The 66,699-nt window shown below is 34.3% G+C and overlaps 1 protein-coding gene across 1 annotated transcript; it reads right to left on the bottom strand.

The window, feature by feature from the left end:
* Positions 1-13,571: 13,571 nt before the first annotated feature.
* Positions 13,572-34,118, bottom strand: LOC131038726 (cytochrome P450 CYP72A616). The gene is made up of 5 exons (XM_057971252.2): positions 33,651-34,118; positions 33,096-33,307; positions 31,866-32,107; positions 14,571-14,964; positions 13,572-14,345 (listed from the first exon to the last, which is right to left on the bottom strand). Exons 1-5 carry the CDS (start codon positions 33,919-33,921, stop codon positions 13,920-13,922), a joined length of 1,545 nt encoding a protein of 514 aa, XP_057827235.1. The 5' UTR covers positions 33,922-34,118; the 3' UTR covers positions 13,572-13,919.
* Between the last annotated feature and the right edge of the window lie 32,581 nt (positions 34,119-66,699).

Here is a 66,699-nt window from a genome sequence, read left to right as displayed (position 1 = left end):
GAAGAAAACCCCACACTCCAAAGTCGCCCAATATATTATTCAAAAATCAATAACAGATTACAATATACTTGCAAAGAAAGCTATTCATAGGAGTACCACCAACTTGAGATTTAGAGGTAACTCAATAGCTATCAGACTCTTACACACAACCTCTACCTCACACACCTCATATATAGGAGATACAATACATGAAACCATCAAACGGTATTACAAAACCATGGGCTAAAACTACCCAATAAAGTGTAACCAACCTTATATCCAATCTAGATGCCCTATGATGTGTCAAAACACACATCAACACATGTACCTCCCTTTTACAACTCATTTATGTGTCCGATGCAATTTTTATATTTCCTATTTCAAGAGTCCAAACTTTCAGAGGCCATAACATGTGAACTGAGTGTCTGTTGATGAATCGTTTGAAGCGACAGAAAGCTTACAAAGTGCTATATCACCTCGTAACCCACTATGATGGTTAAAACCACTTTTCAAGGCATTTCAAAGGGTATAAAGTCTTCAAAATTAAATTTAAACCTTTCATCACACCTTCCAAAAACATAAACTTTAATATCTTCAAAAAAAGTTGTGATCTTGCGACGAAAATTTATCGGCATGCATATCTAGCCAATTCAAAGCTTTGGGGAAAAGTTTGCACCATTTTATGTTCAAACAAAAACTTACTATAAATAGTAACCTCATGTAAATGCAAGGTTGAGACACCATTTTCCCAATTGTTTTCAGGCGAGGTAGGTGAATTTCTCTGGTTCTTTGGCTCTTCTTCAGGATGGGAGCTGATAAAAATAAGAAACAGCTTATTTCTTGCAAAAATATCAAGAGCAATGTGACGATATAGAGGATTTTGAAGAAGGGAGAGGTTGCTCCCTTTTTGGAGTGCCTTCATGGCTTCGAATCTCGATCCAAATCTCTCTCATACTTTCTGCAAAGAATGGAAGAATAGGTTTGTAACAATATTTGGGAAGACTTTTGACATTAATGAGGAGTTCATTGTGAAATTTACAAGCTTTCCAATGGATGGGATGAAAGGTTTTAGGGACAAGAAGTTTTTTGAGTCAGTAGTGAACAATTTTCTCAATGGGAAGGTAGGAAACAAACTTGTGAAGAAGTCCAATGGTGGCTATCAGGTAGATTCTATTAAGCCTTTTTGGGCTGAAGTGGTTAAGGTCCTTATCAAGTTTTTTACTCTTGAGGGTCATTTCGCCATCTGTTTTTGTTATCATTTTTTTCTCTTAAATCCACAAGCTGAGAGTTTCTTTTCCTTTCTACTTGTTATCATCTTTGAAGCATGGGATAAAAGAACGTAGAAAGGATAGAATATACCTTGTGACCCATGTTGGCTTTAAAATTCTCTTGATTGTAGAGCATCTGAAGTTATTGCTCTTAGTCTCCTCTGGGAAGAGTACTCTCAAGGCCCCTGTTTTGACTAATACCATTGGTGGTTCAGATTTCAGTTCAAAGGACAAGGTGAAAGCAGATTTTGAGGAGGAAGAGGAGTAGGGTGTTTTGATGTGGGATATAGAGGTCAATGTCTCTTCTAATGAGAGGAAGTTTCCAAAGCTCATGCATGATGAGAAGCATAGATTTGAGAAAAGGATGAAAAGGGACTCCCCTTCTCCCTATTCTTAATTCAAGGATAAAATGGGTGATGATTCAGAAGGAACTGATGATTTAGATAATAACTTTGGGATGAAGGTCCCTACAAAGGGTACAATTTTTCCTTCATATTCTTCTCCAAGGAATGTGGGTAAATCTGATTGGCCTAATTTCCCTAGGGATTTGAATAAGGATTCTCCTCTTCTGAATTTTGAGTAGGAACATTTGGAGGATTTATTAGGAGTGGCTCATGATGATGATGTTGATTAATTTATGATTTTGAAATGAATTTTTTTTATAAACGAACTAGGTCAACATCACTCTTCACCCCCTTAAGAGTAAGATTCAATCTCTTAAGATGGGTGAAGGTAGGGTTGATTTGTAGGGTGATGTTAAGAAAATGATTCCAATGATGGAAAAAGTTGTTAATGATGTATGTTTATTAAAAAAAGACTATGAAGATCACATTATCACTCTGGAAGACAAGATTAAGAGAGTTGATGATAATATCATTAACTTGGTTAACCTGAGTTGTAATTCTATCTGTAATAGTGCTGATAATATTAAAATACTGGTGGACAAATGACAAAATAATTAGGTTAATGTTTCTACGGATGAGACATTTATTGATATTGACTGTGCTAATAAAGGGAAACGAATTTTGAAAGAGAAGTGCCCATGCGTAATAACTAGAGGTTGCCTTAAAAAATCAAAAGAGCAAGACAAAAAAGACTTCTAGTATATGCACAATATGGTTGAGAGTTTGGATCAATTGGAAGTTGAGGTTGTTGAAGCCCTTAATCAACTTGGGTAGATCCTTCCTACTCCTTGTTTTCTCAAGTTTTTGTACATTATTTTTTAATCTTTCTCTTAGTTTTTGTTGACTTTTTGTTACCGATACACTTGATTTTACTATTTGTATCTTGATGGCAGCTCTTTGTATTTATGGTTTTGAGGTCCCTTCAAAACCCATTTTTCCCTTAAGCAAAAGCATTTTGAAGATATGATATATTAGAAATAAGAATTCACATTGGAAAACCAAATTATTGATAATTCAATTACTAAGTAAATCTATTTTGTATTGCAATAATCTATGTTTATCCCAAACATGTAATTATGCATGCAACTATTGTAGATTAGGTGACTAAAGATAGATTCAACCTTGATTGATTTTTTTTTGTGTACGATGTCCATTTCTTGACATTGTTCTCATTAGTTAGATTATTATACAACTATCAAATTATTGTAGATCTTTTGCACAAGATACCTCTTCAGAATAATAAAGGAAATGTATGGGTATGTTCATGGATTACAATAGACTCATTTAATAGTTTGGAACTATATATAACATTAATGGATGTAGGTATAGATCCTAGATTTCTTATACATTCTAGAAAACTTAGTCTTTTGTTGTGTGTTGATTAATGCATCACCTTGGTTTCAGTTGTTACATTTATTATTTGAATTCGGAAACTGAATTCCTCAACTAGATAAAGGCACTAATATATTACTGTCTTTCTCTCCCCACCATTCTCAACATGCTCGTAATATATTATCTTGGAAATCTTATAGTGGACATCTTGGACACACATATGTTAGATCATTCACATTAAGAAGGTACCTAACCTTGATTTCATCATGCATGAATGAAGTGACATCCAAAAGAGGGGTGCATTACACAATGAGTATGGTTTGTGATAGGGTGAGTGTTGTATTTCTATGGTAATATCTATTCCAGTAATTTAGGGAAACCACTCTTTGTCTTCCAAAAATTAATACTCATGATTGACTAAGCTCTTGGCCAAGGATTCAACGCTATTATTAAGATACAGAATTAAAATTATAACTTTGTCAATAGGTGTTTCCTCCTTGAGAAGATTCTCACAAATCAATGCATGTGAGATTTGGATGACCATACAAGCAATCCTAGCCATTAATATTCATCAACAATCTCATATGTAGACTTGTGAAACTCATTAGTTTAGATGAAAATGTGAATTGTTTTAAAAAAATAGTAACCCTCTATTTAGAATCATGGTTTCCTAGATTTGAATGTATACTACTTTTATGCAAGAGCTGACAAATTCTTATCACAATGCAACCATTCTTTAGAAATGTCAAAGGTTGTATTTAGGTTTATTTATATTCAACCTACCCCCACTTCAAATTCAACCAATTAGCCAACTAGGACATTCTCAATTATATGTTAACTAAGTGATATATTATAAAGCACAAATCAAGGAATGAAATAGGAGATATTATTTAATTTTTATATAATAACATCTACAAGTAAATGCATTATATTGTTAATATTGTTCTTGGATACATATAATTGTATGTTCTTTTGAATATCTTATAATATTCAACCAGTAAAGCTCTAAAAGACACTAAATCATAGGTGATGTTGCTTCCTTAACAAATGAATAAACTTTTTAATAGCAACCAATAAAAATCAAAGAAAATAATCTTTTCCAAAGTTCTTAAATATTTGACTATGAAAATTGAACTTTTTTTTTATAAAGATTTGTCAAAAAGAAACATTTTAATCTTTTTTGTGATTGGACAAAACATTTTTTCACGAGGCAAGAAAATATTTAATAAGACTAAATCATGTGATGCATGGTAATGGCAATTTATAATTTTAAAGTAAAAGTTTTTAAAAATTTTGAATCTGAATTTGACTAATGTAACTCACACTACAAAAATCAAAATATTTAAAAATAATATGTCTATTCCAATTGATACTAGGGTAATGCCCCTTGTACGGTTGCCAGAATTTCATTGGATCCTGCTACCTCCGGTGATCGTTCTCCGTCCCGTGGGTGTCGGCACGACTACAACTCTTCAGTCAGCGGTTCCCGCATGCCTCGTTCCCAAGCTCCCCATCGCCAATCTGGTAAGAGGAGAGATTACCCACGTCGTCGCTCTTCTTCTAGGTGGCCTATGGGTGGTGGTACCTCCTTGGCTCCTGGCAGTTCTGGTTGGCCCAGCTCCATCAAGGCATTTCCTTGGCTTGTTCTAGAGATTTCTCTTGCACAGAAGGACAAAGATGATGATGATGAGGCTGCTGAGGAGGGGTGGACTCTCTCAGACCCCCCTCCCAACACCGCTAATGTATGGGGTAAAAAGGAGGATCTGGATCCTCTGCCTCCTTTTATCCATATGATTCTAACGCTAATTTAATCTCACAATAATATTATAATATTATTATCATATATTAATAATATAATAATAAAAATACAACAATATGAGAATTCTAATGTTTATCTATAAGAGAAATTTTTTATAATAAAATAAGATTATTCTATTTAACATGATATAAATAGTTAGTTTAAATTGGTATAACTATTTGAAACAACTACATATAATCACACTTTCTTTTATATGAAAATGCAACATCTCTAGGTTTTTGTTCTCAAATAACTCATAAGTATTGGCTATTAAATTTTTTTTGACAGATAGGGTTTTAAGTTTTTCCTTTTCTTTCATTTTTTTTATATCTTCATATGGGTTATAATAATTAAGATAAAAAAAAATTAATTAAAATTTGTTTGTCATTGGTTCAAATTAATTTTTTTAATAACTAGTTAACTGGAAAAACAAAAAACTCATTACAAAACTCATTACAATAGTATTGCCTAAGGGCAAGTACTAATAAGTTTAGCCTACAATATATATAATATAATTTTGATAGAATTTCGCAGAAACCATTCTATAATGCAATGTAACCTTGTTTAACATTTTATAATTAGTATATATATTCAAAGTTGTTTTATTTAATTTTATTCATTTAATAGATATTGTATTCCTTTAATTTTAGTTTTTATTAATTTTGTACATCACCTCTTTAATAGTTTTTGTTAATACATTCACATTTAATTTTATTCATTTAATAGATATTGTACTCCTTTAATTTTAGTTTTTATTATTTTTGTACATCACCTCTTTAATAGTTTTTGTTAATACATTCACATTTCACCCCTTGATGCGAGTGTATTTACACCTTTCGATTTAACTCTCAATGTAATTATTTTCTAGCTAGGTGATCAGAAGACAAACTATCTAACATGCTTTTCACCCTAGCTCATTAGTCCATAGGTTTTTCACTAGATTTGATTAATAAAAAAGTTATTTTTGTGTATATGTATAATATTTATTAATCTAATAATAAAATGTAATGTATGTATTAGAAAAAAATTATTTACAAAAGTATAAATGTATTTTTGTGAGGCCCTACCCCGACCCATCCTATCTCTTCAGTTATTTTCATATTGGAACTATTATGGATGCTAGTTTTGACGCACTATGGATATAGAACTTTATATGGTCCCACGATTTTGGTAATATTGATATATATTGATGCTTCATTTCTATGCCTTGTGGTTATAGAATATTATATGATCCTAGATTAGGGTAACATTGTGATGATGTATGTTATTATCTGAATTTCAGGATTTGTTATAATGCTAGAAATATGTTTGCATATCTTGTAAATGGATCAAATTTTGAGGATTATGATAAATTGCTTTGATTTGTGACAAATCGTATTTTATAATGACAAGTCTGTGCAGAATGAATGTATTGTATTCTAATTATGTGTTTTATATTATATGAGGCTATTGGGAAGTACTAATGTTTAAATTGAGATGTGCAGGAAATTATCCATGTGACCATGGAAATATTATGGAGAATCAAGCCTAGGCCTATGTGCGTTCGTAAAACCAGGGGTTGTCTATTTGGAGAGGCAACACCCCGTATGTATTGTATTTTATTCGTAAATGTAAAATGTTGCATGAGTGTAAATTGTATTTATTGAATTGTTTAAATCGTTTAAGGGACAATTGCCATGTGTGTATTATGATGTGGAATTATTTTGTAGTGTCACTTGACACCTATGTAGTATGTTGTGTTGGCAATTTGTCATGTCACCTTTCTTTGGAGAGTTTTATTTTTTGTTAATTGTTATATCTCCTAATTATCCTTGAAGGAACCAAGAAATCTAGGTTAGTGAGCCACAAGGAGGGTCAATTCAAAGTTGACCCATAGGTTAACTTTAGGTGGACTTTCTGAGGGTCAAATCAACTCCTAGAGTCAATTTTAGAGCATTTCTATTAGGCCTCATGGGGTACCTATGGGTGAAGGCCAAAATTAGCCATGTGTCCTTCCCTTAGGACTTGTTTAACCACCCAAAAAAGTGGTTTTCCCAAGATGGACGAATTCCATCTAAAGGAGTGCCATCCTTGGTAGGATAACCTTCTTGATGGGAGTAATCCATCTTCCCCATTCCATTTCCCTTCTCTAGATACCTAGGTTAGGGAGTGTGTAAGACCTAGGGAAGACCAATTCAATGGGGGATCCCTCACTCTATCCAAGAGGTTGGAAGGAGTGAGAGAGGCCTTCTTAGGCTAGGAATGGAAGCTTAGTGAGCTAATCACCCACTCTCCATCCTTGGAGATTTTTGGAGAAATTTTTGGAGGAAAACCAGTTTTAGGGATAGTAAATTGGGGCTAAGCATTTGCAGAAAAAAAGGATTGAGGATTGGTCAACTCTTCATCAAGCTTTCCCCTAGATTTCCCTTGGCAGTTCAAGGTTGGTGTTACTTTTTCCCTCTTATGTAAATGTAAAAATGTTCTAGAATGCTTGAATGGAAATTGTTGTATTTCTTTATTTGTGTTGTACTTGTAAAAATCTATGTGATTTCTTGCTTATTTTTGTTTTATGTATTTTTGTGTTTGGGGAGTGTTCAAGACCATCCTTTCCTTGGGAGGATAGATTGGTCTTGGGGGTGGAAGGAGCTTGACAGCCCTTAGGGTGAGAGGCTCTCATTATGAGAGTGATCTCAAGGGTCTGTCCATGAGACCCTTGCTGCTTTCTTTTGTGTTATTTCACTTGGGGGTCATAAGGGGGAGCAAATATGGCATGTTTGCCTTTTTGGGGGTCATAAGGGTGTAGGGATTAAGGATGATTTTTGGTTATGCTTTCATGGATGCCATGAGTTGGCTGTAAGTTCTATCTAGTAGAATTCTCCCCTAGGGTACTTGGTCCACTTCCACCCTAGTAAGACATCACAAATTTGTGATGGAGTTTCAGCTTGGGAAGAGATGTGTCTGTTGTGTTGATTTTCCCCTTTGCTTGTTGTGTTGCTTGGTTGTAACCCCGTCTAGGTCTTGATTCTCCAAGCTCTGGGGTGGCTTCTGGTAAGCCTAGGCTGGGAGGTGAGCACCCCATGGTCACGGCCCTAAAATTCTGTATGGAGGTTGCTTGGAAAGGAGACTAGGAGTTGCAGATTTGTTTGGTTGTAGATTTTTATTTAGATACAGATTTTTATTCAGATGCAGAAAAGCAAAAAGAAATGATACCATGTTTCGTCGCAGGAAAATATTATAAAGAGTCTTATGTTGTTTTCCTTTATTTCTGTATAAAGAAATGTATTCTTTTATTCAAGTCCTCATCATTAAGAATGAGAGACTAGTTGGGTTATTTCACCCATTGTAAATGTGGGCCCTGGTATTCAAATATTCTATATGCAAAGTACATTTTATTTAAATTCTAAAAATCTATTATGTTGCTGTAAATTGTATAAAATTATGTCTCAAAAAAAAAAAAAAAAATTCTGTTGCCATGTTTATTTCTGCAAATTTAAGTAAAGAAAGGAAATGAAAAAAAAAAAAAAGAATGCAAAGTTTATTTACTGTTATTTTGTTACTTTTAACTCTGTTTAGGCATAGCTGAAAAAGAACTAGTATTTAAACATTGTTGTAGAAAACATGTTGCATAACTGTTTAAAATAATAATAATAATAATAATAATAATAACTTCTGAATGTTGTATATTAAGATAAATCACACCTAGGAAATGAAATCTAAAATCAGTGAATGTGCTAGTATTTAACCCACTCCTGCAGGTTGTAAAACAAAAAAATATATATATCATGGACCTATGTGTTGCTGTTACAAAAAAAATATAGGGGTTGCATGCTTATGTGTTAAAATTATTCAAAATAAGCTTCCTAACCCTATTAGGTTGATATATATATATTTAAAAAAAAAATCATATAAAAACACCAAAAAAAAACTACAAAAAAAAAAAAGAGGAAGTCGGGGGTATCGGCCGAGCCACTGTGTTTACACACAGTGGGGCAGCGCGGGAGGCACCACACTGTGTAGACACAGCGGAACGACCGCGACCGCCACTGTGCTACACACAGTAAGCGACGCCCCGCCACTGTGTGTATACACAGTGGGCAGCGGTAATACCGTCCGCCACTGTGTATGCACACAGTGGGCGACGCTGCCCGCCACTGTGTGTACACACAGTGGCGTCCGGGGGAGCCCGCGCCACCACCTCCGCTCTTTCCCTCTTCGAAACCCCTTCGCCATGTCCATGGCCGCCGTGCCCTAATCCGTCCCCATACTTGCAACCACACACACACACTCTAAACAAAAAAATATGGTATAATAAACCCTAACCCATTTCAGGTTAGGGTATAAATTATTAAAAAAATAAAACAAAAGTGGGTAATAAATAGAAATGCAACCCTAACCCAATTTCGGGTTAGGGTTAGCATTTTATGAATAAGGGATTTCTTTATTTAAAAGGATTTTGAAATTTGAATTTGAGTTTTAATATTTTAACTAATAATTAGGGTTATTTAAATAATTGAATTATTATATGCTTATATTCCTTAGAGAATTAAAATTTTAATATAGTTATTTCAAAGGGGTTTAGAATGATGAGTTAATGTAGTTGGATACATTATACACTTAATCAAATTAATTTATTTAATTAGTCAATAGATTTTCCTCGATTTAATTGTGGACGTTAGGTTATATTGTAAATGGAGAAAATTTAATAGGGGAGATTGTAAATTAATTTTATGAACCATAAGCCCTTGAGACCGGCATTGGCCGGATTAATTAAATCGCCAAAATTAAGGGTTTAGGGAAATTAGAACTGACTTTAGCTTAATATCGGATTTAGTGGGCAAATGACATTATAGGAATTTGAACCCTTATCGGCTGGATTTAAATAGTAAATTTGCCTGTGCATCAATTAAGTAATAGCATTATCATTATATGGTCAAGAATGATTTAATACTTTAAGATAACCAATTAACCCTCGTTTTTAATTAGCGACAACTTAATTAAGGTAATCGAACTAGCTAACTAATCCGCGACACTAATTAATCTCCACCAAATAAAGTCGCTCGTTCGAGTTGGTTAATTAACCCAACCTTAGTAAACAATTTTATTTACATCTTAGTTAAGACAAAACTCTATTGATCTCTTTTAATGTAGACTATGTTATGAGTTATGATGTTTAAAGGAAAAAAAAAAATTGTTGTTCCGTTTTTGCCCAAAAGTTTGGGCACGACAATTTTACTTAAATAAATATTAATTAAAGATAAGACTATTACTATTTTTAAAATAAATATCTTTGACATAACTATATTAATTATAAAAATATATATTAAATATATTAATATAATGTTTAGTCGATATTAAATTAAAGAATATATATATATATATAGAAAGAGATAGAAAAGTTGAGGACTGGATGACACATGAAGGAGCTGGGCTCTCTATGCGAGCTAGGGTTCTTAGGCCCTAGCCTTTTTGTGAGATTTTATGTTGCTTAGGGGGATCGTGTTCAGTGTGGGGCTAGGATTGTTTTTCTGTGTATGGGTTTTTCTTTGAGTTCGTGCATTTGTTTTGCAGGGTGTTTGGAGCCTGCAGCCTACTTTATGAGGAGCAATCCTACTACTTATTTGGACATGGTTTGAATTGTTGTGTTGGCTATGTGTTGCTTTGGGGGTGTCATGGTGTTTTTTTGGAGAGGGTTTTGAACCTTCACTGGGAGTTTAGCCTTAATGGCTTTATCTGATGGGTCCATGATAAAGGCTAATACACCTTTCTGTGATACTTTGAAGATGGGCGAGTCGTCATCATCCATGCAAGGACATGCTAGGATCTCGCTTGATAGTGTCATGGTGAGTGAAGGACTCTAAAAATGGCAGACCCTGACATTTGAAAATTAATGGATGTCTTGAAAGGAGCCAATAGTGACCAATTTTAGTTATTTAACCAAATTTGGTGGAAGAAAATGTTCATTATTTGGTGGAAAAAATGTTCATTATTTGACAAATCATGCTTTTATATGCAAAATTATGGGGATTAGAGTCTCTCTTCCCTTTCTTAAATGTCCTTTATTTGGTGGAAAAAAATGTTTATTATTTGACAAACCATGCTCTTATATGCAAAATTATGGGGATTAGAGTCTCTTCTAAATTCGTGACCCCACAAACTTGGACCTTGTGGGGGACATGGAGGTGATGTTAGCAGCTAACAATTATTTTATGGTTTTTTTTTTTCTGACATGGCTAATCACAATAGGATTTTTGAGGGTCATATTTTTACAATTAGGTTGGCCCATGACATGTTGATTTCAATTTGAATGGAGAGCTCCCTTTGAAGATGCCTATGTGGCTAAAGATTTCACTAGTTCTCTTGCACCAGTTTATTGGTATTGTTCTCTTTATAACTAAAATCAATTTAGATTTAGAAGGGTACAAGCTCACATAGCTCACATATTGACCAAATACAACTTGATCTTTTATCACCCCTTATAATTATGAGGAATAATTAGCATTTGTGATGAAAGGTATTCATTTAAATAGGAATGAAAGTCCCATACACTATGTTGGGGAGCAAACAAGTGTATAATTGCTCCTAGTTGTTTTCTTAATAATTATTATCCTTTTGTAGGATTGGTATGGTTGTTACAGTGAAACTCAATAGGAAACTCTATGGATCATGGTATTTGTTTGGCATAATTAGTTATAACATTTATTTGTTTGTTTACAAATGTTTCTATCACTTTCTCTTATAACAATTTTTTTTTTTTTTTAATTGTAGTAGGTGTACTTTGGAGTGTTGATAGGATGTTGTGAGTTGGAATCATTCTTTGTAAATATTTTGTTACACAAAAGAAAGGCTCGTGGATATCCTTAAATCTAAGGCACAAACTTAAACATTTGATTCATTTTCTAAATAAAATCAATTTGTTTTTTAGGCCATCAAGGGTATAGAGAGTAGGGTGATCATAGTGGGACATTTTGAACTTAAGGTGCTAATTTGTGTTTCTTTGGGATGAAGTGACATGCAATGGGTCTAAAGTGTTCTTTATAGCTTATATAAAAATATTACAATTAATTATAGCAAAATAATGTAATGCACTATAATAGTAAGCACAATATGCAAATAGAAGCTATAAATTGCTATATATTAATGATGTAATAGGAAAATAATTGAATTTAAAAAAGTAGTTACTAAACGTGACACCTTAATGATATTATTATGTATTCAAACTAAATACACATTAAGTCTTTAAAAAACTTAAGTTGTATAGTAAAGACAACTTAAGTTGTATATGCCATTCTTGTTGATATTACATGATTGCTTTCTTATTCACATAACTACTCTTTAAGATACTATATATTTATGTTCGAGACATATGCAAGGTAGTTTTTATTCTCCTATGTATGACCTCTTGGAAAATTGTGTATGTTTGCAACAAGATTGCAAAAAGCACATGCAAGGGATCTAAAGGGTTAAACTATATGGAAATTACATAAACAACTACATCAACGTAAATGTGGTATAGTACAATAAAAAGCACAATATGCAAATAAAAGCTATAAATTACTATATATTGATGATGATGTAATATAAAAAGATGAATTGAAAAATGTAGTTAAAACGTGACACCTTGATGATACTTTTATGTTGTTAGATCAAATACACAATCAAGTCTTAAAACATAAACATATCATGTTATTGGGTGATAGCAGTCACCCTACTTCCCCACCAAATTTTATATAACATTCTTATCTATATTCTAGCATCACTTTCTTACTAACATGCCTATTGTTTTAGATAGGTTAGATTTGTGTTCAAGACGCATGTAGTGGTTTTTGTTCTCTTATGTTCTATAACATGTTGAGCTACAGTTTTCTTTGAAAGATCGTATGTACTAATATATAGGAGAGGAAGAGAAAAAGTTATTTGGCTTGCATGCAAGAGGAACATAATCAATTGAAGACAAAGGGAAACATGAAGAATCAAAGAACTATAAGTACGCATGGCCTCTAGTACCTTATTGGTATACCAAATCATTTTCAGGTTTTTATACCAATTGTACAACAATGGACTGAAAAACCATATAAGAGAAATATTGTCACTTGCATGGGCCAAATTTCAAATTTTACCTTCTGCAATGAAAATAAGAATACAAGTATTTTTTTAATGATTAAATCTGTTGATTGATAGAGGACAAGCTACAACTTAACAATCTGTTGACTGGAAATACATTGGTGATAGCTTTATACATTTCTCTTTGGGCAGTTTTGATGCGCCGAGAACATCAAAGTACAATCTATACATTTGTGGTAGTTTTAGACATTTCCCTTTGAACAATTTATGGCTATTTAGCATTGTTCGTTGAAAAAGTTCTATGAAAAGTAATAACTAAAATGCCTGGAAACAAGGCTGAATATAGAAAGGAAGCCTAACATTTAATCTTGGGTAGAATTAGCAACAGATGGCTATAAATACAAAATCAAGGTTGATTTTCTGGAATAGACCAGAAATGAGGCATTGTTCTCTCTTGAACCTAGGTAAGTTATAGGAAATACTCTTTGCTATGGAGTGAAGTGCAAGGTGTGGCCGCCATACATCATAAACTGTCTTTAAACAAATTATCTATATAATTAGATGCACTCCTCAGATATTATGTGCCGTATTTTTTTATATATGTGAAGACAATTGCTGTTTTTGGTTATGCAAGTTACAATTGCATTATTCAAAAAATAAATATTTAAACCTTGAACTCAAGGTGGAACTACCGACATTTTGGTTTGACTATAAATAAATTTCAATGAAGATTGACTTGAAACTAAGTAGTTGAATCAGTCTGAATCATCATATAATTTCAATCCAGATTTGATGATGAAGATTACCCAAATGTGACAAGGTCAACACCGGTTCTTGGGGGATTGCAACTATAATCATATGACTAATATTTTAAAGATATAATCATACAGTACGATTTGATCAAAATCGTCAAATAGTTATATACAGTACCAAATTTACATTGTAGTAAAATATCAAAGTCATCAGACCAAATACTAGTATTTCACAATCCTTTATATCAAACAGTTCTCTATCTGCGCACCACAATAATATACTACATACTTAACTAGTAGTAGTTCAGAATGTCAAATGTTTACTCAGGATTATTTGTTATTAAATTTAATTTATGTGGAGTATGACCTGAGCTCCATATTTGGGCTTAAGAGTGAATGAATGAACAGGTGCATGGATGTAATGAGGTGAAATCACAAAGGAAAAACGTTGCAGAATCATGGCCAATACTACTTTGGCCTCTAATAATGCAAAGTTTTGACCAATGCAAATCCGTGGACCTAAAGAAAATGGCATGAATGCCATTGGATGTTTAGCAGCTTTTGAAATTCCCTGCCTGAACCTTTCTGGATTGAACTCATGCACATCATTGCCCCACAACAATGGATCATGGTGCATTGCGAGGATTGGAATTTGAAGTTGAGTACCTGCAGCAATTGAGAGTTCTCCAAGCTTCATTGGCTTTAATGGTTGCCGGCTCAAATCCACTATAGGTGGATACAGTCTCAAGGATTCATTGAATATCATTCCCACCTGCAATAACAAGGGTACAAAATACTTTAATCTACAAATGAAATTTTTGTATTAAGATTTCAATGAATAGCTCAATATCTGGTAAAAACAGACTATTTGCATAACTTCCTCTGCTATTTATCTCCAGATTTTAAGTAGTTTCTAAATGTTATTAAAATAAAATGTCTTTAAGACAATCATTGGAAAAAATGAAATCTGGGTGAGGTTTATAGTATGTATTCTTACAATCTTTAGGCCATTTACAGCATCAGCATTCGGAAATTCATTTTTCCCACATACTTCTAGCACCTCCCTGCGTGCTCGATCTTGCCAGTCTTGATGCATTCCCAACAAGACCATGGTCCATGTCAAGAGGATTGTTGTAGTTTCCTGTCCAGCTATATAGAAAGTTTTGCATTCAGCAATTATATCATCTATAGTCATGCCCATGTTATTCTGCAGCTTTCCTTCACTCTGCTTCTTGTTGGAATTCATCATTAGCCCAAGTAGATCTGTACCATAGTCACTTGAATTTTCAATGCCAGCATTCCTCTCCCTGCCTTTAATCACCTGTCTTATACATCTTTTGATTTCTTTATCCAACCACCATCCAAGCCTATTCTCTTTTATAGGAAGAAACCTGTTATCAGAAGTTATTCCTAAAATTCAATTTTCACAGCCATCATACAGGACAATCAAAATTAGACAAATAGTCTCTTTGAAAGTTTAAATTTACAAAGTTCCCTGGGATATCAAGAGTCATAAAACCTTTTCCATTGGTCATCAACGAATATCTCTGGGTTGCTTAGATCTTTACAACATTAGAAAAGAGGGATTAGATTAGGATTAATAATAAAATATGGATAACGTCAAATCATCTTGTGCCAGAAATCTTAAATTCCTTTTAGGAAGATAACTCCAGCCATTTATGAAAATTTAAAAGAAAAGGAAAGGCAGGAGCCACGTGCAACCAATTGCAATTTTATATGCAACACCATCTCGTAAGGGTCCATAAAAACCTTATCTAAATTTGACATTTGCATATGCATGTTAGTAGCTAACAGGCATACGGTCATTCATCAAAAGATATTTTGTTACTAACCATAAATTTATGGCTCTAATGACTAGACTTTTATGCCAACCATCTATGTAGCTATTAAAATTGTCCAGAACTGAAACCCTTCACCCATGTATTCAAATCCAAACATTCTTCTCATACAGGAGGTTCAGACTCAGATGGCACCTTGCGCCAAGTACATTCCAATATCTTAAAATCTATGCTCTGGGACTACGCTATTCTAATGTCAACCCTGTAACGCTAAACTCATATGCTCTGATTCCACTTCGTCAATACCCTGTCTAGAGCAAGTTGCCAATGCCTCAAGTAGGGATTTGATATAGGACAAGTATTCGTCTGAAATTAATCCAAATCAAAATTTGAAATTCCCCTAGAAGAAGTTGCACCGTGCACATTATAATGATCCTCTTCTAATGGCTTTGAATGATAAACTTTTAAAAACAAAAGTAGAACGTAGAAGACAAAACCGCATACATAGGAAATCTTAAATAGTAAGAAATCTATATGGTACCATACAGAATGAAGAAAAAATGCTCCATCATTGATTAAATAGACTTGATTGCAAATGGAATTCTCCTCACTCATTAAAAGGAAAGAGATTGGAAGTTACAGTTGATTGCTTAGGAAGCTCTCGACTCTCATAAAAGGAACTAAATTTCTAGAAGCAATAAACTATCTCAAGAAAAGGTGGTCATTTGTATTTGCAGAACAAGAAAATGACTAAAGCCACAAGTTGTCTGGCAACTCAATCCAAAAAAAATCAGTACAAGAAGGATTTAGTTCAATTACAAGAACAAAATGATCTTGCTACAGGATAATCATCTTCAAATAATTATAAAATATAGAGACAATATGGCATTATAGAGTTGCATGACCATATACCATAGCAACAAGACTCAACCAGACTTGCCAAGATTCAGCAAGTCCAAGTTGAGGTACCCTCACCAAGTCTGGGAGACTCGGCTGTTTTGGTGTTGCCCCCAAACTCCCATTAAACTGTAACTCTAACCAAGTAATAGGCCAATGATGTATCATGATCATAAAAATATACAAAATACATATCCCTTGTTGCAAATCTCTACATCTTCAAAATCAAAGCAATTTGTTTCATACATTGGACAACTTGTTTAGTATACAAGGACCGCTCTAGGCAAAGTTGGCATGCTACAGTCCTTGTACTGCTGAATTCAAGTTCAGTCATGGTAAGAAATGCCATTTTCATAATCCAAAATGTATCAATCATACCTTGCATAGACAACTCATAGAAGAATCCCATCTATTAGTATCCTAGCTAAGGTCAAAATAGAACGTAACCATTTATCTTTTCACACTAAGTTACCGGTTCGAGTTTGCGAACATAGTTCGCTGGTTAGACAAAAATTTAAAAATTGGTTTTGAGTTCATTTGGGTTTGTTAGTACAGAAACAATGTAAAAAACATATATATATATATATATACACACACTATTATTATATATTATAACATATAATAAATTAATAATATTATATAATATAATATAATATCTATTATATTATATTATATAATAATAATATATATAATAATCAATGAATTTATAAAAAAAACTTTAACCGAATCAAATTAATACTTATTAACCAAATCTTATAGTTTGTCGAATGAAATTTTTTGACTGTTAGTAAACCTGACCCAGACGAGAGGCCGAACTCGATAACTGAGTTTTTACATAACCATTCCTCTTTGTTAAGAAGCTTGTCAACAAAACATGGAGTCTTGAAGGCTTCAAGAAAAAATTAATAATAAATTCCTCACTTGAATAATACACACCAATCATTGAGACACAAGCAAATATCATGGCTGCATCATCCTTCAGGACCTATCTTAGATGTCAATGCATCACTTGTCCTGATGTTGGGATGAGTATTGCAACCTCCTCTAAGCCATATACTTATAATTCTAGTTTTGATATTTGTTTTGATACCATGGATTTCATATTCCATGAGTTTTGTATACATTTGACAATATTTATATATCTGAGTGTGTTATTAACTTATTTGTTTTCGCTAAAATTTGCTTTTATAGTTAGTTGATCGATGTATACTTGTATATGTGATCAAAGTAGCCTCTATTTGATGATATTATTATGTCTTTAAGGTTTATTTATTAAAGGGTAAATGAAACAAGTTTTGAATCCTTAAAAATCTCTAAATTTCTTGGGCTTTTCAATTTGTTGAGTCTAAATTGAGTTTGGGCACCAAGTTCGAGTTTGAGTCCAAAATCAGCTTGCCAAATCCGAGTCTCATAATATTTCTATATACCTGCTCATTGGTAGTAAATTCTTCCACAAGGACCTTTCTTTTATAATCAACGTTGTATGATCATGATCATTCCATTCATACAATTAAAGAGTTCTCATACAACTTCACCCGTTCATCACATCATTATAGGCACCTGACATCAGACAATAGTGACTAAGTGTCTACCAAGAAGAAGCGAGGATTTTGGTGCTCCTAATCCTAAATACAGGAACTGAAACTCCCTCCTTACCCAAACATATGGCAAACCAAAGTATGACTCTATTATATGGACCACTTTTGACTGCATGAACACTTGCTGGGCCTTAGAGTAAGAGCACATTAAAGTAAGTGATTCATACAGTTGTCTAAATGCTACTTTCACCAGCTAGGTCTCTGATCAAATGGACTCCAACTAGATGTCCGTGTGATAAGCACAAACTTCCTACAATGTCTTTACATCACCTTGAGGTATTTCTCTATCTGATTATTGCATGCATACAATAATTAATAGTAAATATTAAGCAAATGTACCAAAATGAATTTAAAAATATACCGCATGTTTTAGCAATAAAACAATTATATGAATGTCAAACCAACAAAAAATAAATAAAAATTTCTACAAATCTTTCAAAAAGAATATAGTTTGAAGCCTTTCAATTCGGTCGGAAGAGGGTAGAATGCATTAAGACCTTGATTACAATCTTTTTAATCCTGAATCTGTCTTGAATCATTATTGACTTAGGCACCAAGAGTACAAGGAGTCAACCGTTATAAAACATTTAACTTATTTAAACTTACTTCCATTACCTTGTAGCTTAGGATATTTTGATGTGATCAATCTACTTCTTTTTGACCAGCAAATAAAATGATTGCCATTCAAACGATTTATGTTATTGTATGTAGCATTTGGCTTATCATCATCATACATTATGTAACTGTGATATTCATTTCCCTTTGACATCAATGATAATTGTGACATACTATTCACTTTGACATCAACGACAATTTTGTCTTCGCACCTTTGACATTAATGAGAACATTCTAACATACAAGGCATCCTTTGCCCACATGTCATCCACTCCAAGATCCACATGCTACTAGCACAATCAATCCCACTATCTGAGTGGCTTGAATAATAGTCTGCTGGTAGAGCATGCTCCTTGAGTACTATCAATTTTGAGCATCAACAAGATTATCTTTATGCGGGTCATAAGATTTTAACATTGGTGATCATCTAGGTTGGAGAGGAAAAGCTTGCATATTAGAGGTATACAACCTCTACCTATGCCCTCATAGGGTCCTTACTCCATCCATGGCCATAAAAGTTAGTACCTGTACCTAGCTTAGAACTATAAATGGAAGAGAGATTCCTAATTAGGAATATGTAGATCACAATCAACTAATTTAGGAGTTTCTACATAGAGTCCTATAGATCTAGGGATAAATTTCACGAACACGTGAATTAACCTTGATCCAACACAAGTTGGCCTCTACTCAAAAAGTGCATATAAACCAATACTTACGATAAGGTAGTCAACCCATTCACTTCATTCAACTTGACATTCAAAAACACTTTAGTTATTAAATACAAGTTATCAAGTCTTCTCAAGTCATTCATAACTATCTAATACCCACTTCAACTTCATAGTAAAGCCTTCTAAAGAGGGAAGGTTGAATAAGTTAGGAACAACAGCAACCTTGGTGTTATCCCCCCCTCCCTGAACCCTTTCCCTATGGACTTGAGGTCATAGGGGCATTCTTTGCCCAAAGATTGTCTACGTACCCTCTTCCAAATGGGATTAATGTCACACATAGTTTTCCTTACAAGGTCTCTCAAGGGATGTATATGCAAAAGTTTCCCCATGATCAAGGTTTCATTAATGTTTTTCTTTCCTTATTAACATTTAACTAGACTCACAAAATAGTAAACCTACATTGAGGAACTTTTAACAAGGGCCTCTAGCCCTTCACTTTGACCTCCCAATTATGTCAATTCCTAACTCGATGTGAGCATCCCATAAACCTTACAATTACCTATTGAGGATACTAAGGTCTTGAATCAGTTTACCCAATATTATTCATAAATCAGCTTGAACATCCATCGCAATGTTTGTCTTATCAACATAGAGGCTAGATTTATAATGCAACACTAAACTACCTCGGTTCACACCCCATAGGAAGGAACTTCCATTTGAAATTCACAAAATAGGTTTAATATAAATATTTTCTACTCGAGGGGTCAATAGATATCTTGTGGCAATTTAAAATCCCTTACCTCAATACTCAAATACCATTCTAAACTGATATAGCATGTCTTATAATTACATTAAGCAAGAGGGGTAAATTGACATTATAGGAACTTCTATTACCACTAAAATTGCATTTCACAAGGCTAAATTGACATTAAAGGAACTTCTATTACCATTACCATAGCATTCACAAATGATCCATAATTATAGACTTCTTGATATCTTCTCCATATAATGCTACATCTAATATTTCCAATATCACAAGTATCTAAAATCTCATTGGTCTTACAACATAGGTTTATCCTTGCCTTAGCCATGATTCCTACACAAACATACCATCATCCAACATGACCATAGTACCCTTCCTTATTTCCCATGGTGATTCTCTTATCAATGTTATTGTACTTAAGAGGTGCATAAACATCATGTAGTCACAATATCGAAATGATGCATCAACAATGCTAAAGCCTCAATAAGTCTCACGAGGGGGCCTACTTCAATATGGTTCAATGAAATCAAGTATTATAATGACATCTTCCTAATAAAGCCACATAAAATCCTTTTGAATCTTAGAAGACATATGTCAACGCTTACAACTAACATGAAGCATGATCAATGTTCAGGTTATACTCAAGACAATTTGCAACACTATGCTCATCATATCTTCATATAGAGAGATATACACTCCCTAATATCAATAGATATTTTTAACATTGTAGTTTCATTTCCTCATTATGTAACCCATTATTCCTATAGTAGCTTTGTTCTCAAAATAAATAATTTTTGCACTTGACACTTATAATTAAATGCTTCTTGTAATTATAGATACCCACCATGTCATAATGTGTTGTTTGGTATGCTTACAATATATAGGAAAACTCATCCACTAATCTTCTACTTGGATGTATTAAACAAAACTTCATATCACATACCGTTGTTACAGTCGTTAACACTATTCTTCAATATAAATATACTATGCAAACTATAGTACTTTATCCAACTATACGAAGGCATATAGCCATAATCATTAACTTGCTTGAGCTCAATCAACACCTAAGTCATGCTCAAGATAGTCGGAACAATTTATTTGTTAGATCTTCATATGCTTGATACTCCCAATAATTTAAATAATTTTAATAGTCATAAAGAAGACCATACTAGTTCTCAAAAATAGAGGTTAACAAACTTCCCTTAAGACAAGGCCTTCCCAAGCGAATCTACTTGTTATACTATGAATAATACACTATTCCATAGTATTATAATCCATATGTTTTGGGACATGATATTGGTATTCTTATTACCAGCTTGAATAAACGTGGAATGAACAATATACATGTATGTATGCCTTACTAAATAAAATAAATTTAAATCACACATTTCAAAATCAATGATTCAATAAGCTACATATTTCAGCTTACACGAAATTCTTAAAGATCTATTATGATGACAATATCTATGGTTAGACAATGTGCCTAGGATTGTTGATCCAAATGTCATAAAGAAATGGATAACATACACAAGGAATAGGAGAAATTATCTAATGCTTCGTTCAAACAAAGCTAATTTGATTAGATTCATTCTTCTCAGTTGCAAGAGCGAATAATTTAGAATTAACTACCATCCTTGGAAAGAAAGGTGAAGGAGCATACTCAGCTCTAGAAATTATTTTGAGAATATTTTCGATGCAGGCACTAAAATCAACCCAAACAGCTCCATCATAATCCATATCTACTACCTCCAAATCTGCCCTTGTTGTCTTGCGACTTTAAACTTAATGCACCAGGGATTGTCACCTATCTTCAGTTATCTATCAAAATTTCCATCCTTTGTGCTTTGGTGGAGGTCTACTCTTTGTTCTAAATCTCCCATTTTAGTGGATATAAGGAGCACATAGGCAACAATTGTGCTTTACATCTGCCAATTGCATTCGCTTAAAAGTTTATAATGCCTTTTCAACAAATTCATTTTGTGTATAACCTGTGATTGCTGTAGTCTTGGAGACCCCTGCTTTTTGATAAAATGCCTCTATCCTCTCTTTCACATGCCATTTCTATAGTCGAGTCTCTATTTTTGCCTCTTTCTCTCAATGTCCCTAATATTTATCACAGAAATCTTCCCCAAAATAATACCCTCCTACTGTTCTTCCACATCACTCATCACATATATCTGAATTATTCTCTCTCGCTGTTCCACTTCTCACTCTTTGTTTGACCCCTTCCTGCCCACGTTTTCAAGGGGGTCACTACTCTCATTTATCTCTACAAGCCATCCTTGGTCATTGACCCACAAATTTTTAATGGCTAGAGGTGGGACTCCATGCCCTCTTAATGGCACAGATGCCCCCCACTTAGCTACATCCATTCTTCTACACCCTAATGTAACCACCGATTCTTGCCAAAATAGAAAAAATGTCGTAACGTTTGAATAAGGATGGATTCCCACTATCCGTTAACCTATTTCTTATTCAATTACATCAGTTTTCCACAATCCATGAAATTATGATAAATGCTTCTGAATTTGATGCAAAAAATGACATACAATCAAATCCAGAAGCATTTATCATAATCAGTATTTCTAATTTTTAGCTGTTCAACTGCACGTTTGGATAGTTCCTATTTTTGGTGTGTTTTCTCCTTTCTGAGAAGATTTTGGAGTTTTGTGTGAAGGGAGGTTTTGGGCAAGATTTGATTTTTTTCTCCTAGTGTTTTTAGGCAAGAGTTTACTTTTCTGTTGTTGTGTGGAAGCTACATAAGTGTTTTGATTAATAAGAAAGGATCTTTAGATTGTTACTACCTATCTGCTCCACCATAGTCTTCACTGATGCAATTAGAATTGATGAATATTGGTTCTTTCATAGTTTTGTTTTTGATTAACGTATTTATCAGTTTGTTTATTTTATCAGAAGTAGAGGTTTGTTATGGGGTTTATGCACAGGAATTGATTTTTATTTTTTTTGAGAGAGATTTTTCTAAGGGGGAGCACAGAGGTTCTCATCCACCACATCATTTTGGTATCAAAGCAATCCACAATGGCCCAGAGGGGAGTCCGCATCAATTGGGGGAGAAGGGGCAGGAGGAGTGTAGACCCTCAAAGGAACACTAGTGAATTGCTTCAAAGATTAGAGACCCTTGAGGCAAGATTAAAATTGGATTGAGTTCGAAGAGGAACCAGAGAGCTTGGAGAATGCTACTAGAATATTAGTTCCCATGGAGAGGCTTATTGAGGCGTTGGCAAAACAGATTTCTAAGATAAAGGTTGATATTTCTGATTTCAAAGGGTGAGCTCAACCCAGATGCATTTCTAAAGTGGGTCCAAGAATTGGAGAAGTCCTTTGACATGGAAGACATTGACGAAGATGATCCAAAATGAGTAAATATTGCTGCCTCTAAGTTGAAATAATATACAGCCCTATGGTGGGAAAATGTGTACATTTCAAGATGAAGACAAGGAAAAGATAAAATTCAACTTTGTCTTAAGATGCTGAAACATCTAAAAGCTTGATTTTTGCCCTCAAATTACCAACAAAAATTGTTTTAAAAAAAAATAGAATTTAAAACAAATAGATCGGTCAGTGTAGACTTATACTAAACAATTTATGAGACTTCAAGTTCGAATAGATATTGATGCAGGGGCATCCGGAAAATTCATCCAATTGGAACAATTGACCATGGAGTTGCTGATTACCGAGGAGGTGACCCTGGAGATTGTTGTGTTTCTTCATATTTGAAAATTTAGAGCTGTGGATTTGGATTTAGCATCCAAACACCCTTGACTTAAACATATTCGAAATTTATGGCATTTGGATTTGATTCCGATGAGATATTGATTCCGGTATTGGTTTGGTGTTGGTGTGTTCTTATCGGTTGTGCTTACAGTGTGTGGGGCGAAGGAGAATTGGGTTGCAGATGGTTTCTATGACTTGTGGATCATATGGGAGTGTTATTTTGGACCTAGTCGATGTTTGTGGAGGTGTACTCGAAGTTCTAAGCATTTTTGGAGGTATTCTTGGTGATTTGGCCGACGTGTCTGTGTTTACACGTTTCATCATAAACCGATGCATTTTTGCCGACTTGATTATGTTGTTGAGGCTTGTGGATGGTATAAAGAGGAAGTAAAGAGATTGATTTAAGGGGGATAGATCCGCAAAAAAATAAGATTAAGAAAAGATGTAGATTCCGGAGGCGCTGAGTTGTTTTGGTCCGGCAGACTGAGGTTCGTATCAACAGACAAAGAAGAAGACAGACTTGAGAGCAGATGATCTACCGAATCAGGAAATTAAGTTGTTTGGATCATTTTGTTATCCTGGGTTGCGGCCTAGCATCTGTAAAGCCTAAGGGCATATGTAATTCATTAAATTATTTTAAAGATTGCTCTTTTTCTATTTTCATTGGTTATATCTTGTTTTGTGTCAACCGGTTACTCTATCATTCATGGTGTTTATGCTTTAGGCTGCAAGGCGGGGCTGTCCTTCATTGGACCTCCCTACCTTGACTGCATCAGATATCCAAGAAAGTGAAGGACCAGAAGCAGCCCGATATGTGAATGGGCTAAAATTTCAATTTCAAGATGAGCTTGTGTTGGTGAAATCACCTACTATAGATGAGGCATATGAATATGAAATAGAGGTTGAGGAGCACCTAAGACGGAAAAACAAAATAATGATTAAAAGAAGTAAAAGATATCAAAACAAAGGCAAAGAGGTTTCTTTAGAACCTACCAAACATGAAGAGATTGTAGAAAGCCTGAATGTGAAGGTTGACTTTAGAGGAAGGGGAAGCTTTAGAGGTAGAGAATGTGGACAACCACCATTGGGAGAGAGGAAGCCCTTGAAGTGTTTTATTTGTGATGAAGCCCACAAGGCCATAAATTACCAAAAAAACCCCAAAAGGGTGATGGTAGCCTAAGAAGACGAAAAACCTTAGTCAGAAGAAGTTGAGGCTAAATATGGAGAGAACCTAATGCTGAGAAGAACCTTAATATTTTGGGGCAAGGAAATTCCTGAAATTGATTGGAAGAGGAAAAGTGTCTTCCAAATGAAATGCAAATGTAAGGACAAGGTATGTAAGGTGATCATAGATGGTGGTGTTGAACACTTCTAGATGTTGAGAGGGGGAACTAGTTTAACCATTCATTTATCATTCATTCCAATCACCATATGTGTAGAAGTAAAGAATTGATAAACAACAAAGCAAACACACATTAGGCTCAAGGCCAAAGAAGCTCACTACTCCTGATTTTGACTTGCAAGACTGAGGCGAACAACCTTAGGGCAAGATACAATGGACTTGAAAAAGCTAAAGATCCCTTCTCTAGGGCAATATACAGTAGATTTGAATACAATGAATTGATATTGTTGAACTCTAGAGAAACACATCCTTTGAAATGCTGATTACAACTCACTATTGCTACACATCTAAAATTGACTTCATCACTGCTTAACTGCACTTTCGAACCTTCGCACTTACAAAAAACACCATACACAACTTCGCATTTCACTCATACAACATATACCATCCTTCAAATATATACCATTCGCAATCAAAGAAACATCAATTAGGTTGGCCTAATTAGATGTAGCGTGTAGGATATATACAGGCAGCCTAAAAACAACCTCCAAAGAAATGCGGAAGGAAAAATGAAACATGTGAAGTATCACACCATGTTGGAACACCGTCCTATCCATCTCAAATCAATGCCTACAACTCTGCACGCTATTGCATGGACCAAGACTGCACAAGTCGGCTCCAAAGGATAGAACCGTTAAAGCACACCAACTAAACTTACTCAAAACATGATGCAAACCACCAAAATTCTTGTGGATGCACAACATCACATCACCTAACACCAACATAGCTGAATCATTGAGTTGCACCACCAAAACAACTAATGGTGGAGGCATGCAATGCATTCCTGCAAACTATCACACTGTCATTGTACAAGCTGATGCTCAGACCATCACAACTTCAACTATAGATCAAATGAGAACATACAAACTAGGATATATCAAGCATTTTCATCCACTGACATCATGCTACAACCACAAGCAATGATGAAACAATGCGCCACAATGTGGACCATAAAGCTATACCCAGTCTAACAGGCTATTCATTGGGATAGTCACATTTAGCCAACTTCAACTGCCGACCACATATTACAACTACAAAGTTTTGGAAAAGCCATAAGACAACTAGATATACCATCTAAAGCAATCACAATCAATCTCCACGCATCCGCATGAACTCATAAACAACCCTCTAATACTGCATTCCTCTAGAACACAACTGATCAACCTCCCAGACCAAGTTATCATCAATGACAAAACAAACTCATATTTACATCAGGTGGATCTACTAATAATTTGGTGAATATAGAAATGGTTGAAAAATTACAACTTGCTTGTGTTCCAAAAGTTAACCCCTACAACATTTCTTGGTTAAAGAAGATTCATATTGTGCTTGTGGATAAGTCTTGTCTTGTTGCTTTCAAAATCGGTTCATACGAGTGTAATGTTCCCTCTTTGAATTGGATTTAATTGATAGTAATAATGATAAAATTAAAATACAAAAGAATAAAAATAAGATTAAAATTAAAATATAAAAGAATAAAATTAAAATAATTAAAATTTAATTAAGTTTAATGAATGGTCAAAAGGCATGAAATGAAAAGTTGTGACTCCCTCAAACATGAGTTATAAAGGGAGAAGAGAACCTCATTTGAAAGGAGGATGGGAAGGAGGAAGAAGAAAGAAGGGAGCATGTGAAACAAGGAGGGATTAATGGAAGTAGAAAGGAATGGACAAAAACGATGAAGGTTTGTAACTCTTTCAAAGGGTGATAATTATTAAAGGTTGTGAGCCTTGCAAAGGGCAGATATGATGAAGAGGTGTGACTCTCCCTCACATGGGAAGATATAAAGGGGAGAACATATCATTTGAGGAATACATCCAAGGGAGATCAACCCGGGGAATGGAAAATAAGCATTGTAATGAATAATCAGAAGTGCAGATCTGATTTGAATAACAAGACAACAATGAGGAGACATGACCCATTTGAGTGGATATCTCTTTCCAAAGAGATGTGTCTCCTCAATGAGATATAAAGGTATAAAAAGAGTAAGCAATTAACAAAAGAGGAAATAATTCTGATAAGGGAAATAAAGGAATTTCAAATCAAATCTCTAGTCATCCAACAACAAATACATCAAAGGAATTAATCTTCAGATCAGGCTTAAAACAACAGTCTGATATTATTTTCAGATTTTCCCTTCTCAGTGCTCTATACTCTCACAACCGCTGATGTTATGTGTGTGTGTGTGTGTGTGTTGCTTATGCACTAGGTTACCGGGTTTGGCCCCCTAGACCCCTGGTACTGGTTCGGTCCGGTCCTGGTTTGGGGTTCTGGTCCGGTCCACCTGTGGTCCAGACAAGGTCCGTGATTCACAGGCCTGGTTCAGACTAGGTCGAACCCAAGAGGACCCAGAGGTCTGATAGCCCAAAAATGGTTTTTTTTTTTGCAATTTTTTTTTTTTTTTGAATTCCACCACATAAAAAATTAAGATATAACCCTAAAAGTGAGTTTTAAAACATTAACTTGCCTCATTTCACACAAGAAACATGACTACAAGCAAGGGGAAATGAATATGTGCGATGTAGAGCCAGAGCATATTGATTTGGATGCTTTCACTTCCCAGCTTGTTGCATTTGATGACTCAGATAGCAAGCAAACTTAAAGTGCAAGCGCAAGTGTAAGTGGCATTGGCATTGGCATTGGCATTGATTCATCTAATGTCAATGTCAATGATGAGGAGGAGGAGAATGAGGATGATGAATTAGAGAATCCATTTGATGATCAAACTTTAAATTGTTGAAAGTTGAAACAATGATACTTGAATATTTTATCATTTTGATATTAAACTTAATGTATATGATGTTGTTATGGTGTGATCATGATGCTATGATTACAAGTTTATGTTGGTTTTGTTGTTTATATGATGCTATGTGACATGCTAATCTTAATTCATGAATTCATGCTTATAGGCTGCATATATATATATATAATTTATGTTTTTGTACTAACGCACCCAAACCCCTTTTCAAAATTTTGCCGTACCGACGTACCGGTTCTTCGAACCTGAACCGGTGCCCAAACCCGAACCAGAATAGATAATGCTCAAGTGTATGATTATATGATAGAATACAAGATATGCGTGATTGTTTGACACCCATCTTGTTGGGAGGCCCTGGAGCGTAAGAAAAAGGGGTTTAAGAGGGCTAAGTAAGTAGGCCGTCATAGAGTTGACCATTATGGCTCCTAGGACCAAAGAGCACTTATGTAGAAGAGCCAAGGAACCCACTTATGACCTCCACCCAACTCTGCATGATGGCACTTGTCTTTACAGAGATGAGACATTGATGGGGAAAGCAGGTACAAGCAACCCATTAAGTAGGCCCCCTCTGTGGATGTCCATATTGACTACCTACTGAGGCCAAGAGAGCTCTGACATTCACTCCGCTCTTGGGCTTAGTGTAGAGATGTCTTTGGGAAGACCTACCATGTCTCTTCCTCCAAAACCTAATATGCAAGTATAATAATATTATGGTTAGTAGTTGAATGCAATGTGATCTTGTCTAACCCTAGTAATTAAATATACATATATTGTATATGTTTCTTATGTTATGATTGCAAGATTCAAATTCAGAATCACATTATTTATTGAGAAATTTTACTTGGTAAGATGTAACCCTAACTGTAATTTGTTGCAATTGAGATTCTAGGGCAAATTAGGAAGGGGACATTACAATGAGGATGAAGTACTTTGTGATGGGGTATCAACAAATGCATGTCATCTGTTGTTGGGTAGGCCATGGCAATATGACCAGAATGTAATCCATTGAGGTAGAAAAAATGCTTGTGGTTCAACATAAAGGAAAGAGGAAGGAGCATTTGAAGTGGTAGCTTTGCCTCTTCTAATAGAACCTAGATTTGAGCTTGAAGAGAAAGGCGAAAATCAGCCTAGAAGGGAATTGAAGGAAAAATGTTGAAGCAAAAGAGAAAAATTATTTGGAGAGTGACATTCAACAAAATTTGAGTCAGAGCTGCTACAAAATTCAACCAGCACAATGATCGGTGAACCTCATAAGATGTTGAAATTTCAGTTGATTGTAATACGGTTCAAAGGAATAGTGAATTGTGGGGATATGAACATGATCATAAAAATCTTCCTTGGTTGTGATCAGAAATTTGGTGAAAATTGACTATTTAACTTAGAATGACAGCTGTGAAGTGAAGTGTGATTGGAATGAAGGAAAAGATTTCAAGTCTATTAGTGATTATTCTGAGCATTCTAGTTTAGGAACTTTGCATAGTTTTACTAGCCCAACTAAATGGTGGAATCAACACTAAACTCCTCTCCACCAAAAGACTGGGTTGGAAATTTTGGTAGTGACCAAAAATTGTGTCAAAGAATCCCAAGAGAAAACTTTGATATCTCTCATATGGATGGCAACATAGTCCAATTATTCTGAACTAGAAGGTTCAGAACTTTTTAAAAGACAGGGAAGATAATTAACCGCCAATTCTTCCCAAAATAGAAAAGATGCTGTAATGGTTGAATAAGGATGGATTTCCAGTATCCATTAATTTTTTATTTTCTTTTAGCTGTTCAACTGTCTGTTTGGACAGTTTCTATATTTGGTGTGTTTTCTCCTTTTTGAAGAGATTTTGGCTTTTGGGGTGAGGAGAGGTTTTAGGCAGGATTCCATTCTTTTCTCCTACTGTTTTGAGGCAAGAGTTTACTTTTATGCTAAGTTATTGGGTTCGCCCTTGGACACCCCCGGTACCGGTCCTGGTTCGAACGGGTTCTTGGTTCGGGTCCGGTTTGGACTGGGTTCAACCAAGGTTCGAAAAACCCAAAGGTGGTTTGTCCCTGGTCGAACCCAGTTGATTCCGGGTTGAACCCGGGTCGAACCCAGGTCGAACCCAGGCGGACCTAGGCGGCCCAAAAAAGCAAATTATATGCAAAATTTAAATTTTTTTTGAATTCCACCTGCTAAAAAGTGAAACTTATACCCTAAAAGTGACTTCTAAAACATTACATTCACTCATTTCACCTCATTTGTGTTGTAAACATATGTTTTATGAAAGCAGGTTGAAGAAAGGGTGAACAAAATTTGGCTTCCAAGATCAAAGAGGAGGAGTTGAAGACTGATGTTTGTTTTGTTGTTTATATGATGCTATGTGACATGTAAATTTTTAATTCATGCTTATAGGCTTCACAAATATATATATATATAAAATTTACATGTTTTTGTACTAACGAATCCAAACCCCTTTTCAAAATTTTGCCGTACCGGCGTACCGGGTTCTTCGAACCCGAACCTTTAACTTAGCTTTTATGTTGATGCGTGGAAGCTACAAAAGTAACTTGATTAATAAGAAAGGATTTTAAGATTGTTACTATGTATCTGCTCCACGGTAGTGTAATTGATGAATAAGAGTTCTTTCACAGTTTTGGTTTTGATTAACATATTTATCTGTATGATTTTTATATCAGAAGCAGGGATTTGTTATGGGGTTAATGCTGAGGAAATGATCTGGTTTTTTTTTGAGAGAACTTGCTAAGGGGGAGAATAGAGGTTCTCATCCGCTGCATCATACCCCCATGTCATGCCCTCTTAATTTGGGTTGTCTCCTTCCATCCTTTACGTCTCCCGTCCTCTTTCTTTAATGCTGCACCGTAGGCTCATAATAAAGCCCATGCCTTATTAATTTGATTGCAGTGACTATTTTATTTTATTTTTAATTTCCCACTTGACCTAAACATGGGATGTGACAAGCAGCCGTACCATTTGAGAGGAAGCTATACAACTACGAAGGAGGGATGAGAGTATTGGGGAGTTGCTAATTGGTTTTATGTTTGCTTTCCACTGGTCAGCAAAATAAATTTATTAATTCTTAAATATTTTTGTGGTTTAATCAAATTATGATTTTTTTTAATACTAGTCTACAACAGCAATGTATATTTATCATCGGTTGACTGTTATGTACCACAATCAGTAGTTTTTAATTATTAAATTTATTTGCAGCATTTGGGGTTGAGAAATTTAATTTTGTGATGACTATTTGTGATAATCTGTTGAAACTCTATGGACTGCAAACTGTTTGACGAAATATTCATGTGAAATCTCTGCACAATAATACCATAGTTTCTGTGATGAATTTATGATTACAAATTTTAGTAGCAGCAACCCTCAATTTTGCACTCGTATCCGATTATATGCAAAGTGTTTGACGAAATGCCTATATGACAAAACTATGAAAACATTCATGGTGATAATTTCGAAGACATATTGAAGTGTAAAGTCTCTAAAATCGCAGAACTGGAACCTGTAGCAGTGGTAGCAAGGAGTTGGACCGTGGCATCGGATGTGAATGGTGGTTCTGGCAGCTCAGCACATGGTGCAGAAGGTAAGGACATTTCACGGAATTCCTCACCCTTGTATATTTTGTCTACACTTTGCTTTGCATGGCTTTTTCACTGTACTTTTTTGGTTTTATTCTTTATGGCTTCATCACTAGTGGTCACCAATGGCTGAGTTTTTTTTGTATCAGTATGTCTGTTACGGTAGTTTAGTAAGTTTTTTCAAAGTTCATGATGAGGACTCCAAAAGAACTCTGTCTAATATTATCAAAAGGAAAATAACATTCAGGCGCTTGCAATAAAAAGTATAACCCTTGTCATAACCATATGAGAAAAAAAATAAAAAAAATCTCTGTTTACAGCTATTTGTGCAGCTTTTTCTGAGAAATTAAGTATAATGGAAAAATGCAACTAAAACACCCACAAGTTTTAGCATCTCAAGAAAATATTGCTAACAAATACCTTGCAAAAATTACTTTCTAAAACGAAAAGTTATGGTCAGAATAAGGCTAAAACATGTTACCTGGAACCTGGAATATAAACTCTGCGAAATCTTTCAAATACCAGGAGTAGTAGCTGGGTCAGTAAACGGAAAATGTGATTTCCCTCTGCGTAACTGCTTCCAAATGCTGTACGTGAAATAATGTCTGATGTGAGAACAGAAAACTCTTTGAAAACGTCAATTTCATTGGCACCTGAAGATATTAAATTTCTCCATTCTCTGCACATATTGGAGCCGGACTCTACAATTGAAGGAATCATGCCCTGACATGGTCGATGTGTTAAATGAGTTAAGGCGGAATGTAATTTCTTGGCAGAAGAAAATCATGAATATCAAACTACCACAACTCTACAAGAGTCGACAAGTATAAAAGTGAAAACACTCGGACATTGAGCGTACAATTGACAATCTTAATATAAAAATTAAGCATAAGGTAAAATGAATTTAAATGTACTGTGTTATCAATATCAGGATCTAATAAGTTTTGGAGTGAAATCATTGACTTACATTGTATGAAGAGTGGTTTTCACAAACTTTTATTTTTCATAAGAATAAATGATTCACTTAGAATTCATGACATCTTGGTGATGTTCACAAACTGAAGCATTGAAAGTCATCCATCTTAATACTATTCTATCTTCAAGTGCTTAGAACTTACTGCATATGTGATGCTCACAAAAGTGAAGTATTGGGAGTCAACCATCTGAATGCTACTCCAATTGAAGAGTGCATAGAACTCATTGCATCTAGGTGATGCTCACAAAAGTGAGGCATTGGGAGTCACCCACCTATCTCAAGACTACTCCAACTCAAGTACACTTAGAACTCATTGCATCTAGGTGATACTTACAAAAGTGAAGCATTTGAAGTCACCCCATTCCAATATTAACTCATTGCATCTAGGTGATGCTCACAAAAGTGAAGCATTGGGAGTCACCTACTCCAATTCAAGTCAGCTTAAGTGGACCATTTATTCTCACAAGAGATGGATTCATGCAAATCACTAGTGATAAAATATTGGCCAATGAATTCGACTTTAAAAACTACACAATTGAATCTTGATATTAATAACATCACAACAAAAAATACCTCCTACTTATCAACTTAAAAGTATGTCAATTGAAATTGAAAATACCAGATAGTTTCTGAGAAGTAATTGTATCATGCATAAGCTTTACGATTGAGTATTATTCAATTCATATAGATCTTATCTTAAGTCAACTTCTGAGGACTGTGGAATCATAATTTTACCTTCAAGGCCTCCATGTGAAAAGCGGGATTAAGGATTCTTCTATGATGTGCCCATTTCTCCCCTTCTAACTCTACAAGTCCCCGTGCTCCTGATTTCACAAGTTTAACTTTTTCATAGTGCCCAAACTTGTTGGATAATACTTCCTTCACAAGCTCAGGGTGAGCAAGAAAAACTCTGGGTTTAGTCCCAAACCAGTAAACATAATCCCGACCTGTATTACAGATAAATTCATTTTTAATGAATTGGGTGATTCAGATCCTCCTCTTCTTATCTACAACTCCAATGACAGGTTAATTTTAAAAAATGAAATACAAGCCATTCAAAAAACTAATTGAAGCATGTTCAGGCAAAAATATTGCCGAAAACAATGATACACAGAACTTCCTTCAAATATTATTTTAAATTCGGGATCTTTCCATTTTATCTCCCTTTTAATATGATTTCACCAGGAGACGCTGCCCAGTGATAACATTCATAGGCACCAAAAATCAATGGAAACCATGAAGCCTTAGAACTCAAAAATTCAAAGTTTTCAATGGAGAGAATATATAAACCGTAGATTTTCCCCCATTGATGAAAGGCAGGAATAACTCGAGGAGTTATATTGTGTCCTGACAGTGACGGCTTAGAACTCTCCTCTGCAGCCATTTTGACAATATCAGGGGCATTCCCATAGAGTAGCTTGTAAGGCGGACCTCCAATCCCTTGGGCTTCAAAGTACTTTTTAATTTGCAGTGGTGTCCACCATATATCTCTTGCAACCTTCAAGAGAAGTAATCCTAAACCAGCTAAAACTAGAGCTACAAACCAGAAAACCCATTCCATGATGTTAACTCAGAAGATTTTTTTTTGAGCACTGAGAATTTGTTGTTCACTTGAATTTATTTCTCTATGCCACATTTCTTAATTCCTAAGAGGTCGTTGTACACTGCTTGATAAACAGAAGTACCTATCGTCATGATGATATTTTATGATACAGACAAATGAAGAAGGCTCCATTGCAGACGGAAGCTAAGATGTTAATGATAATACTTTAACAATAATTCGGGCATAATCTAATTACATGTCTATTCTTCAATAGTATTTTCAGTCTTTTTGATCTTGTCTGACAATCAATACCAGATGTTTAGATTTTAAGTCTTGTGTTTGTTGTTGGCTTAGAGCTGTTCTAAGCAATTTCTTTTATCTTAATTTAATTAATTAAAAATTAATTGTATTTGTTGATAGGTAGTATCAATTTGTTATAATTTTTGGGGGTTAGCTTGTTACATTTCAATTTTTTTTTTTTTAAAGTCCATGTCACGGGTTTGTCATTTCTGATTTCTCCTTGAAGGCGGAAGCAGATTCAAGGCATTCAGGCAATGACATGGGAACCTCGGCATTAACGTGGAGGAGTTAAGCTCCTCCACCCGGTTTGCATTCTCTACCCCATCCACTTGCTTTTCTTTAAAACTCTGTGGTTTAATTGCTCTGCAACTTTAATTACGCTTAACTCTACCGCCTATTTGCTCAACCCGTGCGACCCAACCCTGGTTTCCGATGGAGCCAGAGTCAGATGGAGGTGCCACTAATGGCCCTAAATCTACCCCTTAGACAAACCCAACCCTAAAAAAGTCATTTGCAGAGACCGTCGCCCCACCTACGAATGGAGTCCACCCGTCGGCGCAATTCCTTAAGGCTCTTGTAGACGAAGGACCCAGTAAGGATGGTAAGTGCCCTCGCATTACCTCAGACTCCTTCTACATTTCACCAAATATTGAAATGTTGAATGAAATTGCCTCAGAAAAACTTAGGCTATGTGACACTGCCATCTTTTTTGCTTGTGTTGATACTCAAAAATGCCCGCCTAGGAAATTCTTAGATGATTGGTTTAATAATCTTTGGAATCTGAAATTAGGGCTTAAAATTTCGTTCTGTAGGCAAATACAGAGAGGTTTTTTCCTTATTTTCTTTAACTCGCATGAATCCCAACTGGAAGCCCTCAAACGCTAATATTGGACGGTCAGGAATACCTCCTTTCTAGCCCTAGCCTAGTCTCTGGAGGCGGTTAATGAGGAAGTTCTTGCACTATCCTCTCCCAGATGGGTCATCCTTAAGGATGTCCCTCCCTTTCTTTGGCGTTTTCTTCCCCAATTAATGGAACCGTTTGGCAAAACAATTCGGATTGATGAGACTACTCGTTTGGTGCCCAACCTTGATGCAAGAATGCTTGTTTCAATTAAGCCTGGAATTGACATGCCACCATGTTTAAACCTAAATATTAATGGAGATAATTTCGCTTGTCCTGTTGAAATGCTTGGAGGATTGAATGCCTGTTTTCTCTGCAAGAAAGAAGGGCATATTCATAAAAACTGCCCAATCATCAATCGCAGGAAACAAAAGAATAATTCAGCCGAGACTTCGGTAAACCCTAAAACCAATAATGACCTAAACTCAACTCCCCTACACTCTGCTAACGAAGAGATATCGGCACCCAGCACCAGTCTTAATGAAGTAAATCCAATGCATATTGACCACACACCTCTAGTCCCTGAACCCCTCATCCTTGTTTTCGACCCCTCAAAAGATCCTAAAGAATTGCCCTTCGACTGCTTTCAAGTGGTTACTTCAAGAAAGCGAAGACGGAAAATTACCCACCATAATGCCCTAAACCATAGCCGCTCTAATGTCCAAAATACCAACCAATTGGCCCCTAATAGTAAACTCCCCCCCCCTAGTGACCAATGACTTCCCTTCTACTTCCCAAACTCCGGTCAATTATGTGGTTAAAAACATGGTCAAAAATCTGGAAAACCCTAATCGTGGTGCTGATGATGCTAGCATTAGTGATAACCCTACAAAGATGATTCTCAGATCCGGAACCCCCAAACAAATGGTCTCCTCTTCACTTGTAGGACTTACGACTAATGTTAGCACCACCAACCCCTCAACTGCATCTATGTTCAAAGAAATAGAGGACAATCATGTTATAGAAGTTATTTATGCCAATAAGGGTCTAGATGACATTAGGTCTAGCACGATGCTCCTTGGCTTTCTAGGCTCCCAGTTGTCTAGGTCTGACATAGGAGGAAATGCAGATAATAAAGCTGAGCCTTCCGAAAATAGTGAAGATGATGAGGACCTTATGAAAGGATACTCCATGAATAAAAAGAAAGGTAGACCTATGGGCTCCAAAAACAAGAAGAAGCCTGGAGATCAACACGGTCTCCCTACCAACCCTTCTTAATCCTCCTCTTTAATGAAGAACATATCATGGAACATTCGAGGCCTTGAGTCGCCTGACAGGAAATTTGTTATTAAAAGATTTTTGGATTACCATAAAAATTTAGATTTTTTGATGATACAAGAACTTAAAGTTGTTGGGTTCTCTCTCGACACCACACTCAATTTCATTTGGATAGATGCAATCAAAATTTGCTCCAACCACCCGAGAGGAAAGGGAGGAGTTAGCCTTCTTATAGCCCCTAAATGGGCAAATTACCTCAGGGATAAGGGAACTTCCCCTTGTAATAGAGTGGCCTGGGCTACATTAGATGTTAAAGGAACTTGCTTTGGCATATGCTCCATATATGCACCTAATGACTATAAGGAAAGAATGTCCCTCTGGATTTGGCTAACATCCCTCCCAAATATCCCCTAGGTCATGGCTGGAGACTTTAACATGACTGAACACCAAGATGACAAGGCTGGGGGCCTTCCTTTTGAATGGAAAAGTCTAGAAAAACCTCACTGGGACAGGTTTAAACAACAACTGTAGTTGTTTGACCCCTTGGAAGGCACCAAACCTAATACCCCTAACCTATGGTACACTTGGTGCAACTTTCAGCAAGGCGCTAATAGAATCTACTCCAGGCTAGATAGGTTTTATGTTAATAAGAACTTCTTCTCTTTCTCCCCTAATCAATTTGGGAATGTGGTGGCAGTCTTACCAGTAACCCTTTCTGATCATTTTCCCATCCTAGCCATCATTAACACTAGAAATTCCATCACCCCTAACTACTATCGCAATAAGAAATTTTTACTTAACACCTCCCTGCTGCAAGACAAGGAAGTCCTAAATGCCATCAAAATAGTTAGACTCTTCAATCTGCAGCAACAACATCCCCAATCCCACATTCTCAGATGGAAGAGGAACATTTCCTCCTAGCAGAAATTATTCCAAACCATTGGCTAGAAAAAAGCCAAGGATTTTAGATCCCTAGAGAAAACCCTTACTCATCAACTTCACTCTCTGGAACAAGAAATTCAAATGCAACCCTCCTCCCCTACCTTGGCCAAATGGGTCTCCGAGGCTAGAGATATCCTCAGAAATCATCAACAGGTTAAAATCAGAGGTGCCTTCATCAGAGCCATAATCACTGGCTCAAATTTGGAGATAAAGGCTCCAAAATTTTCTTTAATCTTCTCAAACAAAAACAGACCAGAGAAAAAATCGACAGAATAACGGTAGAAGATAAGGAACTCCTGGATATCAATGATATCAAAGAGGCCTTCAAAGTGTTTTACAAGACTCTGTTTACCTCAGAGGATAATGAGGCCTTGAAAGATGCTCGAACTAAATGTAGTACCATTATTCCAAATAGAATCTCCGAGGATGAAGCTCTCCTCCTCAAAGCTAGGATCTCCATGCAAGAAATTGTTGATGCCATTAAGGTTCTCAAGGATAATAAGGCCCCAGGCCCCGATGGACTTCCTGCTAAATTCTACAAAACCAACATTGACTGGATCACTAATGACCTCTATGGTATTTACAATGAAGCACTTGACACTGGCACCCTGGGGGAGTTCATCAATAGGGGTATTGTTAAACTTATCCCAAAAGATGGGGACAAAGCCCTCATAAAAAACTGGAGGCCAATTACCCTCCTCAACGTCTCCTACAAAATCTTAGTCAAAGCCTTAGCCTCCCACCTTGAGAAAATCCTTCCCAAGTTCATCTGCTCTACCCAAACTAGATTCATTAAAGGCGGGTATATCTTGGAGAATCTTGTAACTAGCTGGGAATCCATGGAATGGGCCAGAACCTCGAACCAAGACTCTACCATGTCCCTTGTTGACTTTGAGAAAGCCTATGACAGGGTGGAATGGGACTTCATTCTCATGATGCTCAAAGCCTTTGGCTTCCCTAGCGAGTTCTGTGATTATGTTCGAATCCTCCTCAAAGACGCGTCCGCCCTGATCGAATTCAATGGGACTCTTTCCCAACCTATTCCTCTTTCTAGATCAATTAGGCAGGGCTGCCCCCTTGCCCCTGCTCTATTTGTCATTGCATCAGATGCCCTATACTATCTCCTTAGAGATGACACCCTATCCCCTAGAGTCCATGGAATTAAGATGTCGGACGACTCTGAATTGCTCAAAATTCAGTTTGTCGATGATACCTCATTGTTCCTAAAGCTCTCTAGGCATAATATCAATTCCCTTAATCAAAAACTTGACACCTTTAGTAAAGCATCTGGCGCCTGGATTTCCAGCTCCAAATCCATTCTACTTGGGTGGGAAGATAAACCTTTGGACTGGCTTCAGCAGTTTGGATATGCATGGGGAGGACCCTGTTGGTATTTTGGTATGGTTTTGTCATTGATGTCAACACCTACTAAACACTTACTAAAACTCTAGCACTTTGGAGAATCAACAACATTCACCGGCAAGCAAGTGACTCATGCACAGTCACCGGTATCTGTTACACCGGCAAGATATAATGATCACCGACACTTGGAATGATATGGAAAACACTTGGTTATGTCGAAGACATTGTGTGAACACTTTGTTTTGGAGTTTTGTTTATTGGTACATTAGCATTCGCATATTTGTTGTTACCGGCAAATAGGTCCAGGGTTACACCAACAGGTTTATCTTTTCCAAATCAGCATGGCACGCTATGGAGATGATTAATTATTGTTGTAAATGCATTAAGCCGACATATTCAATTGGTTATTGCATCGGATATTGTATTGTTTGTAAAATGTTTTTATTGTAATATCTTGTAGAGCCGACCTACTAAAATTGGTCTTAGGTTATGGTATAAATGTAAGATCTTATTTGTAAGATCAGATGTGGATTGCGAAAAAGGATTGTGTGATGGTATATGTGAGAATAAGTAGAGCTATACACGCAGACATCATTTGAAGATTGAAGAAGGGTTTTTGTGAAGACAATCAGAACTACACCGGTACTGAATCCAACATATAAAGATGCTATTTTGTGCAATACATTCTTATTGGATTTAACCATCCAATTGTAGTCAGTGTGACTCCCATTTTGTGATTGAGCAATGAGCTTTAGGCGCTTGGCCTTTCTGCATGTGCAGACCCCATTTATGTACACTTACTATCTGCATTAGTATCATCTGATTGTGGGTAAGGTTTCCCACCGTGGTTTTTCCCCTTGCCTGGTTTCTATGTACAAATATTGGTGTTATGTGTTGTGGATGACTTTGTCTTTATGTTTCATGCACTAATCCTTACCGGTATAGCAATTAACTGTTAAAACTATCTACCGGCATGTTAAACTGGTTTACCGGTATTAAGCATTAAGTTGGTTAAATTGTTTTTGGTTTGAATTTATTTTGACAACTGATTCACCCCCCCCCTCTCAGTTGTCTCTGGGACCTAACAATTGGTATCAGAGCTTAGTCCTCTTTTGTAGAAGTTTAACAGCTTGAGGAGATCCAATGTCTACTAACTATTTCAGGAAGGAGAGTCCTAAACTTGATGGAACCAATTATGGCATATGGAAGATCAGAATGGAGACACATCTAAATTGCATTGGAAAAGACACCTGGGATGTTACAAAGAATGGTTATACTGCTCCTACTCAGAGTCAGCCCACTCCACCCAACTTGACTAAAGATGAGGAAAATGATTGCAAAGCAAGAGAAGCACTTTTGAGCACATTATCAGATCAACAAATCATGGGACTATCAGATAGGTCTACTGCTAAAGCTATTTGGGATCATTTGGAAACACTGAATGAAGGAGATTTCACAGTTGAAATTGCAAAACTTGAAAGCTTTCGAGTCAGGTATGAACATTTGAAAATGGAAGAAGATGAAAGGATTTATGCTTTTATGGAAAGAGTAAATGAGATTGTTTTGGGTATTAAATGTTGTGGAGGAACCTTAAGTGAGGATGAAATTGTTTCAAAAGTTTTAAGAGGATTTCCACCGGCATATAAATGAAAGTGACTGCTGTAAATGAGTTAAGAACAATCCCTAATACATCAGTAACTCGGGATACATTGATTGGGAACTTTCAGCTTTTGAAATTGAAGAATTTGGTCATGTTGCTACTATAAAGACAGATTTGGCCTTTAAAGCATCAACATCATCTGCTCCATCATTTGACAAATCTGATTGGAAAGCCTTTTATGCAAGAGAACTTGAAGAAAGCAAGAAAGAGAATGAAGAACTTGAAGAACTTGAAGCACTATTTGCAAGAAAAATGCCTAAAGGTTCAATTGGAAGTAAGTATGAAGGTAAATCACCCTTTAAATGTTTTAACTGCAATAAGATTGGTCATATGGCTTCGAGATGCCCTGATAGACATGTCAGACTAAGAGAAGAAGCTAGAAGAACATACAAGCCTAACCCTGAATATCAGAGATACAAATTTAAGAAGAATAAAGACAAATCTTGTTACATTGCTAATGAAGGTGTGACTGATGATTCTGATGAGGATCCAACAGACAATGGATGGGTTTTTGTTGCTATAACAGAAGATCAACCGACACCTACTGCTCAATCGGTAGAATAGGCCTTGGTAGCTAAAGTTGAAGTAAAGGATGAATGGATCATTGATTCAGGATGCTCACATCATATGATAGGAGACAAAGGTAAATTCTTGAACTTTCAAGAATACAATGGAGGCTTAGTAAGATTTGGAGATGACAAAGCTTGTTTAATCAAAAGTAAGGGTATAATATCTCTTGATGGTAAGCGTAACACTGACAATGTTTACTATGTTGAAGGATTAAAGTATAATCTTTTGAGTGTTGGTCAATTAGTTGAGAAAGGATTTCAGTTACAATTTAAAAATGGAAAATGCAAAATCATGAATGGAACTGGTTTGGAAATTGCAACCGATAATCAGACTAGAGGTAATATCTTTAATTTGAATAATAGTGAAAAGACATGCTTGATTGCACATATAGATGAAAGTTGGTTATGGCATAAGAGACTCTGTCATGTAAACTTTGATTGCATGGTGAAAATCAATACTACTAAGGTAGTTAGAGATTTACCTAAAATTGTCAAACCTCATAATACAACATGTAAGGAATGTCAATTTGGAAAACAAGTTAGAGATAGTTTCAAAAGTATTCCAGAAAAATCCAATAATGCTCTTGATTTGATTCACATTGATTTATGTGGTCCAGCTAGAACTAAAAGCTTACAAGGTGATAGATATTTCATGCTAATCATTGATGACTACTCTAGAATGTGTTGGGTTACTTTTCTTAGAGAAAAATCTGAAGCACTGGGAAAGTTCAAATTGTTCAAAGCAATGGTTGAAAATGAAACTAGGAAAAAAATCAAATGTTTAAGATCAGATCAAGGAGGTGAATTTACATCTAAGGATTTTAATACATTCTGTGAAGTGAATAGAATCAGAAGATAGCTATCAGCACCTTGGACACCATAGCAGAATGGAGTTGTTGAAAGGAAAAACAGAACTATCTTGGATGCAGCAAGAAGTATGTTATCAAAAGTAAACCTACAACATGTATATTGGAGAGAGGCAATCAGTACAACGGTCTATACATTCAACAAAGTTCATATCAAAGGTGAAACCGATAAGACCCCTCATGAACTATGGTTTGGTAATACTCGTACTCTTAAGTATTTCATAATTTTTGGAAGTAAATGATATATTAGAAGAGATGAGTATATTGGCAAATTTGATCCTAGAAGTGATGAAGGAATATTTCTTGGTTATTCATATAAAAGCAAGGCATATAGATGTTTTAACAAAAGATTGCAAAAAATTGTTGAAAGTACAAATGTAAAGATTGATGAACAATTTAGAGGAACTTCAAGGTATATAGACTCCGAACTGGCAACAGAAATTTTGGCAAATGAACCTACTCTAAATCCACCGATACAGAATGAAGATCCAGTTACCCCGGTATCATCTGAGGATTCCACAGTAACTGAGGAACAACAACAAACAAAGACACCTCGGTATGTAAGACTGAATCATTCTGAAGATCAGATAATTGGAAACAAGTTTAAAGGAGTTATGACAAGAGGAAGATTGGCAAATGAAGAGGTATGTCTTATTTCTCAAATTGAACCATCATCTATTAATGAGGCATGTGAAGATAAATTTTGGATTAAAGCTATGGAAGAAGAATTAGAACAAATTGAGAAAAACAACACTTGGACATTAGTTCCCCGACCTAAAGATAAAAATGTAATTGGAACCAAATGGGTTTTTAGAAACAAACTTAATGAAGATGGTAAGGTTGTCAGAAATAAAGCAAGACTAGTGTGTAAGGGATATTCTCAGAAGGAAGCAGTTTATTACAATGAAACCTTTGCACCGGTAGCTAGAATTGAGGCAGTCAGATTATTTTTGGCTTTTGCAACACACAAGAACTACAAAGTTTATCAAATAGATATTAAATGTGCATTTTTAAATGGAGATCTTGAAGAGGAAGTGTACACTGAACAACCTGATGGATTTTCTTTGACAGATGACAATGATATGGTTTGCAGGTTAAGAAAAGATTTGTATGGATTGAAACAAGCTCCAAGAGCTTGGTATGCAAGATTGGATAAGTATCTTTTAAATATTAGTTTTACTAAAGGAAATGCAGACAACAATTTATATTATAAAGTAACTAATGATGACATCTTGATTATAGAAGTGTTTGGTGATGATATAATCTTTGGAGGAGAAGATGGATTATGTAAAGAATTTTCTATTAAAATGCAACAAGAATTTGAAATGTTTATGATTGGAGAAATAAAATTCTTTTTAGGATTGCAGATTTCATAGACTGATAAAGGTATATTCTTGATTCAATCCAAGTACTTAAAAGAGTTACTAATGAAATTTGGAATGGAAAACTCTAAACTGGTAAGCACACCTATGACAACAAATGACAAATTATCACAAAGGGATGGATCTACACCTGTTAATCCAACTAGATACAAATCTATGTTAGGAGGTTTATTGTATTTGACACAAACTAGACCTGATATTATGAATGCAGTATGTATTGTTTCAAGATTTCAAAGTAATCCTAGAGAAAATCATGAATCAACAGTAAAAAGGATTTTTTGGTACTTACAAGGCACTATAAATCTTGGATTATGGTACCCCAGATATGAAAACTTTGAATTATGTGCATACATAGATGCAAATTGGGCAGGAGATGTGGATGATAGAAAAAGCATCACCGACGGAGCATTCTTTCTGGGAAACAGACTAGTTTCTTGGTTGAGTAAGAAACAAAGTTGTACATCTTTATCAACAACAGAATCAGAATATGTTGCAGTAGCAACTAACTGTACACAGGTACTATGGCTTAAGCAAATGTTGAAAGACATAAAGGTAAAATGCAAGGAACCTATTACTATCTATTGTGATAACACTGCAACAATTGATATATCTAAGAATTTGGTATTACATTCTAAAACCAAACAAAGGAGATAAAATTGGTTTATGTGAATACTAAAGAGTAGATTGCAGACATTTTCACTAAACCTTTGCCTAAGGAGACTTTTGAATATCTCAGAGATCAGCTTGGAGTCATACCACCACCGATAGAGACTTAGACAGTTGATAATTGTCATCAACCGACATAATTAACAGAGAAATCTTTTTTCTGGCTTTGATGGGAAGCTACTTCTCAAGGGGAGTAGTTGGTATATTGAATTGATTGGTATTTTATATATGAACTTGGTTTTTATTGTAACTTTGGCATTTGATGTCAAAGGGGGAGAGATTGGTATGGAAAAACTTTGAAAAACACAAGGAAAACACATGTTGCTCCCAGGGGGAGAGATTGTTGTTTGGGAGAGATTATTATTCTCTGTATTTGTATTTTGATTTATGGTTATGATCTCTTTTTGGAGATTGTTGGTATTTGGCATTTCTGTTTTGGCACTTTGATGGTTTTTCCATCTTGTGTTGCCATCAATGCCAAAGGGGGAGATTGGTTGTATTTTGGTATGGTTTTGTCATTGATATCAACACCTACTAAACACTTACTAAAACTCTAACACTTTGGAGAATCAACGACATTCACCGGCAAGCAAGTGACTCATGCACAGTCACCGGTATCTGGTACACTGGCAAGATATAATGATCACCAACACTTGGAATGATATGAAAAACACCTGGTTATGTCGAAGATATTATGTGAAAACTTTGTTTTGGAGTTTTGTTTATTGGTACATTAGCATTCGCATATCGACAAATAGGTCCAGGGTTACACCGACATGTTTATCTTTTCTAGATCAACATGGCACACTATGGAGATGATTAATTATTGTTGTAAATGCATTAAGCTGACATGTTCAATTGGTTATTGCATCGGATATTGTATTGTTTGTAAAATGTTTTTATCGTAATATCTTGTAGAGATGACCTACTAAAATTGGCCTTAGGTTATGGTATAAATGTAAGATCTTATTTGTAAGATCAGATGTGGATTGCGAAAAAGGATTGTGTGAGGGTATATGCGAGAATAAGTAGAGCTATACACGCGGACATCATTTGAAGATTGAAGAAGAGTTTTTGTGAAGACAATCAGAACTACACCAGTACTGAATCCAACATATAAAGATGCTATTTTGTGTAGTACATTCTTATTGGATTTAACCATCCAGCTGTAGTCAGTGTGACTCCCATTTTGTGATTGAGCAGTGAGCTCTAGGCGCTTGGCCTTTTTGCATGTGCAGACCCCATTTATGTACACTTACTATCTGCAGTAATATCATTTGATTGTGGGCAAGGTTTCCCACCGTGGTTTTTCCCCTTACAGGGTTTCCATGTACAAATATTGGTGTTATGTGTTGTGGATGACTTTGTCTTTATGTTTCATGCACTAATCCTTACCGGTATAGCAATTAACTGTTAAAACTGTCTATCGGCATGTTAAACTGGTTTACTGGTATTAAGCATTAAGTTGGTTAAGTTGTTTTTGGTTTGAATTTATTTGACAACTGATTCACCCCCCCTCTCAGTTGTTTATGGGACCTAACAAACCCAACAAGATAGTTAGATACCTTGGTATCCCCTTCTCTGTATCTCCCTCTCTCAGAGACATGTGGAGTTGGGTCAAAGAAAAAATAGATAGAAAGCTCAACAAGTGGGACAATAGGGTCCTCTCCCTAGCTGTTGGGATTCAAGTCTGCCAGAAAATCCTCTCCTCCTACAACATTTACTATTCCTCTATGTGGATGTTTAGCAACTACCAAGTTTTTGAAATCCAAAAGGCTATCAGACGATTCCTATGGTCTGATGGCAAGGGCAAAAGGAAAGCTCACGCGGTCAAGTGGACCTGGTGGCACTTAGAAAAAAAACTTGGTGGGCTAGGCCTCAAGGATCTTAGGCTGCAAGGAATCTCCCTCGCGGCCAAATGGATATTCCACGCACTAGAAGGACAAGAACCTTGGAAAATTCTCATTAGAAACAACATACAAAATGGTGTTCCCAAGACTGTCAAATCCTGGAAAGCCCTCCCGCTCAGTGACTTGATTGCAGGTGGTTTCCCTGTGTCTGTCCAAGGCAGCTGGGTGTTTAAATCCATCTGGAAAGCCTGTGAGCATGTGGGTAGACTTGTAAGCAACTCTAGCATTAATTGTGATAGTACCCTCCACGGTGAAAGATCAATATGGTGGAACCTATATCATAACTCTAAACCCCGTGCCTTAACCCAAGGATGCTCTGCTAAGTACTGGTACAATAAAGGAATTAAGCATCTTATGGATATCTTAGAACATGATAATCTTATCAGATGGGAGAGTCTTAGCAATAAGTATGATCTCCCTGCTTCACATAAGAGGACCTACAACATGATTAAAAATGTATGCACTCCCTTTAATCTCCCTAGGAGCACACATGTAGATGCTCATAGGTAACTTACATTCCTATGGAAAGATGGCTTCACCCTCCCCAAGATCAAAGCCAAATCTATTTATAACCTGCTCAGTAATGATACCTCGGTGATCAAGCATATTAATACTCTGCGGTACGTTGACCATAACCCCCACACATGGCAAAAAACCTTTGAGAAGCTATGGCGATCCCCCATCCCCCCTTAGGTCAAATGTTTCAAGAGGCAACTTATACTGGACAGACTACCTATTAGAAATAAATCATCTGCATACGATCTATGCTATGTTTGCAGAAAACCTGAGACCACGCACCACATCTTCTTTGATTGCCCTTTTGCTAGAGAAATTTGGCTAATGTTTGGAATCTCTATCATAGAGCATGTATGTACTCTTGATATAATTATTGGTTTTATTCATGGACTGAGGAAGGATGCTAACCTAGTTTGGCAAATTCTATCTTCCTTCATACTTTGGTTTATTTGGAAACTTAGGAATGAGGAGAAGTTTCAAGGTAATGCAAGGGAACTTACTGGTTTTTTTTAAAAACTCACACATTACAAAATTGTTGTGCATGTTTGCTTTCTGATGAACATTGAGAGGAACAAACTCATGTGATTCCTCAAAGACGGCAGAGCAACCATGTTTGTCTATGAGATGCAAGACGGTTATGAATGGGTCAGGCTCACAGAGAACCAAACCTCCTTTGATAATGCAGTAAAGAAGTTGATAAAGGAACTATAGGATAACATGCCTCCTCCCTTCAACAAGATAGAGATGTGCTCCTAGATCCTGGAGAGAAAGAAGGTGGTTTGGATGGAAGGAGCACAAGGCTGGACCACATGGCTGGAGGATCAAGATTAGGTTCTGCAGTAGTGCCCCTTGATAATAGCCTATATACTCTTCAGTGTCCCCCTATTTTGTTGTGATTAGGAGATAATTGTATGTGTTGCTTGCTTAATCTGTCTGGTTTCACGGTTTGGCGGTTGAGGCTCTGCCTCCCATACTCTCTTTTTGTATAAACTCTTTGATTTTTGGTCTCTCAATTTCTAATACAAAAAAAAATTCATTTTAAAAATGGATGTAAAATATGATAGAAATAAAATTAAAAAATCTGTCTTTCAAATCAAGTAAGATACTAAAATAGAATTAATCATTTTTAAAATTAATGTTTTTGTACTACATGTTGTCATTGTAAAATTGCATCTATGATATAATAATAATGAAAAAATATATCAATTTGTGACATTTTTGTTTGTAATAATAGTACCCAAAAGTCAATTTGACCTTAATATAATGATTAATGTATAAAATAAAATATCTTTTAATAAATCTATTGATGTTAATGATAGATTTTTATAAATATTAGTGACTGATATATATTAATTTAAAAAAAGATTAATTCACACGTTTTTTAAATATATATATCTTTTAATCAATATTATTAAGGTGATAGTGAAAGCTTTAGTATTATATATATATTTTAAAACTTTTTATATAATTGCTATTAAAACTATTTCTTTAATTAATGTCATTCTACAATGGGAGGGTATAGTGAAATGGTGTGAGTGTGTTAATGTTAACTTTTATCTTTTAACTTAAATTTGACAACCATCAAAATATTAATATTAATTATAATTTTAATATTTTTAAAATTAAATACTATATAAAACAAAATATACCCTCATCAAAATTATAATTTTTAATAGATATACAAATATAAAATAAAAGCAAAGATATTTAAAAATAATCCACCATTTCAAAATTAAAATATTCTTAAAAAAAATATTTTTTTATAAATTCTTATTTTTAATGATTCTTTAACAATGATAAAAAATTAAAATTTAAAAATAAAACTAGATGCCAAATAAAAAATTTGTATCAGAGAAATAATAAATAATGTACATACAATATAATTTAAATATTTTTGTATATAATAAATATAATTTAAAATGAAATAAAATAATTTTAAGATAAATAAAATAGTTTCAATTGATATCTCTCGCGATTTCTTTAGATAGATTAAGATATCTATACTAGTTCATTATTTAGAAATGGTATTATAAATGGTTTGAATTATATGTTTTTTGTTATAATTTTAAAATATGAGTGTTATGTTTAGTTATGCTCATTGATGAATATCGCAATGTTTTTATTGATATTGTATTCTAAAAGTGAGAATTCACTTTTGAAAGTGTCATACTGATCCACACTACCTATTGAGCTCATTTCCAAGAACTAAAAATATTGCTAACCAACCCAAAGAACTCCAAGAAGTTTGAATTTCTCTCCAACTCACCAAGAAGCTTACAAGAAAACTCAAAAATTACGCTAAATGCTCACACATCAATTATGCTTGAAATGGGGACATAACAAGTGATATATATTTTCAAGGTTTTCTATATACAATTTTTTTGGTGGGGAATCATAACTTTTTAAGTGTTGTGTGTGCAAGTTAATACATAACAAATTTAATATCTACCTAGCTTCCTCCTTTAAAATTTAGTCTTGTGTGTGCAAGTGAATTATCATATGTATATTTGGTGAATGGATTATTCAAATATTTTGTAAAAATTGTTATAGAATTAGGGTGAAAGCATAGTGTTGTGTCACACTTTTAGCTAAGTGTGAGCGAAAAAGAAATCCTACTCGGTCGAGTAGGACTTGGCCGAGTCGGCGTGGCGCCACATGGCGCCTATGTGGAGGATGGGTGGTAAGGTATACTCGGCCGAGGACTACTTGGCCCTACATATACCTGTCGAGTGCACTTAGCCCCCCATTTGCACAGTCCGAAATAGTTGGAGCGGGAGGTGGGCTAAGAAGACTTTCGACCGAGCAAGGTAGGGTCGAAAGGCTTTTTTCATTTTAATTTTTTTCTTTTTTAATTGTTTTAATAATTTATATGTATAGATTTTTAATTTTTTAATTGTTTTAGTAATTTATATGTATAGATTTTTAATTTTTTAATTGTTTTAATAATAATATATGTATGTATATATATATATATATATATTGATAGGTAATTGTAGACACCCAAAATTGTCATGTCTAAATTAAATAAATATTTTATTTATTTAATTATCTAAGCCTAATTCTTCTATTAATTAAATAAATCCTTATTTATTTAATTAATTCATTTATCCTCTTCTAGCCTTATTTCTCATTTAAATAAATACATTTATTTATTTAAATTATCCTTTTCCTAAATTAAATAAATATTTTTATTTATTTAATTATCCTACTTCTTCTATTAATTAAATAAATCTTTATTTATTTAATTAATTCATTAGCTTTTTGTACACATGACACATGTCATTCATCTCTTAATTCCTACACTACCTACCTCTTTCATTATTTTACTATTTCTTCTACCTACCCTCTAATCCTAGCCGACCTCTCTTTTTACACCTCTCAATCTTAACCCTCCATTTCATATTGTGTCTTCTATTTAAGGAGATGCTTCCCTCATTGTCAAACCCTAATCAACAATTTTGGAGGACTTGGCTACACTACGATCCTACTTGCAACCACATTCCATTCTTTGTTGAGCTCTTGTGCATATAAAAATCTGAGAGCAAATATATCAAGCAAGATCAATGGAGATAGGAAGAATGGAGATCAAAACCCTATTGGACATGTGATGGTATAATCTTTGTGATTTTGTGTTATTTGCATTGTCTTAGGTAATCTTCATATGTTATGGTGGATCTTTGTTGATTGTTAGGCTAGGGTTTTGTGGTTGGATTCATTTAGCCTTTCAATATTGTTGTTATTGTTATCCATTTTCACCATACACAGTAATAATATATGTATATATTATTTTAATTACATATAATTAAAAACATATACAACCAAAAAAACATATACAACCAAAACATATACAACCAGAAAACATATACAACCAAAAAAACATATAATTACAAACAATATAAGATAATATAATTTACAAACAATCTCTCTAATTACATTCAGGCATCCATGTATACCTTCCAAGAGTTTAGGAGATCTTTTAGTTTCATGGAGTACCAAAGAATATCATATTTAATAAAGGTAAGTTTGATAAGATCATATTTGAGACACTTAGATAATGTCAAGGTTTTGGAAAAACATACACATAATTGGGAAGTAAATTGGACTATAGATCAACCCATCACCTTAAGATTGATCAACAAAAAGAGAGTGAACCAAATTCTTGAGGACTTGTGAACAAAAAGATGGGAACTTACTTACCATTAATTGAGTTTGCATATGATAACACTAACCATAAACACACTTCTCATTTCTTCATTGGAGGTTCGTAAGCTCAAGTATTGTATGCTTAACAAATAGGCTCAGACATGGTAGTTGTGGATCCTTGAATGAACTAGAAAAGATGAAAGACCAAACTTAGATTGATTAGCAATTGGGAAATGTAGTGGATTTTTAAAAATTTTGTAAATGACAAAAATATATACATCAAAATAGTCATGTATTGGAGAGAGTGTTTCTAATAAATTAGCCACTAACAAGCTTGATTATTTTTTGTCTTCCAAACTTGCATATCACTTTGTGGAACCTTTTGAGATCCTAGAACCCTTTGGGACAATAAATACTATATAGTGAGCTTCATCATTTCAACTTCTAATTATAACTTTAGTTATATTTAAGTCTTGGCTCCATGTATCCCCTACTTCTCTCAAGTTCTACCACCAAATCATGATTCTAAATTCTGGTTCCCTCCCATTAATCATTATTTTGATTAGAATTCTTAGAATATTTTAATAGCTTCATTGACATTTCCTAAATATTTTTGGTCCTTTGATCTTTGGTTCAATCCTTTTGTGTGATCTTTGGTTAAACTAGATTAAATTTTACACTAATGAATTTGCTTATAAAAGCAAAATGAAAACCCTAGATAAAGTAAAAATAATGTAATTAATGATTTATTAATAAATTAGGTGATTGTCTATTTTACTCCAACATTATATACCTATTACGAAATTTTATATTTGAAGTACAATTATGCTAGAATGATTATTATTATTGATATTTGGCGTAACTTTCTAGTTTAATAAAATGATCTCATAATCATTATCTATAATGGTGTAGTCACATATGCATATTATATTTTTTATGTTAAATAAGTTCATGTGTATGTTCATGTAATTTGTTTTGCAATGTAATCTTTAAGTTGCAATGTGTATAGGTCACAGTTCATTTGATTCGTTTTGTTTAAAATGTTTAACTCAAGTGCATATTTGTACAATGTTTCATCTTGTTTGTGGCATACATTGTATATGAACTTATTTTTAATTCAATTTAATGTATACATGCAGATTCACACACACACACACACACACACACACACACACACACACACACACACACATTCATACATTTCACATCACATCTAGATATGGCTTCTAGTGGTTCACAACATTTTTCTTCTGAGTAGAGTGTGCATCCTGATCCTCAACAAACCTCGCGTAGGTCTGAGACTCCTAAGAGTACTCCTGAGAATTCAGAGACTTCTCGTACTGAGACTATTTTGAGAATGTAGTCCTCTCTAGCACAGTTACAACGAACTTTAATTAACACTTTTGTGTTGGCCAATAGCGATAAATTAGAATGTATTAGAGATGAGTTGATGCATATGATTGATCTTGCTCAGTCATGCAACCCATATGATGACCCTCACGATGAGAATTTTTATACGACTTTATCTCACACTATCTATGGCATGGTTAAATGGAAAACAATAAATAGAGAGAGATGTTTCTGTAGTGAATCTGAAATCCATGTTCCCATTTTACATGAAAATGGTTGTGGTTAGAGGATATCGGGTCACTAGATGTAAGGATCCTATTGTCGCACCATTCATATATCCTAGATGGTTGGTGACACATCATAGGTGGCTGCAGAAGGATGAGCTTCCACAGTATTTCTGCAAACAATTATATGCAAAATTTCATGTAGGATATGATGTTGATCACATAGAATTTCCATGACATGTTGGGCAGGGTAGGGGAAGATTTACAAACAGATTTAGACACCATGATACACAACCCCCTAGTAAGAGGGCAATGGTGGGTCAGAACCTTTCAATTTTTTTTGTAAGGTTTGGATTTGGTCATAGGTGGTGTTGGTGATATGGCAGCTAAGGAGGCACACGTTGGCATGTATTCTAAAATTGTCAACATTGCTACTTAGGTTGATGAGATGACTTATGATCACATGGGGAGATATATGTTGCGTTCTCGTACCACCCCTATTGTTGATGAGACGGGTCCATTTTATGACCCATATATTCGATATGAGCTACCATTGCCTGTAGAGATCGCACGTTTACCAAAGGATCGTCTGCGCCAGATGAGCTCCTATTTAGTGAGTGATCTTGTGGATGCTTATCAGGCTCTCTCTACATTACATGGGATCACTCCTCAACAGCTGCCTGAGTTCATTAGAGAGTACTTTAGAGATCCTTGACTAGTACCATCCATGGTGGAGGAGATTCAGAGCGTGGTAGTTCCAAGAAGGAGTACATTTCAATACCTCCTACAACTCCCGAGACTACAGTGCATCCTACACCACAGACTCCAGGAGTTCGCAACGAGGTTTTTCATCTCTTCTTATGGACGACTTTATTGATCCAGATGTTGTGTCATTACACTCTTCTGAGATATTTGGCATCAGGCATGCATTCGAGGAGAGGAATAAGGTAAGAAACTGGAAATTTTGATTTTAACTTAGTTGTATATATAAAGTTTCTATGTATTCACTACCACTGACATATTTTTTTAATTTTAAATATATATTACAGGAGATTATGATGGACATGAGATATGGAGATTTGTAGGCACCTAGTGATCCTATTCATCAAGATACACAGGTAAATTTATATTTAAATTTAAATTGATGTGTCTTATTTTTTTCCTTTTCATTAGGATCCACTATATATAATTTTTTTAACATGGAAATTGTGTACACAATGTAGACCCCTAGAGCAGGCAACAAATCATATTGGGGATCGGGACAGGGTGCGACATAGCTCATTATATTGTTATATATACATGCTTGCTTCTTTTATTATGTATATCTATCATTTCTATTATACATGTTGTGGACATTTCTATTATACATATTGTGAACATTATATTTCTATTATGCACTTGATTTCTATTATACATGTTGTGGACATTGCATTTGTAGCCTTATTTTAGACATTATGCCTCAACATTTCATACATGTTACATGTTTATATCTACATTTCATGTGTTGTACATGTTTATTTTATGTGTTACAATGAGCTCTCACTTTGAATTTTTCTACTTAGTTGTGTTACGTGTTTATAGAAATTTCATAAATCTGAGTTACATGTTTATTTTATGTGTTACAATGTTCAAATTTCATGTGTTACATTTCAGCTAGATTGATATGCAAATCATTTCTACATTTCAGTTAGATTGATATGCAAATGATATATACTAGGTTTTATGGTTGGTATTGGTATTGGTATTCGTATTTATATAGGTTTATGGATCATTTTAGTAGGTTATGGAAATATTATTAACAATATTACATGTTGTGTTTGTTGTAACACTTAAACTTTAATGGCGATGACCACAAGTAGTATGAGATGCTTGCTTTTCTTCACAACTAGTACTGAAGTAAGAGCTAAGTTTGATATTAATCTAGAGTTTAACATTATTTAAGACAACATCCTAGGACTATACCTAACTTTTCTTAAGGGGATGTTTTAAGAGGATGTCAATGAAAAATCAAAATGTATTTTCTAAATTTTAAGTAATATAAATAATCACTAATAAATATGAATAATGCAATTATGACTAGTGCCTTGTTCTTAATCAAGAAATATAAATAATTACTAATAATTTCTCAATCAAGCAATATAAATAATTACTAATAATCTAATTCAAGTAATATAAGTAATCACTAATAATCTAATGTAACAAAGAAAGGAATTTACATGTGTGTGAACTCAAAGAAAGGACCTATTAGGATGTCTTAAGGGGATGTCCAAAGAGGATGTCTTAAGGGGATGGCCAAAGAGGATGTCTTAAGGGGATACATAACATAAAAGAATACATTTAAAAAGATTTTCAACCAAGCATGCATATGTAACAATTTATATAATTTAGCATACTTCACATAAGGGGATCTAAAGTTAGGACCTATTAGGATGTCTTAAGGGGATGTCCAAAGATGATTTATTAAGGGGATGTATATCACATGTAAAAGCACATGTATGTATGTAATTGAAGAATACCTAAAATCATAAATATAAAAGCATTTCAACCTTGAGCATGCATAACAATATATGAAAACCATTGTTCACAAAGTCAAAAAAAAAAACTAGATATGATCCAATATTAAAATAATCATCTCTAAGTTTTATTATGGTCCAAAAATATATATATCCATTCCTAATTCAAATTAAACATGAGTTCAAACTCTAGTTCAAATATAAAAGTATTCAAGCTACAAAAACAAGTTAGATAGCCTAAGTTAGCTCCTGATACATATAGTCTAGATCCTCTCTATCTTTTATTATCTCCAAAAAATATTCATGTTCTTCAAAAGGTAACCTCCACTTTTGGTTGCCATGTCCTTTTTTTGGCAATGTCTCAAATTGCAGCTTTGTTGCTATAACCAAGTGGTTGTAATGTAGAACTGATTTTCCAAGCATGTAATCAATAAATTGAACACCATTTTTGTCTATCTTAGTTTTCTGATAATAGGCGCCTTCTATAACAAATCAACCAGTTAGATATGATTGTCCATCACCGTCTACAGTTACTTCTGGCAATTTGAATTTTGCTTTCATGCATCTTAGTAGATAATAATCTGCACCTTCCACATTGTCAGGATCGACAAACACAAGAAAAATATCACCTACATGTATGTACATCCAGATGACACCATATAAATTTAAAACAAAAGTAAGATGTATCTATTAAATTTGAACATGCCACTACATGATCTAAATTTAAACTAAATAAAATAACATGTATGCACACACGCACCTGAAATGATTGAATCAGAAACACATTCATAATCAGCTGAATATATAGGATCATGAATGTCTATGTCATTTTCATCATCTTCATAAGGAGGCATTCTGATTAACTCTTTCATATCCCATTATGAGACATATCCATTTGCAATATTCTCGCATTGACTCATTGGATTGTCCTCAACACAGTCTGTACAGAAGCATGATTTTTCTCTTACTTGAATCAATGGAGGCTTGTGGTGTCCTGTAGTCATCACTTTTTGTAAACTTATAATACCAACAATTGTTTGACAATCGTAAGGATTAGATCGATCAATACTCGTTACAAATATGAAATGAAATTTACACATTTTAAGATCAACTACTTTAGGATAAAAGTGAAATGCAAAGGTGATGAATTTTTATAAGAATTCTTGATAACAAAAATATTTTACCTTTCACTTCCCAAAAATAAGGTTTGTTGTATGGTGTGTTCCGACTATCAAAATGACTTTGACACCATTCAACAATTTTGTTTGCATTCTCTATGTTATTACCTACATAAAAGAACTTAGAGATGTTGTTATGTGCACTTCTTTTTAAATGAAATTTTATTAAGAAATAGATACAAACAGATTGAAAACAAAATTAACAGTACCTGCAAGTTCATGTTGGCGAAGTGCACGCTTTACACATGCTCCTGCTCCATCGTGCTCTCCTTTTCCATGTCCACTTTCAAAGAAGTTTCACTGAAACTTAACATTGTGTCTAGCATGTTGCATGGATAGCCAATTAAAGGCTTTTGCAGATTTAAATTGTCTTGCTCCATAAAGTTGTATGTCATGTACATGTACAATTCAACATTTAAAATAAAATTTATCAAATCAAAATCAAATATAAATTTATATATAAATAAAAATAAATTGAAACTTATGTACTCACCTGCATAACCATCCGACCAAATCTAGTGTTGTGAAACATTTATCCCGTGATTTGCAAGATCTTCAGAAAACATTGCAAAACAATGAGCTACATAGCTCTTATCATGAACTTTATCATCGTTGATATAGAAATGAACCTCCTTGATGATAATGCATTCATTTGGATCAATACAGTTTTCTACCCCATCCACATCAAATTGTGCATGTCTATATGTCACTTGCACAAATATTGCAACTTGATTAGAATGATAATATTGAGCTTGAATCTGCGATTGAGGGGCAAATGTATAGTTCTCAGAGAAATCTACAATTGAAAGAATACAACTAGGTGGAAAACAATTTTTGGAATCATGAAATTGCTTAGCTTGCCATCGTGCACCATGACAATGTTGGATATGTGGATAAATCATAGTACGAAATCTATTCATAAATTCAAGGTAGGGAAATTCACTCTCTTTCAATGCAATTTTTTTGGATTAATCTCCTGACTTAGTTCGATATGTCTCATATTGAAATTTCTTCCACAAAACTGACATTGAAACATCAATATTCTCAATTTGAAATGGAATTTTTTGCAAATCTCCATAATTAATGCATGTACTTTTTATACATTGTACATTGAAGTCATCTTAATCTTCTGATTTATCACATAAAACTGATTTCACAAATTGTGTCATACTTCCAGGGATGACCATAGCTGGATTAAGTATTGCCATAGCTTTTTAATATGACTCTAAGTATAGATGAAACTCAACATGATTTCAACAACAACAAGTTTCACGTACCTTATTTATGCGTAAAAATCAAGGGTGCAACCTCTCAAACATTCTCTGACATATTTTCACATCTGAAAATTCTTCCTTGAATGCTTCAAATTGTTCACTTTGTGTTGTATCTACAAAAAGTTTAGGATGTGAAATCTTCATAATAGTCTCTTCATCTTTCATTTGTATAGTGTCCCTTCTATTGGAAGAAACACGTGAGTGACTAGTCCAATATTCGATGACCAACCTTCTTACATCTTCATAAATTTTGTCTTTTCGAGGAAGCCTACAAATATTTACCCAATTCATTTCAATGTTTTCATCTAAAATATTTCTCCTCCTAATATATCTTTGAACAATTTTTCTAGATATATGCAGTAATTCAGAAATTGTTGTAACTTGTCTTTTATGTGACAACCTCTTACTAGAAATCGTAGTCATCAACGCTCTGCGTGCATCACTTGAATCAACTCCTCGACTTGTGGTATCAATGAGGTTCAATTCATCTTGCAAATTTTCAACTATTGTTTCTTTTACATAACCTCCTAAGCTTTTGCTATTATTGACACCCAACAACTCCAAAACAAGAGTCATTTCTCTTTTCCTTAATAACTTTACAAATAATTGTGCTCTCCCGACCATAGATTTTCTTTCAAAATATTCCTCCCACATGTTTTTGCAATGCAATTTAATTGTGCTCTTAGGTACCATGTGTTCAAATTAAATTTGACTGAAAAGAGAATCCTCATTCATCTCCATCAAATTTCTCATGACAAAAGAAAAATTTGTACCTTGACTAGTACTAATTTCTTCCACTACTTCAGTTGCATCATCTTCAACATCAACAGGATCTTCGTCAACATCAACAGGTTGCTCTTGATTATGTTTTGTATGACCTTTCTTTGAATCATCCCTTATACGATCATATTTTTTTGCTCTATTTCTTTTATTCCCCATTACACAAAGTATTGAAATTTGCTTTCCTAAAATCGCAAGTGAATACTCCTTAAGAAAAAAATCAACTCCTTTGCAAAAAATCACGTCCTCGATAAAAAATCACCTCCTTCGAAAAAATCGTCTCCTTCCTTGAAAAAAATCAACTTCCTAGAAAAAAATTGAACATTTTATGAATTGTTTTTGGTTTTTGGTTTTAAAAAAATTAAAAAATCACCTCAATAATATATGAGGGAAAGGGTGGGGAAGCGAGCGATCGCTTCCCCATGCAATCGCTCTCGGAGGGTCCCGCCACTTGGGGGACTCGGTCGAGGCTGCCTATGTGGCATCCCACATGGCAACCTACTCAACAACCACCCCCCCGTTCCCCCCCGCCCAATTTGCAGAACTTTCAAGATCTGCTAAGAATTTGACCATCAAATTTTATTTTAAAAAACAAAACTAAAAACACCCTTTTCGAGAGCTCGGAGTGAGGAACGTTGACATATATTTTTTATAGAATTTCAATTAGAATTAGTATATTAAAATTACAAATTACTATAGGTAGGTATATTAACATTCGAGAAGACTCTGATTCGGAAAAACAAAAAAAATAGTAAATCATATAAGAAAAATTTAAAAATTATATATAACACTAGAGGAGAGAGTCGTCTTCAAGAATATATAAGTTTTTTTGGGGATTGCTATAGTTTTGATAAGGGAAATTTGGTGGGAGACGAAAACTGTTGATTTCGGGAAACTTTGAATTTGAATTGTTATAACGGTGAAAATACACATCGAAATCATTTTTTTTTTTCTGCACTTGCTATGGATGTCATCTAAAACATATTTCAAAACCAGAGGAAAACAAGATTATTTAAATATAGTTTTGTGGTGGGAGGTGAAACCCCTGATTTGCAGTATTTTTCAATAATTAAAAAAATGACTTTAATAATTAAAAAAACATATCAATTCTTGTTCCAATTTTTTTTTAAAAAAATAGGCATAAACTTCATCCAGTTTTACACATTTCATCAGTTTACATCATCTTCAAATACCAAATAGAAATATCACTTTTGTGCCATTGAAGTTGAACTGTTTTGCTGTTGTTAGCCTTTTCCTTTATAAAAGTGAGACACAAGTTTGTACTTTTACCCATTGGTATTTGAACAAAATAAATTCTCTAGTAATTATTTTTTACTCTTCCAAATAAATATCAAAATATCCTCTTCTAACTAGTTGAATGAAAGTTATTTGGATGAAATGTAGGTGTAATAAAAATGATGAAAATTGCAAGTTAGATAAAAAAAAGTTCTTAAATGGAGTTGATATAGTGATCTTGCGAGCATTTTGGGAAGTTAACATCTTAACATTGTATATTTTTAGTTGTGTGACAAATTATCAACACTTTTTGTGAAACATTTGAGGCTCCATAACACATTCAATAGATTATAGGCCAATATTCAGTGACAATAACATTATGAAGTCATTTTAAGAATCATGAGTGAAATATTGCAAGTATTTGGGAAATACATAAGGACCTAACAATATTAGTAAGGAGTAGAATAACTAGAACTATGAACATGAGGCCACCCAAGTTCTTAATTAGTATTAATATTATCTAATGAATTCAAAGTTCGTGTTTCATTTGAAGAACTCTTTGAGGTTACTTGAAATAGAGCATCCTAACAAAAAGGACCTTTGTGACTACACCATGCAGGACAAGATCAAAGGATGGTGTTGATCTTATATGTGTGGCAATAAAAGAAGATAACCATTCCCACAAAGTCAGATTTGAGTATGGGGAATTTCTTTAATGCAAATTACAAATGATGTCGAGTTTCACAATGCTCATCAAGATAGCGTCTTAGTTGAAAATAATTATGAAGCTAAATTTTTAGGTACACCTGCAAGTGAAGAGAAGAGGATTACACAAGTCTTATTGAAAGTGTTGAGTTTGAGGGGGATAATAGTCCCAAGATCGAAGATGATATTACTACTTCAAAGGAAGACAATTAAAAAAAAATTGTGGTGAGCCAAGTTACTTTTCTAATTTTAAAAAAAGTTTCAATGAATTGCATGGACTTGAAAAACAACTTTTGGTCACAAATGAGAGTGAGATAGAATTCTTCATAAGACTTGATAAGATACATAAGTTCCTAGAAGATCTTACTTTAAATGATTAAAATAAGGAAAAACATAAAGGCATTGAGGGTGGATTTTCTTTTACAAATCTAAGATGCATTGGAAATCGTAAAGATAGAATATTTGTATTTGATCAAAGAAAGACAATGTCATCAAATTTGTGGAAGAATCCTTCAATTTATATAAAGGAAAGGAGGAAGAGGTTGGTGAGCTTAACTTAAAGCTAAGTTTAACTCATTTTTCTAAGTTTAGCTCATTTTTCTCTTTTCAAAGCTAAAAATCAATCCATTGATGCATCTATGTTCAAGGAGAAAAATCTAAAGAAGGAACTATGTAGATCCAATTGATGCTTGAAGGAGTTTCTAATAACAATAAAAAAAATTTCAAACTTCTTCTGGGGGCATGAAGAAGAATATAGGAATAATGAAATAACTACATAAGGATTTCAATGCTCCTTAGACTATGGAGATTCAACATGTTAATAGCCTTTGAGAAGAACATCAAGAGTGTAATATCATGGGGTTAGAAGAACAATTTACTCATGATGAGTTATCTTTAGACGATTCACCTTTTATATTGAAGGTTGAGACACTTCTTAATTCAAGAGACACATATGGTGAAAATAATAGGGTATGGGATCTAGGTGAAGTTTTCAAATTTGAAGTAGTGCCCCATGGTTGGGTTTATGGACTATTCAACATCAAACATATGAATAAGTACTTCTATCATATTTTGGCCCTTGGTTCACATGAAGTTTTGAATGAATACCAAAGATTAAATCATAATGTTATGCAAATTCACGTGATTATGCATGATAATATTCTTGTTGGTAATCCTCCTAATAGACCACCTAATGAAGAAGAAAAAGTTGAGGCTATAAGTAAAATTTACCCATGGTATATAAGGACACATGAAGACTTCATCATATTTGATATCTTGATGATGTCTCATTTGGATAAGTTTTGATATGAGGTCAAGGTATGTTGTGTTTTGATTTTTTTTGTAGAACATCTTCATGATAGAGCTTGCTCTATGTTACATAATCCTTCCATAACATTAAAACTTGTATGTTTGATTTTACCAAGTAATTGGAAACGAAATTACTATGGTAAGTTGAGGACATATATTGAGTATCTTTTTGTTTATAAAAAGTCATTGTGCATAATAGAAAAAGTGCAAGCTTGAGTGTATCACTTCTATATTATTTTTTTGTGCAAGAGAGCACAATTTGACAATGTTACATGTGGTAGTGACAAAAAGAAGGTTGCACAATGATCTATAAGTAATAATATCTTTATTAATGCTACTATTTTGATACAATTTAATCATTGGGAAATTCAATTTGAATACCTAAAAGTGTTATGGAAAACATTTGTGGAAAAGGGAAATGTCACATTTCAAATGATGATTAGTTGTGATGATTTTTCAACTGTTGTAAAAGAAATTTATATTATTTTGTTGTTGCCATTATCAATATATAGAGAATAATTTATTTTTGTAGTTGTGCTAGTTTTAAGTTACCAATTTTGATAAAATTATCCAATGAGTTTCTAGTTTTATATTGGATAAAATTTAAGGATAAATCTCTAAAGGCCCTAAATTATTGAAGCACTTGGGTGAAGGGTGTCACTTGAAGGAATAAAAAAAATTAGTTCACGTCCTTGGGTTGAACAAATGGTCTATAATTGTCAAAACATAATATGTTTTCAAACTAATCCATGTCATTTTGAGGTCCACATTAGGTTGTTATGAGAATCATGCTTGTTAAATAGGTTAATTTCTCACATGCCCGTGATCACATTTGATAGTGAGATTGCAAGTATTAGTTGCATTGAGACACCCTGGTATAAGATATTCTATTTTATAGAGGAAGAATCCAAAGCTTGCAAGTATCTCAACTTGTTTCATCAAGACAATTATTATGATAGGCTACAATAATTGAAAATAGCAAGATGAAATAAAATTTACAAATTATATTAGAGTGGTTCTTAAAAAACATGGTGGAGTGTTCTTTGGGTTTATTTGGGATCTTGGTACTGACATATAGGTTCAAATTGCTTTGACACACAATCTTGAAAAAGGCAAGATTGTATGTAAGGATGGGTGACAATAACCTTGCATTATTATGTCATTTTTATGTGTCTCCATGTTCCTTGTAAAGTGTTCTAAGGGACATGAGATTCAAAATATGCAAGGTCATATTTTGGTGGAGGTTACAAAGCACTATGGGAGAAAATTCCTCTTAGGCATCCACTTTGGGAAATTGAAGGGTCATGAGTGGGGTGCCTAAGTGTTGATGATGTTACATATTCCATTTTTTTATCGAGTGATGTCATCAAGGAATTATGGAGCACTTAGGAGTTAATATTTTCTATTGCCTATGGGCTAGGTATCCATGTGAGGGAAATGTGAAAATTAATTATTATTTTATTACATTTTTTGTTTTTCCATTATGATAATTCATATGGTTTTGAATGTGGTATTTGCATCTAGATTTGGGAAGTTATAATGGTTTTCTCAGACTAACTCTTTTATAAATTGGTGCCTTCAATTAGTAGAATGGAGAATGGTTTTTCATAGGTTGGAGAAGTAATTAATTTTAATCAAATCTAAGACACAAAAGGAGTGGCGAACACATTGTAATATCCTCATTTGAAGATAATACATGCTTGGCCTCTCTTCTTGGTGGATTATTTTTTTGCAAGGGTTTCTCTACATAAATCATGTATTTAGAGATGTTCTTCTTGTGTTGTTGTTATCTTATGGAGAAATTATTTTCATTTCTTTGACATTTTATGTTTAGCTTTAAGATAGGTTAATTAACCATGTGTTGCACCTTAGTTTTTGTCAAACTTATCTCTTGAGTTGGTCATTAACATCTCCTTCTTTTTTAACTTCACTGTGTCATTAAAAACTTATGGTTTCAAAACTTTCATTGGAGTTGGAAGAGGTTTTGATGCAAGAGCATTTAATGGTGTAAAGGGAATCTTACATCAACTAATTTTTTTTTTAAATTTTTGTATAATGTTTGGAATAATAATATGATAAACAAATTTAATGTTTTTGGGGCCTAAATATTTTATAAATATTTGGCCAAGCCCTTAAGGTGGCATCTTACAACGGAGTTAGACACATGTCAATGGAGGTTATAAGGCATAATGAAGTAATAATTGATCATTGCACTCACTTAATTTGTGAGCACTTGTTAGTGGTGGTTGAAGAGCATCTTGGAAGAATACCAAACCTAGGCATCTATTTTGAAAGTTAGTAACTTTTATCTTGCATGTCACACATGTTATTTGCATGCTTCCCAAATTGGGGAACCCAAGCTTGCATGTCTTTGCATGTGCTATTTTGGGGGCTTGGAGTCAAGTTATAGAGAATATTTATGACAACCACTTCATTGGATAAGAAAGTAGTGGCAACGTGGAGATCATATGAAGCAATTTACTATGTTTACAAGTTGTCCACTAAGTTGGGATCATATAGATTTTTACTTTGGTTTTTTAGAACCCTTTTTTGACCCATTGTAATGTTTAATGGTTGTATTTTGAACCCCTGTGAGTCCAAATATTGAAGGGATGAGTTGGAGATTGGAGTTTTTTTAGTTTGTAGGTTGAAGATCAAAGTTAGAGGAGTAGACTAACACTCAAGAATTGAAGGATTATTTTCAAATTTGAAGGTTGATGAATTCCTTGTAGCTTCCTCTTGCTTATTTGATAAGTTTAGATAAGATATTTGTTGATTTATATTATATTTCAGAATATTGTATATTCTTATAAGACCAAAAGCATTGTGATTTTAGAGCAACTTGGTTGTAATTTCTTTTCAGGATTATCAATAGAACATAAGATTCAAATTTTCCTTTGAAATTTATTTATATTTTCTAAGTTATTTTAGATTTAAGTCAATTAAATTGAGTTGCTTGAAATGTGTGTGGTTTGAGAGGGAGAGTCTATCCTTGCATCAGTGGTATCAAAGCTAGTGAACCTAAGTGTACAAGCAGAGCATGAAATATGAGGCAGTTTGCACCAAGACTTAAGGGTGGAGTTTGTGTGAGTTTTGGTTCATATGGATGTGTAAATTGCAAGAGAATATACTTATAAGATTTGAGGAGCTAAGGATCTTGTGGTTGTGTACAAATTGCCAAAGGAGGAAGTTTGCAATAGAATCTATGAATGTAGTAAGAGGAGTTTGTAAACATATTGCCAAATGTGAGGCAATTTGCATGTGCATAACCTAAGGTTTTGAATATTTGTGTTGAGGCTTTGTGAGGCCTTGAAAATGGAAAGAGAAAGAGACGATCTGTTAATGAGGATTGCAACAATAGAAGTAGAGCGGGATAAACTTATTACATGTGAAGAAAAAGTTACAACAGAAGGAATTGATGATATGAAGGTGAAAGTGAAGTTTTCTAATGATTCCTTTTATAAGAGTAATGAAGATGAAGATTGTTTGGTTAGATAGCTTGATTATTTGTTACAGATGGTGGATGATGAATCTCATAGTTATTGTTCTAATGTTGTTTTGGATGTGGAAGATTAGTTTGCAGAAGCAATATACCTTTCTAAAGGAATTAAAATAACAATATATCATAGTGAAGACAAGGTTGAAGTTGTAGTAGTGAATGGAACTAAGGTAAAATTTAATTTTCCTAAATATTATTCTAAAGATAGATGTGAGTGTGATGAGATTGTAGTAGAAGGGTAGTGATTCATATTTTATTAAATTTGAGAATGATGATTATTTGTATGTTATGGATGAGTTAGTTCAGAAGGATTTTTATAGTAATGTGTGTTGTGTAGAGAAAGATTTATACGGTGTTGCAAGAGCTTAGTGCAAAAGCATTTTAGTGGAGGTGGTCAAACAATGGTTGGTTGAATCCCACAAAGATCAAAGGAGAGTATGATACAAACTTGGACGAGATAGTTGGTTTATGGTGGAATTGATTCCAAATTTAGGAGGTTGAGTGTAGAGTCGATTTATTAGAGAAAAATAATTTATCTGGCTAGGTGTAGAAAGAGGAGAAAGAAGAAATTATCAAAGGTCCATGTTTCAGTGATGGACTTTGATGCAAGTTGTTCACAACTTTAAAGGGTGGTACTACCACTCAACTCTATTTTGTAAATCCATATTCACAAAAAAATTCTTACCTTGAGTGTCTCATGCAGTGTAAGGGCAATCTTGCATCAACCAAAAATATTTTATTTTTATGCATATTTGGAATTTTGTCATTAGATGGATTTTTGTGTTTAATAAAGCCAAATGTTTTTAATAAAATATTTTGGCATGGCTTGCAATAGACCATATGCTATACTTTAATGTAATTTGGTTGCATTTAAAATTGCCAAAATTCAAAATTTGTCAAAATGGGTGTTGAAATTTGTGGACCCCAGATGTACCCAAGTGAAAGTGAAAATAAGGTTCAAATTTAAATTCCTATAAATTAAATTCTATGAAAAGAGAATATCTTCCATGTTGGGTGTGTCATAAGGGAGAATCTTGGTTTATCTGTGTTTAGATTCAACTAGGTCTGCTAGTGGTCTTACATGGATACCTATCTTTAGTTGGTTGCAAGAAAGGTGCTTGAGCACTAAATGAGAAAATTCCAAATTCCAATTAAATGAAACTTTTGGTGGGAAGAAAAGTTGGGCATACTATTAATGAGAATTTAAGTTTAGCAAATGGAAAATAAAATCACATGTTGTGAAGAAAGCGAAAAATAGTGGAATTTCATTTTGGGGGTATTAGCATAGTTTGAGGTGAAGAGAAGATTGCTTAGGAACTAGGATTTGGGAAGCATTTTTCTGTTGTTATGCATCATTTTGAAGGTCTATGGATTGTCACATCAGATTGGAATATTGTAATGAGAAGCCAATAGGCTTGGCATGGTATTATGTAAAGTTATTTCAAGTTTTAAAGTTAATTTCTATAGTTTGCTTGCATAAAATTGGTGTTTGAATTATTCTTAATTGTTATCATAAATTAGATTTCTTTGAGAGTTTGAAGTGTATAATTATTTTTTATTTGAAGAGTTTCTCTCTCTTACACCAGGTTTTCAAAACACTTTTGTCTCTTGTCTAGTCTATCTTAATCCTACTTAGAAATTATTGTCCTTTTAGCCTTGTTGCTCAAATCCTTAATTCTTTCCTTTTTGTGTCAACTCCCTTGAAAAATTTGTGTTGGTCTCTAAGATGGTTACCAAAATCATGTTGGGTTTCGATAAGGTTTTCACAACATCTTTGGGAATTGACAAGAAACTCACAACCATCAACATGGCAAAGAGCTCACTTAAGACAACTTCATCAACATAAAAAATATTTGGAAAAATAAAAAGGATTGATCTTTAGATACAAGAGGATGTTTCAAAACTATCATCATAGGTCAAGAAAATGTTTTGAGAACCCAAAATGAACCTAAATAAAAGACGAAAATGGTTAAGTATTAACAAGCTAAAAGGGAAGTGGAGGTTTCAATGAAGAATGCGTAATAATGGTGAAGTTAAAGCAATTGGGAAAGTATCGAAACAAATAGAAACAACAACAAGTGAACCATCTTCTTGAGGACCAGAGTAAGAAAAATGGCTCTCTTCTCATCACTCTATGTCTAAACAATAACAAAGTAAATCATGTGATGGTTGATCTAGGTACGAATTTGAATATCATACCGACTAAAACTTAAGATAGATTAGGAAGACCTAAGATAGTAAAAACACCAACAAACATTAGCCTAGAAAATGGTTCAAGCATGGAGACTTTTAGG

The sequence above is a fragment of the Cryptomeria japonica genome, chromosome 3 (assembly GCF_030272615.1).
Source record: "Cryptomeria japonica chromosome 3, Sugi_1.0, whole genome shotgun sequence".
NCBI classification, from domain to species: domain Eukaryota; kingdom Viridiplantae; phylum Streptophyta; class Pinopsida; order Cupressales; family Cupressaceae; genus Cryptomeria; species Cryptomeria japonica.
This window is presented reverse-complemented; position numbering and strand designations above follow the sequence as displayed.

Bases quoted from the DNA above. Each gene is read 5' to 3' on its own strand.
- LOC131038726 (XM_057971252.2), bottom strand. From the start codon at position 33,921: ATGGAATGGGTTTTCTGGTTTGTAGCTCTAGTTTTAGCTGGTTTAGGA. The intron at 33,308-33,650 runs GTTTATATATTC...TCTGTAATACAG, and splicing joins TCAATGGGGGAAAATCTACG to GTCGGGATTATGTTTACTGG. The intron at 14,965-31,865 runs GTAACATGTTTT...TTCTGATAACAG, and splicing joins GTTTATATTCCAGGTTCCAG to GTTTCTTCCTATAAAAGAGA.